The sequence below is a fragment of the Ictalurus furcatus genome, chromosome 5 (assembly GCF_023375685.1).
Source record: "Ictalurus furcatus strain D&B chromosome 5, Billie_1.0, whole genome shotgun sequence".
Classification (NCBI taxonomy): Eukaryota; Metazoa; Chordata; class Actinopteri; order Siluriformes; family Ictaluridae; genus Ictalurus; species Ictalurus furcatus.
Window position 1 is genome coordinate 6,290,111 of NC_071259.1, and position 71,873 is coordinate 6,361,983.

The 71,873-nt window shown below is 37.1% G+C and overlaps 6 protein-coding genes across 7 annotated transcripts in view; 2 read left to right on the plus strand and 4 right to left on the minus strand.

Moving 5' to 3' along the window:
- zgc:162200 (uncharacterized protein LOC558638 homolog) overlaps positions 1-5,525 on the minus strand; it is a 23,899-nt gene extending 18,374 nt beyond the window's left edge. The window contains exons 1-2 of the mRNA XM_053624473.1: positions 5,349-5,525; positions 3,925-4,199 (exon numbers count right to left, since the gene is read on the minus strand). Of these exons, the coding sequence (XP_053480448.1) occupies positions 3,925-4,143 (219 nt within the window). The 5' untranslated portion in view covers positions 4,144-4,199; positions 5,349-5,525. The remainder of the gene's footprint in view (positions 1-3,924; positions 4,200-5,348) is intronic.
- A 5,651-nt stretch (positions 5,526-11,176) lies between these two features.
- ren (renin) lies at positions 11,177-18,968 on the plus strand. The gene is made up of 8 exons (XM_053624423.1): positions 11,177-11,404; positions 12,361-12,484; positions 12,590-12,708; positions 14,347-14,543; positions 14,839-14,961; positions 15,667-15,811; positions 17,728-17,826; positions 18,739-18,968. Exons 1-8 carry the CDS (start codon positions 11,177-11,179, stop codon positions 18,898-18,900), a joined length of 1,197 nt encoding a protein of 398 aa, XP_053480398.1. The 3' UTR covers positions 18,901-18,968.
- Positions 18,969-23,956: 4,988 nt separating this feature from the next.
- Positions 23,957-33,948, plus strand: csf1b (colony stimulating factor 1b (macrophage)). 2 transcript variants are annotated; one of them, XM_053624475.1, is made up of 10 exons: positions 23,957-24,027; positions 24,130-24,238; positions 24,787-24,846; positions 27,084-27,197; positions 28,501-28,563; positions 29,573-29,743; positions 31,710-31,908; positions 32,168-32,304; positions 32,910-32,953; positions 33,496-33,948. In XM_053624475.1, exons 2-10 carry the CDS (start codon positions 24,188-24,190, stop codon positions 33,557-33,559), a joined length of 903 nt encoding a protein of 300 aa, XP_053480450.1. In that variant the 5' UTR covers positions 23,957-24,027; positions 24,130-24,187; the 3' UTR covers positions 33,560-33,948. The 2 variants fall into 2 exon arrangements, with proteins under 2 accessions (XP_053480450.1, XP_053480451.1); XM_053624476.1 differs by lacking the exon at positions 24,787-24,846.
- Positions 33,949-36,360: 2,412 nt separating this feature from the next.
- rbm39b (RNA binding motif protein 39b) lies at positions 36,361-45,149 on the minus strand. The gene is made up of 15 exons (XM_053624474.1): positions 44,694-45,149; positions 43,757-43,814; positions 42,266-42,315; positions 41,991-42,176; positions 41,558-41,611; positions 41,270-41,387; positions 41,008-41,160; positions 40,782-40,925; positions 40,562-40,627; positions 39,333-39,537; positions 39,073-39,153; positions 37,994-38,090; positions 37,787-37,892; positions 37,605-37,683; positions 36,361-36,812 (listed from the first exon to the last, which is right to left on the minus strand). Exons 2-15 carry the CDS (start codon positions 43,805-43,807, stop codon positions 36,712-36,714), a joined length of 1,491 nt encoding a protein of 496 aa, XP_053480449.1. The 5' UTR covers positions 43,808-43,814; positions 44,694-45,149; the 3' UTR covers positions 36,361-36,711.
- Positions 45,150-49,227: 4,078 nt separating this feature from the next.
- Positions 49,228-50,937, minus strand: rh50 (Rh50-like protein). The gene is made up of 2 exons (XM_053624478.1): positions 50,491-50,937; positions 49,228-50,391 (listed from the first exon to the last, which is right to left on the minus strand). The coding sequence occupies exons 1-2, from the start codon at positions 50,935-50,937 to the stop codon at positions 49,402-49,404; spliced, it is 1,437 nt and encodes a 478-aa protein (XP_053480453.1). The 3' UTR covers positions 49,228-49,401.
- Positions 50,938-58,460: 7,523 nt separating this feature from the next.
- slc12a5b (solute carrier family 12 member 5b) overlaps positions 58,461-71,873 on the minus strand; it is a 72,801-nt gene continuing 59,388 nt past the window's right edge. Inside the window, exons 9-26 of the mRNA XM_053624424.1 lie at positions 69,536-69,703; positions 68,143-68,241; positions 67,929-67,986; positions 67,536-67,710; positions 67,325-67,443; positions 66,406-66,504; positions 65,172-65,291; positions 64,737-64,841; positions 64,086-64,254; positions 63,794-63,989; positions 62,820-62,989; positions 61,722-61,853; positions 61,524-61,631; positions 61,157-61,282; positions 60,194-60,381; positions 59,761-59,775; positions 59,236-59,369; positions 58,461-58,650 (exon numbers count right to left, since the gene is read on the minus strand). Of these exons, the coding sequence (XP_053480399.1) occupies positions 58,559-58,650; positions 59,236-59,369; positions 59,761-59,775; positions 60,194-60,381; positions 61,157-61,282; positions 61,524-61,631; positions 61,722-61,853; positions 62,820-62,989; positions 63,794-63,989; positions 64,086-64,254; positions 64,737-64,841; positions 65,172-65,291; positions 66,406-66,504; positions 67,325-67,443; positions 67,536-67,710; positions 67,929-67,986; positions 68,143-68,241; positions 69,536-69,703 (2,273 nt within the window). The 3' untranslated portion in view covers positions 58,461-58,558. The remainder of the gene's footprint in view (positions 58,651-59,235; positions 59,370-59,760; positions 59,776-60,193; positions 60,382-61,156; positions 61,283-61,523; positions 61,632-61,721; positions 61,854-62,819; positions 62,990-63,793; positions 63,990-64,085; positions 64,255-64,736; positions 64,842-65,171; positions 65,292-66,405; positions 66,505-67,324; positions 67,444-67,535; positions 67,711-67,928; positions 67,987-68,142; positions 68,242-69,535; positions 69,704-71,873) is intronic.

The window sequence follows — 71,873 nt, forward strand, 5'->3', positions numbered from 1 at the left end:
GGGCATGTACTACAATTCCACTGCTGATGAGTCACTGTTAAACTGCGTTTACAATTCCACATTGTATTACACATTTATTTCATACCATTCTCTATGAGGGAGATGATGGAATGACGAGAAACTTCCGCTCCTTGCCCAACCCTATGAATGCCATCTTGGTTCATTTTAGGGAGGTTCAAAATTGTTCTATGACATATGAATGCACAAGCTAGGATATTCTAAACAGGCTGCCCATCATTCCATCAACAGACTTTGACGTCAACTGCCTTGTTTTAGTCTGCGAGTTTATTTAGACTTCATTAGGCTCTATAAACCTGGCGAATGACGAGAGCAATTTAAAAATTCAACTTGTGCATGAAACTGAGAAAAGGATGAGAAAGCAAGTTTGCTGGAGTCCTGTAATACAGTTTGATAAATAATTGTTAGCACAAATAGGACAGATATCATGACCTGTGTCCATCTGCAGGGTAATAAAATCATAGGAAAACCTGTCTAGGACACGTCATCCGTTGACAAACACCAAAATCCACCTTTAGACAGTGAGACAGCGAAACACGTTTTTGTGTGCAAGTTGAGCTGGTTATATAATATACAGTGCCCTCCACTAATATTGGCACCCTTGGTAAATATGAGCAAAGAAGGCTGTGAAAAACTACTTTTTAACCTTTTGTTAAAAAAAAATTCATAAAAATACTCTACTCTCCTGGATATCAAACAAAACAGGTTTACAAAAAAATAAAAATCTTTGTTAAATATGAATTCATGAGAAAAATATATTTGAAGTATATTTCCATTTATATTTTACATTTTTTAGTACATCTGGGTGACGAGGAACAGGAAATTCCTGTTTCACAGGGGTATAAATATGAGGTAACACGTACGCCAAATTCCCTTAGTCATTCATACCTATGGGTAAGACCAAGGAATACAGCTGTGATGTGCAGCAAAAGGTTGTTGAGCTTCCCAAAATGGGAAGTGCCTATAAGAAAACAGCACAAGCATTTAAAATGCCCATTTCCATAATCAGGGCAATAATTAAGACGTTCCAGTCAACTGGAATTGTTATGAATCAACCTGGAATTGGATGAGTGTCTATATCGTCTCAACACACTGAAGAGGATGGTTCAAGTGGCCAAAAAATCTCCAGTCTTAGTTGCGTCTTGGGGTCAGAAAGTCTCCAAAACTACAATCCGAAGTCTCCTACATCATGACAAGTTGTTTGGAAGGGTTTCAAGAAAAAAAAAGCCTCTACTCTGATCCAAAAACAAACTCAAGCATCTTCAGTTTGCCAGACACTACTGGAACTTCAAATGGGATCGGGTTCTATGGTCCGATGAAACCAAAACAGAGTTTTTTGGCAATAAACACCAGAGGTGGTTTTGGCAAACACAGAGAGGTAGCCATATGGAAAAGTACCTCATTCCCACAGTTAAATATGGTGGTGACTATAATGTTTTGGGGCTGTTTTTGTGCCAGAGGTCCTGGACATTTTATTAGGATACATGGCATCATGGACTATCAAATATCTACAGATATTAAATGAAAACCTGACTGCATCTGCTAGAAAGCTGAAAATGGGGCATAGTTGATTCTTCCAGAAGGACAATGATCCAAAACATACATCAAAATCAACACAAAAATGGTTTACTGACCACAAAATCAAGGTCCTGCCATGGCCACCCCAGTCCCTTGACTTGAAACCCATAGAAAACCTGTGGGGTGAACTGAAGAGGAGAGTCCTTGGAAATTTGAAGGATCTGGAGAGATTCTGTATGGAGGAATGGTCTCAGATCACTTACCATGTATTCTCCAACCTCATCAGGCATTATAGGAGAAGACTTAGAGCTGTTATCTTGGCAAAGTGAGGTAGCACCAAGTATTGACTAAAAGGGTACCAATAACTGTTGCACACCTATATTTAACAAAAATTTATTTTTTTTTAAATATAAATATGTGTTTTGCTTGCAATTGATTGATATCTATGAGAGCAGAGTATTTTTGTGAGTTCTTTTTTTAACAAAAGAGCAAAAGGTTAAACAAAGTCAATTTTTCACAGACCTCTTTGCTCACATTTACCAAGGGTGCCAATATTAGTGGAGGGCACTGTAATATCAGGCTTTGACATGAGGAAAGGCCATATCATGACAATATGAACTGGCCAGAAACTTTAATCAAAATGCTATAACATCGTGCTAAATTAAACTGGCACTGGGGTTGACTTATGTTGAACAGGTATTAATGCAGTCTGAATATTGGCATCAATACACAGTTCTCTGAAATATGATTATGATAACTGAATCGTAATTATGTGTACAGTCTTTACAAACTGGGACAGCACAATTGCGAACAAAATATCATACTGTGATTGTACTGCTACATACAGAGTTTGAAACATGCCTTGGAATACAAAATGTTCTTGAACACATTTTTTTTTTTAAACATTTTATTAGTGTTCCATCAAATACCTGAATATTTGTATTTAAGAACTTAGTCATCCTCTCAGACTTTAAATGAGTGCTTTATTAAAGGCACGTGCACTTGTCTGGTGAAGCAGGTACAGTAGATTTGTCTTACAGTTGATATTAAACAATGTTAGTAGGTTGGTTTATATCCATTTCTTAGTTTTACTATTTCTGCATGAAGTTTAACCAAAAATGTTAATACTGTTTAAAACTTGTGACTGGTTCTTAATGTATCGTGTTGCCTTCTTGAGCATCAGTGAATTTTTGCACCTTATGTAATAGTTGTGTATGAGTCCCTCAGTTGTCCTCAGCGTGAAAAGATGGGTCTCAACATAATATAGCCGCTGTTGGAAAGGGGTCAAATATGCAGATGATGTTGGAAAAGCAAAAGAATGTGCAGGACCTGGAGGATTTTTCTGAAGAACAGTGGGCAGTTTAACTGCTCAGGATAAACAAGGGACTCATGAACAACTATCACAACACAAACAAACAGTCGTGGATCATCTAGAAAACGACACGCAGTATTAAAGAATCAAGGGTACGTAAACTTTTGAACTGGGTAATCTTTATAAATTCAGCTATTATCTTGTCTTGTGGACTATATGTAAACATCCTTTATGTGAAATAGCTTATTCAACAACGTGGAAAAACAACATAAACAAGCTAATTTCAGTTATCAATTACGATAGGGCATCTATAAACAAAGTCGTTCCATCACCAGCCTCTCTTTCTTTCTCTTTTAAAGTTAATGCAGCATGTCCTCTCTCCTGAAGAAAAACTTTCATGTGTCGAATGTTATAGCTTTATCTCTGAATGTTATTAAAGCACCAACATTAGAGCCTCCTTCTGAATACTAGATAAACAACAATTAAACACTTTTTAAATCTTTTTTTTTTTTTTTTATCCCTTTATGCGGGGTGTCCGCCATTCAAGTTCCTGTGCAAGTAGCCACTATAGAAATGTAAACATATTATAACGAGTGCATTAATATAAACGTGTCATTTGACCAATCAGAACAGAGAATTCAACAGCGCTTTTATATGCAAGGTTTGTTACATTACTCTTAGTGGGAACATCTCACATCAGTCAGTCAGCTCACAGCAGATCATTTTTAATTATAAGTACTTGTACACACAACGTCGTTTCCAAAACAGCAGTTAGCCATCATGTTAAAAAAAATAAGTATTGAGCAATAAATAAATAAATAAATAGAATAGAATAAAAGCATGCTGAGTATGTGAACATGACATTCACACATGTTAGAGCGACTGTAATCTTGGCAATCTGTTTAAAATTCTGCCAGACGGCCACTGAAGGAGTCCAGCTGCTCCCTTTAGATCCACACCCTTTCTGCAAAACCCCTCCCTGGAGCCACAAACACCATCTGTCTAGCTCTTTCCCAATTTTACAGATCACTTTGTTCCCCATCTCCTATGCCCATTCGGGGTGTGTGTGAACTGACCTCACGGAGCTGCTGGACCTCCAGTTTGAGGGTCTCGTGCTCCTCCTCCAGCTGGCTGTGTTTGGTCTTGAGAGCGGCGCTCTCTTCTAACACGGCCAGGCCATAGCGTGCAGCCTGCAGCTTCTCCTCATTGGCCTCCTGGAGCTCGGCAGAGAGCCGCTCCACTTCAGCCACGAGGCACGCTCCTCTGGTCGCCTCCATGTCCTCCTCCTCCTGCATCCTCCTCCTTACACAGCACTCCGGGACACTCTGGTCACGCCTGCTCCCTCATGGCCCTGCCATGCGACAGAGGGTTTACTGTAAGACTCGCCTGCATGCACGAGGCTCATGTAATCATCTTACAAGGTCATTTATAAAAAAAAAAGTCTATATTACACACACACCGCAGGAATGTATCAGTTTAGTAGGAAGGTAAATACTTGCGACTATCGAGAGCATTTTATCACACAGTCTCCTTTATCAGGGATTTACAGAATAGGATTTCATTTAGCAGCTTAAAAGACTTTCAGTTACTTTCACTGGGATGTTCTCAATGGACTGCCAAATGGACGTTCAAGTGCAAAAGTTTGTGCACCCTTAAGTAAATGATGCAACAAGGCATTTATTACAGTTTCAAATTAAACACAATCCTACTTGAGCAGGTTAAGAGTAACGTACATATTAATAACGACTCTTCTTCGACTTATTATTATATTAATATATCATTCATCCTCTTCTAAAGCGCTGTCATAATATTTTCTTTCATGGCTGTCATTCTCCTGGGAGTAAAAGTCTGTTTTAAACCTTCCACCTTAAATAAGATCTTAAGTGAGCATAGTGACATTTTACTATTGAAACAAGCTAAGCAGTGTTATTTACAGCTTTAGTCGGGTAGCTAAACGTTAACTCAAAATGGATGCACTTTTCTAATAGAAGGCAAAAATAAACGACATTACAATTAGCAAGATATAACATAACATTAACTGTTATGTGATAGACAGCTGAGCTGCTGGTCTGTGGTTGTGTTAGGACAAATCGGGGCATCATCTGGGTGTTAGCCATGTGATATCGCGGGCTCCTTCTTAGCAATGAAGCTAATCAGGATACATACAGGCATACTGCTAGTGGTGGTACAGTAGCAGTTAGCACACTAGCTTTGTAATGAATTATTGTCGGCAAGATGAAATGACAGTCTGAGGGTGTAATGCGTAATTAGTCGAGCTTAACCTAATAAAACAAAATAAATTATCTACGTTCGCTATTTTAAACAAGCTAATGTTGAATATCGAATAAACGCTAGCTGCGATGCTATGCACCAGGCATAAGCCGTTTTTAATCTAAGACACCCACCCAAACAGTTAGCTAGCTAGTCTGGATGCTTCTCTTAACCAGCTTGTTAGCTACGATATATAATTCATTAGTGACCCAGTTAACCGGATTCTTACCCGTCTGAAATTCGTCCTCGGCGTTTACAAACTCCTCTAACGTGTAAAAATATGACACGCTGTAGATATTTCCAAAGCTATATACAACAAGAGCCGGACTTTATAAAGCGAAGGATGAGAAATATTCCTGTTAAATTCACAGCCCCTGCTCTCCACCTCCTCCTCCTCCTTCGCGCGCCCTGAGCTGCAGTTCAATAGTGAATGACCGGCTCTTTCTTCCTTCAGCGCTTCCTCGATAACGTCAGAGCCGTAATCCAATCCTATTGGACAGACAGTGCACTAGTTAGTACGGAGGAGCTATTATCTTTTGCCCTATACAGCGCACCTATTTAGGAAGTAAGGAGTGATACGAGACTAAACCAGAGCGCCCTGTTCGGTGGGAAGGCAACGTAAAGTGTTTTAACCGGAATGAAGACTTCAAGAAATATCTAAACAAAGCGACGTGAATCATTTCCCGTCCCATAATAAAAACTATGTATAAAACCGAAATCTTCAAATAAGCCGTGAATAGACTTAAAGGCAAAATACGACTGGTTAATAAGGGTAATTTTTTAAAGCAAGGTTAATTAGGTAATTAAATTTTTTAGATAACATTTTAATAACATTAAGAAAAGCAATATATATCGCACAAAATCTTTGCCATTTGTTTTCTAATATTCTTACAAATATTTATTGTATTGTAAGTGTTTCCAAGGTAAATAAATATGCATATATTTGCTTACACACACACACACACACACACACACACACACACACACACACACACACACAAATCAGTGTTTTAATGTTTTTAGAATAAAAATGTTTATTTAACCTTGAAGACGCATTTATTATTATTTTTATTATAGTTGTTGTTGTTACTATTATGATTATTATGATTATGATTATTATTAATAATAATGATGACGCCGATAATAATAATAATAATAATAATAATAATAATAATAATAATAAATGTGAATTATTATTTTGATATTCCTCCAGGTTCAAAACCAGTGAGCCCATGGAAAGGAAAGAAAGAAAGAAAGAAAGATGGATGGATGGATGAACACGCTTCTAGTAATTGAAATCATAGGTTATGTGTATCTCACCACCATGTGGTCACTAAAAGCAAGTGCACTCAACCTGCTCACCAGCTTCCCAAACTTTCCCATCCACTGAAGTCATTACGCACAGAGCTGCAGTAGAAAAACACAAAGGCCACAAGAAGCAAAGCCGCCAAAACCAAGCGTAGGATGTAAATTATTATGACATCAAAAGTGATATGTGGAGTTCCCATGCCCATTAAAGCCAGAAAAACAGCAAGCAGGGAGATGAAGCGAGATCAAGACCTCCCTCTAGTGTGGGAAACTCAGTGCCAGGCATCCACACAACCCCCCAAGTTTAAAGGTCAGAGGTCACATAGAGCTGCCTGCCGTCACGATTAGGCCAAGAGCGTCAGCGTGAAGCCAGAGAGGTGCAATGATGCAACTAAAATATAAAGTATTCATGTCATTCCAGGAGGCACCAATAACATGTGGTGACACACTGTTAGACATTTACGTAATATTGTGAACATGAATTGCATATTCATGTGTGTAATAACAAAGGAAGATTTTTTTTAAAAAACACAAATGCTTTGTGGGGGATTGATTGGGGGAAATGAGCTTGTGCTTCTGAATTAGTTTCCTAGCAACTATCAAATCCTGGGAATGAATTAAGCGGTAACCTTTAACCTGAGACTGACGTTAGCGGTGCTATCTGACTCCACTACAGTGCTGCTGTTATGACACTGTGGGAACAAATACGCTCCCATCTCACACTCTAGTCTAGATACTCTTTTAGCAGGCTTGAATACACAGATCCACAAGTCTCACAAAAAAACAAATTCGTATCAAAACATTGTGTGTAAGGAGATATGAGCTGATAAGACAAAAGAGGAAAATCCAATCCATGCATAGCAGCTGTTAAAGGAAGAGTTTGGTGAGGGATCACTCGTTCGTCTTTCATATTTGCCTTATCCTGGTCAGGGTAGCAGTGAAAATGGAGCCTGTCATAGGAACACTGAACATGAAGTGGGAATATACCCTGGATGGGATGACAGTTCACATGGCACCACACACATATTCACACTTTTTGGCAATTTAGCATAGCCAATTCACCTAACAGCATGTTTTTGGGAAATGGGAGGAAACCCAGGCAGACATAAGCACAATTGATGAATCAGCTTCAGTCACATGGATGCAAGGTCTTATATTTATATGTCATATGCATAGGACACACCCCAAATTAACCCCTATTTGCATATAATTTACACAGAACACCCTAACACACCCTAATTTATGTAGGTGTTGCAATAGTGAGCCAATTAAAGGAAAGCATTGGGCAAACAATGAAACAATTAGCTATTCAAATCAGAGAGGATAAAAATACATTTCAATGAACACAAATTAGAAGTGCTTTTGTCCAAAGTTACCAAAAATAAAAAAACAGTTTCAGAAGTGTCTTCTTTTTTTAATATATACTCACTGTTCACTTTATTAGGAACACCTGTACATTCATGCAGTTATCTAATCAGAATGAATGAAGAAAAAATTGTGATCTCTGTGACTGTGATTATGGCATGGTTGTTGGTGCCAGATGAGCTGGTTTGAGTATTTCAAAAACTGCTGATCTAATACGATTTTCACAAGCAACAGTCTCTAGAGTTTGCAACAGAATGGTGCAAAAAACATCCTGTGAGTAGAGAGTCTACAGGCTGAAACACCTTGTTGATGAGAGAGATCAGAGGAGAATGACCAGAATGGTCAGAGCTGACAGGAAGTCTATAGTAACTCAAATGAAGTAACTCAGTAAAGTAAACTCTATAAAGTAACATCTCAGAATGGACAAAACATCAAACCTTGAGGTGGATGGGGTACAACAGCAGAAGACCACATCAGGTTCCACTCCTGTTAGACAAGAACAGAAATCTGAGCCTATCATGGGCACAGACTCACCCACACTGGACAGTTGAAGCCTGGAAAAAGACCAGGTGATTTTATATCTACTCTTCAACTGTCCAGTTTGGGTGAGTTATTAAATATTTTTCAGATTTTCTAATATTAAATTTATGCATACTCTGACTAGACATGAATTTTATAATACAGATACTCCAAAGATGAAATCAATAAATAAGGAGGCTGTCAGTGGAATTTAAGTGCACTACTTTTACATTGGGTTTGACTTGACATAAAGATGTATAAGGTAATCCAAATTACATTTGTGGTAAGTTGGAAAATTGTATAAGCATATTTTATGGTAAATTATTCCTTTGAGCAGGGTTTCTGAAACTCTTTGTACCTAGGTTCCCCTTTAAGTGTAAAATATACATGATCATTTCATGAATTTGATTTAAATGTGTACAGTAATATTTTGTCTATGCATTGCAGTATATATCCGTTTTAATATTGATTCCCCCAACTGTTATAAGATTTATAAATCACTTACTCCCTGCTATGCTTCACGTACCCCACATTGAAACGCACTACTTTAAAAGTAGTTGAGTGGCACAAGACTTTTCCAACAACTGATTAAAAGCAAGCGTGACCTAACTTAAGGAGAGTCACAGAGAGAGTTTTTAATGATCGGTTTTAATCCTATTAGAATTAGATTGTGTTTAGATTATACCTAATATTTCCACAGTGGGTTTCTACCACCCAAAGATTTTATTATAATATTGTGCAATTAAGGAATATCTGGGCTGAGCTGAGTGGTTTATTCTACAGAAATCTACATGACCTCCTGAAGGGTAAAAGGTCACTCATCAGGGGAGCACTTAATCAGGGAAGAACAGGATGGCAGAGAGAGTGAGAGAGAGATGGAGATAGAGAGATAAATAGAGAGAGGATTGCAGGAAGAAGTTAGTATTACTATTAAAACGGACAAGGAAGGACAGTTTCTCAGTTAAAGGCTGTAAACTACAGAAGCCATCATCAGAGTACAGGGTTAACAGGTTCTCATAGCCATCTGCTCAGTTATTAACTGCATTTGGAGCGATGAAAGCGTGGGCCCTTCTGTTGTCGCTGTGTGTGACTGCACAGGCCTTACGGAGGTATGTCCATACAACTTTTTTTTATTATAAAAAACTAGGTGATCGTGTCTGTTTGAAGGATTTGAAGCGTGACTGGTTGTTGTGTGATAAACTTTCAGAAAAGTGTGCAGACTCTTTTTTTCATTGCTGTACTATCATCTCTATACCATGCTTTTAGCTTTATGGTATTCTTAGACACCCACCTATTTATAGTAGCCTGAATATATGTTGTTGTTTTTTTCCTGTTTCTATTTCTCTAAGTTGCTGGATAAAGGGATAAGCACATCTGCTATATCTGGTAAATATAAATGTAATAAGGCAAAAACTAATTACTGAAGGAAGGCAAAAGATGTAAATCTTCTCTGGGTGGAACTGCAACATGCCAAATCAAGTCATAACGATAAAGAAGCATGACATTTTTTAAAGGCAATCATTTCCAGAACTTGATATATATTGAAATTCAAAATATGTTTGGTAAAAAGGATGAATAATCTGTCAAAGAAAGACTTGAGACCCCGCTGTCTTTAGACATTACCTTACTTTCTGCACTGCATTTCTAAAATCTATCACATTTCATGTTTTCAAGACATAATTCTCAGTTTCCATTAAATTCCATTAAATTCCATTAAATTCCATTAAATTAAATCCATTAATTCTCAGTTTCCAGACCATTAAAATTAACACCAAAACAAAGTTTGAAAAAAGTCTTGCAAAAGCCTGGAAACTTATCCATGTCACACTGAACATGAAACTTATATCCAAATTTTTGTGTTAGCCAAATAATATATGTGCAGATGGTTTCATATACAGTATAAGTGGTTTATGTCATTATGATACTGTACAGAAAAGCAATGTGAAGTGTAGTTCATTTTCATAATTTAATCTGTTGTGACCATGGAATAAGGGGGTGTGCTGCTATAGGAAAATAATGAACAAAATTAATTTCTTGCCAACAAGGGCACATCCTGTACCTGTTATACCCCATCATTTTGCAAACGTTAACAATTTTTATTGATTAAAGAATGACAAGCCATACTTTTTCTCCATTTAGAGTTACATTTAATGTTGTGGAACATCTGCAAAAGAAGTTAGTTCTTGTTCTCACTTATATCAACTATAAACAGTCATTCCCTCATCTCTCTCTCTTTTGTTCTTTCATTTGAAGTTAATAAGACAAAAACACAGCTTGTGATGTTAATTTGAAACCGCAAAGCCCTCTGTCCTGAAGAACTTTCCTGTGTAGGGAATCTATGTAAAACAGAGTGTTACAAAGCGCTGACACATCTCGGAAACAGAAAACTACACCATTTCATGGAGTTCCATATAAATGGATTTGTTAAAAAATGTTTGAAAACTGAAAAATGTTGATATGGTGAAGCTTTCTGTAACAGCAGGGGGGCATGGTGGCTTAGTGGCTTAGTGGTTAACACGTTTGCCTCACACCTCCAGAGTTGAGGGTTTGATTCCCGCTGCAGCCCTGTGTGTGCGGAGTTTGCATGTTCTTCCCATGCTTCGGTGGTTTCCTCCTAGTACTCTGGTTTCCCCTCCTGGTCCAAAGACATGCACTGTAGGCTGACTGGCATGTCCAAAAGTGTCTGTAGTGTATGAATGGGTGTGTGAATGTGTGTGTGTGAATGTGTGTGTGATTGTGCCCTGCAATGGATTAACACCCCATCCAGGGTGTCCCCCGCCTTGTGCCCGATGCCCCCTGGGATAGGTTCCAGGTTCACCGCCACCCAGTCAGGATAAGTGGTACAGAAGATGGATGGATTGATGGATGGAAGTAACAGCCACAGGTAATGCAATAACGTTATATATTTTTTGTGTATTAACCCTATGTCACCTAAATAGGATCACTCTGAAGAAAATGCCCTCCATTCGAGAGACTCTTAAGGAGACAGGGGTCACACCAGCAGAAGTGTTTGCAGAACTTGCACCAAAGTTGGATGCCAGTCCTTCACTTCACAATGGCACGGCCACAACACCTCTAACCAACTATCTGGATGTGAGCGTTAAAACTGTCATTTATATAAAAATGCTTTTAAACTGAGAACTGAGTAAAAACTGAAATATAAGTTAATAACAGTCCCCTGAACTTTTCCATTTTTTGTAGTCATACAACCTGGAACTGAAATGGACTTAATTGTGATTATGCCATGAATCTCAATAATCAATATAGATGCTAAATTATTTCTAAATCAAAAATCTAAAGTTGTGATTGTATAAGTATTAATCCCCATTGTGAAATTCCTAAATTAGTTGCCATAATGCACCATATAATTTACCGAAGGGAGTCAACCTGTGTACAATTAAAGTTTCACATGAACACAATATGAATATACCTGTTCCTGGAAGGCCCAAGGAAGTTTGTTAGAGAACAATCCTAAATCAACAGCATCAGGAAGACCAAGAAGTTATCAAAAAAAAAGTTAAAAAAAAAAAAAGTATCAAACAGCGTTTGGTTATTAACATGTTTTCCAAAACTTTGAACTTCTAGCAGAGCACCAATAAATATATTATTAAAGAATGGAAAGAATATGACACAATCTATGCATAGAGGAGGCAAAAATGTGGAAAAGGGTTCCTTGGTGTGATAAGACCAAAACAGAACATTGTTTCCCTTGGCACGAAGTACTACATTTGACAGAAACCCAACACTGCTCATCAACCTGAGTAAACCATCTCCAGAGTGAAACATGGTGGTGGTAGCATCATATTGTAGGGGACTGGGAAAGTGTTCATAATAAAATCTCAGTTAAGTCCATTTCAATTCCAATTTCAATGTATTAAGTTTTGATACAGAAAACAAAGACCTTTCATCTTTTACCTAAATAGAAATGATGAAGGGTTTCAAATGAGTTATTAAATGTCATCAAAATATTAACAAGTCACATTTTGTGATTCGGACGCCTGAAAACCTTATAGAGCTGGTGTAATATTCTCACTCCCTGTCTCTGTCAGACTCAGTACTTTGGGGAGATAAGTATTGGTACACCAGCACAGATGTTCAATGTTGTGTTTGATACCGGTTCTGCCAACCTTTGGGTTCCTTCACAGAGCTGTTCTCCACTATACACAGCATGCTGTAAGTGATTCAATTACCACACATACTCACTCACGCACATGTACAGTATGCTCAATTTAAGATTCTGTCTGTCTTTAATTTTGCTTTTCACTCTTTCTTTACCAGTTACTCATAACAGATATGATGCCTCTAAATCTCACACACATATTCAAAATGGAACAGGATTCTCCATCCAGTATGCTTCTGGAAACGTGCGGGGATTTCTGAGCGAGGATATAGTTGTGGTAAGTATAAAATAGTAACATTATGAACATTAATATGAAAAATGGTTATAATTTGACTTTGTACCAAGGTACTATTGAATTCTCAAATCTAATTGGTCAGAATGTTTTGATTAATTTTCAATATAGTTGTGTGGCGGATGCTCACACAACTGACGCCTAATAATAAACAAATTTTAAAGCACGTTATTTAAAGCTGCAGTACTGAACTTTTTCCTCCCTCTCTATCACCGTCTCTATTTGAAACATAAAACTGCAAGATACTTGGGTTGTGCTTCGGCACTGCTCCTCTGCGTGGATGAATCTGGTTTGAGGTATATGTATGGGTTGTATATTAGCACCAATACTTGACAGTGGAGGTAGTGTCGGATACGGTTTTCATGGAGTAGAGGTGAGTCGCTCTCTCTCATAGCTAGCAGAAAATAAGTGCTATTTTCCACATTGACCATATCAAAACAAAACTAAACAAAAAGAAAAAACTCATAGGAAACTCAATACCTAGCTGAATCAAGCAAACAAGTGCATTAATGTTAGATAGATAGCTTTGAGCCACGGAAATGTTTTACCTGATCAGCAGAAAAAAAAACATCTCTGCTTCAGTCTTCAATCCCTTTAGATCTCCGAGTTTTCACCACCTCTCAAAAGCCATGCCGACATTTATTCTCGTTTTAGCATGGGCTCTATCGCTTTCCATTTTTAACGGCAGGCTCTCCGCAGTTCGAGGCTTCTTGGTTTTGACAACAGCTGATTACCCAGATGTCAATGATGATTATGCTTAGAAAAATCCATATTAAAAGCAGCCATCTAGGTAACAAGTTTAAATTCTAAGCTACAAACACTCCACCATCCTCAGCCCCCTCACACGCAATATAGAAGTCGGGTCTTCTTCTTTCTGTTTACATGCGTCAAAGGCCACGCAAATGACATCAAACTGAAGTTTCCTGCAAAATCTGACCCGACAGCTCAAATTATAAATCATTATTATAAGCTTACCATTGAGAATCAAGGTAAGGTCAGTTTTCAGACAGTTTTGAACACTGATTTTTTTACGTACTGGCTTTATTGTTTAACCAACAATTTCAATACTGCAGCTTTAATGGAAAAAACCTCCATATAATTGTTGATGTTTACGTAACATTTATGGAAGGAGTCTCCAGTGTCAGTAGTTTGTAACAGTCAGAAGAAAAGCTATAACTTTAGGTATTCCACCATGGGAGAGTTTTCAGGCTGGAGGGCTTTGTGTTTCTCATAAACACGACAGGCTGCATCTTAGTAACAAAGCAAGGCTGGTGAGAAATCGACTGTTTATAGCTGCTTTAACATACATGTGATAACAGGAACTGACTTGTTTCAGTGCCATTCGACATCAAACATCAAATGTAAATATAAATGGATAAAAAGTATTAAATGTTCTTTATTGGCAAATTGCTATGCTATATGAGGAATAAAATACTTTGGAACGTGTTGTTACTGTATATAATAATAATAATCAAATTTAAGTGGTAAAACTAACTAAGTTTTGCTCTGGGTCATATCACACAACCCTATCCTTGATTATTTTCCTACAACAGCACACCCCATAGTGGTTTATTCCTTCCTTAGATTCTGCTATGATTTGACCAGTGATGTTGCCATCCACAGGTGAGTGGTATCCCAGTGGTGCAAGTGTTTGCAGAGGCCACAGCTCTCCCAGCCATCCCATTCATCTTTGCAAAGTTTGATGGCGTGCTGGGAATGGGTTATCCAGAGGCAGCTATTGATGGCATTACACCAGTGTTTGATCGTATTATGTCTCAGGGCGTGCTGAAAGAGGACATTTTCTCGGTGTATTACAGCAGGTGAGAAGCACAAAGCAAAGTGGTGTCCCAAATGAAGCTATTGGACCTTATATAGAATACTAAAAAATAAGGGTTTTTTTTCTGAGATCAGGAAATATCTGGACCAGAACAGGTTTATCTTAATCTAAAGCCAAGGTACAAGCATCTTAGGTTCTGTCCTGCGTATTTTCTTATTGTACTATACTGACATATATTACTCTTAAAACTATGAAGTTAAATTTTTTTAGAAAGGCTATATTATTAACATTATTATGTTTCCCAATCTCAACTGTAAGCATATATATTTTTGCATCAGAGACCCAGAACACATCCCAGGAGGAGAACTGGTTTTGGGCGGCACAGATCCGAATTACTACACAGGACTCTTCCACTACATCAGCACCAAGGGCGAGGGCAAGTGGGAGGTCATAATGAAGGGGTAAGTACTTCGGCATTATCATTAAGAATGTTGTAGAAGTTTTAGAATCTGTTCCTACCAAGCCTAAGTACTGAAGGTACTTTTTCCATTTATTATACATCTATTAAATAAAATATAACATTTAAGAATTAGCTTTGGATATAAATCACAGGACTATAAGGAATAAAACAAGCACAGTACGTTTATTTTAATAGTTTATATGATTATTATATGGGGTTGAAGGAGAAATGTGGAAAATAGTTTGCAAAATAATTTTAAAAATGCTTAAACAATAAATAGCTTTAATAAATAAATAGCTAAACACCATATTGAGACCTTGCAATTACAATTATATGACTAATCATTCTGGGATTTTGAGATATTGCGACATATTTAACCAACTGCATTTAAACAACTCAACAGCAAAATAGTTTCAAAATTTCAATAGTAAAATATTTATTAATATCTTACTTCACAAATTAAATTAATTAATTATTTGCCATCTAGAATTTGTAACCCATGCAGAACACCACCTTACATTACCTTACAGTGATATTCCCATGTACAGTATTTATTTTTAAATTGGGCTTAGAAGTGACTTCTAATCTATCTTGCCTTAACAGTAAGAAATAATATCAAATGAATCTAACTACATACTGTATTAGTATTTACCACTCACAAACAAGTTTTCTTTTTAATACAAAATGTAAACTTTCTTTCTTACAGTGTATCCGTGGGTAAAGATACGTTGTTCTGTACAGAAGGCTGTAATACTATGATTGACACAGGCTCCTCCTACATCACTGGCCCCGCCTCTTCTGTGTCCATTCTGATGAAGACGATTGGTGCTGTGGAGCTGGCAGAGGGAGGAGTAAGTTCTGTTCATGTCATGAAACTGTCCAAGTCTGTTATTTACATTTCCTTGTTGATGTCCCACACAAAGTATGACACACAGTTGATCACTTGCATCATAAGACGAACAACCTTGGCAGCAAGAACAGTGTAGTTTGTAGCAATTTGTGCTGTCTGTTTATTTGAATGATCTACAGTCATATCTATTTAATAATCAGCTAGAGTGTTCACTACATGGCTAGTTATTTTGCTAAGTAGCTATCAGAATAAGTTCAATTGGCTACATGCTGTAAAACAGCATGGTCTTGATCCCTGAGGCCACAAAGGGCTCATCTCACAAAGAAACAGTCATTAAGGGGCATTAGGGATTCCTTTAAAGAAAGTCCAAAATAGAATCAACAGAACAAAAGTAACACATTAACAGTAACACTCAATACATCTCTTATTAAAATAGTATGCCATAATTCAAGATTAAAACGAAACACTGAAAAGAGTTCAAAAGTGGATAGTTAAAAACATTAAAAGGTTATGAAGTACACTAGTTGAAACTTACTACTGTGGACAGATGTACACACTGGTTCCTATCAAAGACCGATTGGCTTATAAGGCCTGTGAATGCAAAATGTATTTGACAATTGATATTTACAGTACAGATGCCATTTGGAAACAACTTGTAATCAAAATCAATGTCAAAAACCACACATCTCTATGGAGCATTGTCTTCTACCAACTGTGTGGTTACTTTTCCCTGGAAGAATGTCCCAGCATTCCCTAGAAATTGTTGAAAATATGGATTAAATAAATCTGAGAAGGGCAGCACTGCTCTGAGAACAAAATGTTCCCCTGTTTCTGAATATATGAAGGTTTTTGTAAGCTCTCCATTGTTTAATAACCCACTGTATTGCACAGACTGTAGCAATGGCTAAACTACATTACCTTAAAAATGAAATATGCCAAAAAGCCGTTCAAGAGGTCAAAAAATACAATCCATTTCATGGTGGTTGAAGGAGTTTTTGTAATATTAAAATGTTCTCTAAGTCTTCAGGTGTTTCTTGAAAGTTTTGAAATTAGTTCAGCACCTGAAGAGTGACAAGTGAACAAGGAGAGGTCTAAATGAATTTATGATCCATCATGAGATTGTTCATTTAATCATTTAGCATAACTGCCATTGGTAACCATCACATCACACTATCATGATAACATTTTGGTTCCTGTTGAAGGCCATAATTTTACAGAATGACTCTAACAGTGAACTCAAATTACATTTGAAAACTTTTAACTTTTAAAAGATTTAAATATCTTTACTGAGATCACTTCTTGTTTTAAAGTGCTACAAGGCTACATTTTGCTGTGTTCTGGCTACACTGACAAGTTTATAAGAAAGTCATACACCTACATATACACAATTTTTGTAATTTTGCATCTGTACACCACCAAAATGGATTTGAAATGAAGCAATCAAGCTGTGATTGAAGTGTAGATTTTCAGCTTTAAATCCAGGGGTTTAACACAAATATTGCATTAACTGTTTAGGAATTACAGCCTTTTATTTTTACATAGTCCCTCGATTTTCACAGGCTCAAAAGTAATTGGATAATTTACTAATAAGTAGTTTCATGGTCAAGTGTGGCCTCTTTCCTCATTATTTCATGAGAAGTTAAGGAGATAAAAGGTCTCGAGTTGATTCCAGGTGTTGAAATTGCATTTGGTAGCTGTTCATGGGAACTCTCAATATGCAGTCCAAAGAGATGTCCATGCAATTGAAGGAGGCATATTAGCATGTATATTAGTGTATATTAGCATTAGGCTAGTTTGAACCAGGTTCCTTAACATACACACGCATCATTTTCTGTTAAAATTAATGGATGAACATATTTTGCTACACCGACAGATTTTGTATTAAGTTTGTCCTCAACTCTGTCTTACCCTGTTTAGTATACCGTGAACTGTGACCTGGTGATGTCCTTACCCAGTGTGACCTTTCATCTTGGTGATCAAGAGTATCCTCTGACACAGGAAGACTATGTTCTCTGGGTATGCTGGCCTCAATGTCAATATTTTAGGAGCAAATACAAATGATATGTTTCTAGATACTGCATCAGTCAATCAACCGTATAAACCATGTAGCATCATTTCTGTCTTTCTTTTTTTTTTTTTTTTTTACATCATTATAATCATCATTATATATCATTATAATCATCTATAGGCTTAAAGTGTTATTAACAATATTATCTATTATCTATTATTTATGTAAGTGATAAAACATGACAGGGCAGAAGTGTTGTATTCTGCTTATACCAAAGAAGTTTGCTAGCGACTATATTTTTTAAATCAATTAAATATTCAAGAATGACACATCATACTTTTTTTTATAATCAATTTATAGTTAAAATTGTAGTTACATCACCAGCCACTTTATACCATACCATTCGATACCATACTATACCATCCCTTTTAATTCCTTACCATACCATACCACACTGTGCAATATCTTACTGTATCACACCATGCCATACCATTGCCATACAATACCATGAAACAAGGTAGTGGCAAAAAAAATAGACTGACATGTACAAAGCACTCAAAACTGGAGACTCAATCCATATATGTTAAATAAACACACTTTATTTAATGAAATAGAAAACGTATAAAAAATGTCACCATATCAACATGGATGATTAATCAATGCCCTCTGTTCAATCAGAATGGTGAAGTCAACACCACTGTGGTACAAAATATTATTAGGACATGGCACTGAAAAATGTTCACCTGAAGCTCTACTCAGCTTTTTAAACAATAAAGGAACCACGCATCATTACATTTGTTTATTCACGATCACTCACTAATTTCTTGGCTTACATTAATGGAATGGTAGTGTTGGTCATTTGATGTGTCTGTGATCTCCTTCCTTCATTATCTCCTTTCCCATTCATTTCCCATCTACAGCAGTCACAGTTTGGGGAGGACATCTGCACTGTGACATTCAGAGAGCTGGACCTTCCACCTCCTGCTGGTCCTGTTTGGATACTGGGGGCTAAATTCATTTCGCGATATTACACAATGTTCGACCGAAAAAACAACCGCATTGGCTTTGCTCATGCAGTGTGACACTCCAGATATTACTATACTATAACATACCATACCACACCGTCACACCATACCACACCCTACCATACCACACTATACCACACCACACCCTACAATATCACACCACACTACACCATCACAACATACCCTACAACACCACAACATACCACACCCTAACATATCACACCATTCCACACCACACCATACCACACCCTAACATATCACACCATACTATACCACACCTTACCATATCACACCATTCCACACCATACTATACCACACCCTACCCTATCACACCATTCCACACCATAATATACCACACCCTACCATATCACACCATTCCACACCATACTATACCACACCCTACCATATCACACCATTCCACAACATACTATACCATACCATACCACACCATTACACCATACCATTTCATATCACACAATATCACACCATATCACACAATTCCACACCATATCACACCATACCACACCACACCATACCCGACCATATCACACCACACTTTACCATACCACACCATACCACCCCCTACCATATCATACCTTACCACACCACACCCTATCATATCACACCATATATTTTTTAACTTGAAAAATAAATTTCTTTAAGCCAAATACACTTAAATATAACATAAATTTAACTCAAACTTTGTAATTTAAGTGTATTTGGCTTAAAGAAATGGATTTTTCAAGTTAAACATTTTGAGGTAATTAGTTTCCTCAAATTTTTTTAGTTAAATGAACTTTTCGGTTTTACAGTGTACCATAACATGCCATATTACACCACACCACACTACACCCTAAAATACCACACCATACCACAAGAAAGTCTCACAATTTAAAACATCAATTTTGGCCAAAACTGAGCCCTCAGAAACTAAATGAAATACCTTTTCAGCAAATTGTTAGTAGCACTTTGTTGTCAGCATTTTTTTGTTCCTGTCACATGAAGTTCTGCAAAGACAGTGTCTGGGTGTCAGTATCCAAAAGCACTTTGACAGACAGCATCTAAAATTGCAAATACAGTTTTATATATTTATGTGTGTTTCTGCCAGAACCTATATCGAAAAGCATTTGGAAAGTGTCTAAATGAAATTCCAACTGACTTGTCTTACTCAAAAGTATAAATATGCCATTTTTGCACAGGTCAGGTGATAGATTGCCTAGAAACTGTGCCACAAACCTTTGAGTGATTTGAGTCAAGTTACAAAGTCTAGTTTTGGAATTTATCATAAACAACCACAGCTTTATTACTGGAGCTTTTAATTTTAAAATCCCTCGATACCCCAAAGTTCAATATTAATTTTGATTCTCAGACTGGGATTTCTTACAAAACAACCAAACAAAAAAAACCCTGTTTAAGGAAAAACTCACCAAATGTCCTACTGATACTCTAAAAAAAAAAACCCAACTAAAACTCTAGGCCACTTTATAAAGCATAAACATAATTTCGGGCATGAAACTAGTGCACACTTTCAGTATCAGCTATCTGCTATATACTATACTTCAGTATACACAAAAACTGTCACAGTTACTGTTACAGACCTTTGGTATATCTGTGACCATCTTATTTTAATAATTATCTTTCATGAATGGCTATTTGCTAGTTTGCACTTTAAAGGGGAGCCATACATAATTATAAGCCTCGGCTCACTCTAGCACAGACTTCTTGGCATTGCTTTTAATGTGCTCCTTATTTAAAATTTTATTCTTATTTTTCACCACATTGTTCCATCTCTTTTGATATCATTAGCCTTTCTGCTTTAATCCTTTAAGGTTATTTAATAAGTTCAATTGAATTATGACTGTTATGTTTTTCTGTGATTTATGTGCTTTACTGTATTAATAAAGTGAGGAACTGAGTGATTTGAATTGTGGTTCAATTGAATGATTCTGTGAAGAGACTATTTAGCATTTGTAATTCTTATCTTCATTTTTTTTTGAAGGGGTCTCCAGTGTCAGCACTGGTAGAGCTGCAACTAAGTGTTCTGAGTGGGAACATGACAATGTTTTCTCTTATTAGCTTCAAAAAGGAGAAAAGAGAGCCTGGTACTCCCATATCGTAAGTGATAACAGGACGTAACTTGTTTCGTGGACGCTCCACAACATTAAACGTTTCTCTAAACCAATATAAGTATGTGCCATTAATTAAAAATGTAATCGTAGGCAAATTGCTGTGGTATAAAAGGAATAAAACCTTTGGGATGTGTTGTTGTACTGTGGGGTGGTAATGGCATCGTGTCAACCCATCATTCATTATTATCCTGTAAAGCATTTTTCCTTACAGGACGCATTGTTAAAAATGCATATTCAACACCCATTAATACTGTATGTTTAAAAAGCTCCCTATATAAATTAGCTAACTATGACTATATATAACCAGCACAAGCGAACAGATGTCATAAAATGAATTAATAACAATGAAAAGTTCTGTTAATTATTTTTTAAAACACAACTAGAACAAACAACTACTGGGCCTTTTTCAAGGTGTGTATTTTTTTATACAATTGGCAAACATATGAGTCATGTAATTTATTTTCTCTAATTGCTTAGCTTATATAATGACAATTTCTGATAGACATAATCAGAGTCCATTAGTCCTATAAAGAAAAGTTTACCAGTTACTGCTGGTTATTGATGCTCAAAAAGTTGCTAGTTTATCCATAGTGCCACAGTGGTTCATTCAGCTTTAAAAATGGCAATAGTGTTCGCAATAGAAGTCTGTAACAGCAGCTGAAAACTGATGAGCCAAAAGATAATTATTAAACTGAGAGACAAGGGTAAAAAAAAAATGCACCGAGAAATTATACTTAAGTTAAAGTATAGATAATGTGTTTAAGTATCCGGTCAAAAATGTACTCACATGAAAGTAAAAAGTTGCTACTTTTAAATGTACTCAAGTATAGAAAAGTTCAAATTAAAAATATTTAACTGATGAAAGCAAGTAAATGTAATGTTTTCATGTCTAAAGTCAATATTATTACTTGTATTAGTTATAAACTGTTAAAAGATTATTTTCATTTTAAAGCAGCTATGTCATTTTGCTTGAAACTGATTTAATCTCTCTAAGTTTGCATTACTAACGTTTTACATTTTGCTAATGAATTAATCACAAGTGAAATATTCTGTAAATACCCCCTAATCAAATATGTTAGCTAGGAATCGATGCTAGTCTAAACTGGCATTAGCAATCAAAACAAGCTAGCTTAGTTAAATATAGCCAGCTAATGGCAGCAAATTAGAAAAACATACCTTCTTACCTACCTTAAAAACTTACGTACCTATTGCTTACTCCAAGTAGGGCCAGGTGGCTCAGCCTCAATTTCAACACTGCAGTCCAGTGGCTTATCCATATTCAGACACACACAGATAGATGATGAATTGGTCACAGCAGATGATGAATTGCCATGATTCTTGATCGTTTGGTAAGAGTACAAGTATTCAAAGTACTTAAGTAAAGTATAAATACAGCAAAACAATACTTAGGAAGAGTAACTATATACAATTACTCAAGTATTTTTTACCCTTCTTGAAAGGAACTTCAAATTCAGTAAAAAATGTTCAAAATACAAAATAATATCACAGCATGACCAAGATTAAAGCAAAACTGAGTCTAAAAGATGAATGAGATGACTAAGAAGAGGTTATTTTTTTTTCTTGTTCAATTTCTATTATTTAATATGATGTATCTGTTGAAAGGTTGCAGTTATCTTTTTCTATTTCTGCAGTATGAGATACAATAACAAATGTTAAAGGTCTTTCCATCATGAACAATGACAGGAAAGACAACACTTTCAGTCTGTATTCTCTTGATTACGAATAAAAACTGAAACAACTTCAGAAGAGGTTGAGTTCATCCCCATGGTAAAACATGCCAGAGGTTTGCACTGTGAATGTCCTTGCTGAACCTTTGGTTTCAGTGACAAACCCAGCAAAGGCATAAATACAGATATGTATCATGAATGTGGTTATTCTGTTTGGTTGGGAAAATCCACTGGAATGGGCAGTTGGTAAGGAGTGAAAACAGCACCTTGTCATGCGGTGACCTTTTGCATGTATCAGCAGATATTTCAACACATCCTTCCTTTGTCCTTTCACTTTGGCACAAACACTATAAAAGGTCAAAACACATATCTTTGGAATGATTTAGCGAAAAAAAAAAATACTACTACTTTTACAGAAAATGCCCACAGAAAGGAGGTCTGGTTATATTTAGCATGTGATGATACCCTAGAGATGGTTGATTTAATGTTCAGGGGCAGAAGTATATAAATTACATGGTTGCACTGTATATATCAGATTTAACATTCCAGCTTTCTGAGAAAAAAAAAACCTGTTTATTGGAATGAAAAATTAAGAGATGTTACTGAATTCTGTCAATATACATTTCAAATACGCAGCTAACACAAATTCAAAACTGCACAATGACAGAAAATCCTTTGTTCCTATGTAGTTTATACAAGTGCTGAAATTTTTATTCTGATTGGTCATAAATTGTTGATTCATTTTCTATAACAGCAGCTTTGACAATAGTTGCTGCCATTCAATTGTATAAATGGACTTGATTTATGGTCACTCCATCTCAAGTGGTCCAATAATTGTAAAGTTGGTTGCTTCTGAGTGATTACTTATATTTATTGACATTTCAAAGCCACCATTTAAAATTTTTTTTATTATTATTATTTCTTTGTGTCATGGCACACAACAGATTTTGGTTATACAGCTGTTTACAGAAACCTCAGTCTTTTTATTGTAAGGCTTAGAGTATGTGGATGAGCCTGTGAATGAGTTCTTACTATAGAAATTATAATGTATTAGAATATGCACATCAATATAAATCTGTGATTTGAATTACAGCTGGCATTAATGTTATTCAGTCATTTATTAGGAAAAAAGAATTTCTTCAACAAGTAACAACAAGATTCCTAGCCTATTTCAATTATAAAGTTGACATAATAATAATACTAAGCAAATCCCCAACAATGTCTATAATAGAAGTTCTGCAGTGAGACAGTGAGAGAGAGAGAGAGAGAGAGAGAGAGAGAGAGAGAGAGAATGATGGGGTAGGAGGGTGAAATTCCGAAACAAGGCAGGGAGAATGACAGAATTTGTGGTCTTGTATCTGTGGATTGTAAGTCTTCTCTGCTCTCATATGGACTAAAACTTTAACAGTCAATTGCTCTGAGCTTCAAAAATTTAAAAATTGTCTTTTCTTTGACTTGAAACTCAACAGGTTTTCAATGTGCTCAAATGCATCTAAGTGAAGAATGTAAATTTCATCTGCTGGATCCATGAGCCAGATGAACCTTTACACATCTGCCCACATTCTCCACCAAATCCAGGTACGTATAGCGAGTATCTGAATGGAAAGAGAACTGAAGTTAGTGATAAATTAAAGAACTGGTACTTTTGCAGATGCACCAGGTTTTAGGAATGAACTCTGTGGAAGAAGCCACAAGAATAGAGTAACTCATTGTTTTCACTTAAACCTGGGAAAATTAGTTAGCAAATGGAAATTTATATGAGACACATACCACAGCTCTGTTGAATGGTTGATTCTGATTGGTCAGAAAGTGTTGATAAAATTTCTGTAACAGCAACTCTGATAATAAAGCAAATACAGGTTTATATTAATATGCTTATTCTTATACATTATCATATCTATAGTAACAACTCATTCAGATTAAAAAATAATAAATAAAAAATAACCTATAGTCGTTGATGTGGTGAAGTTTTCTGTGAGTTTATTTAGCATTTTTGGAAGGAGTCTCCAGGGCCAGTGCTTTGTAATGCACTGAGGTAAAGTTGTGACATGAGAGAGTCTTCAGGACAGAGGACAGTTTCTCTGTACCATAACAAGCTGCATGTTTTGTCTTAATAACTTTAATAGAGAGAAAAAGAGCGGCAGGTGAAGGAATATTTACATACCAACGTTTCTATCTGCTATAATGTAAGTGATAAAAACAAACTTGTTTTGCTGACATTCTATAACATTAAATGTAACTATAAATGAATTTAAAAAAATAACAAGTGACATACTTTAATAAAGAAAAGAATTGTAAATTGGTATATTGCTTTAACATAAGAGGAATAAAACACTCTGGGATGTCCAGTTATTGGAAAATAACCCATCACAATCATAATCTATCTGTTGTTATATACGCTTTGTATTCATTGAGGCAGTTTGTATTGTAACAGCTGGCTTTTAGAATTCAACTTCTTTGTGTCATCCGAGAGATTAGGAATAAAACTGGTGTAATAATTTACCATCAGTGATAAAATCAGTGTGTGATACAAATTTCTTGTACTTTTATTTGAGTGAAGAATTTGAAGCTGTACTCCAGCTTTTACCAAAGTATCTTATTTAGATAAGTTCTTGTACTTTTTCTTGAGTAAAGATTTTAATACTTTGCATAGAAAACTATCATCTGCAAATAAATACATCTGGAGAAACCATCATCTTGACTCTTTTCACTTGTGGTTTTGCAGTGACATGCAAGCTCAAGCGCTGTCCATTCTACAAATTCTTAAAATCTTACACTTGTTTTTGGTCAGTGGTGGAAACTTGTGGCTTTTGTATCACTGCCAGCTCAATCCACAGTTCTATGCTTACATTGTATTGTACATCCCTGTCCTGGCTTGTTCAAACCAGTTACAAGCTGCAAAAACACGGGCTGAGCTGGTCATGCTGGTAGACCAACTTTACCAGCTGGTAAGGTACAATGGATGAAAAAAGTATAAACAGCCCTGTTAACATTGCAGGTTTTTGTGATATAAAAAAAAAATTAAACCAAGTCCAATCATGTCAGATCTTTTTCCACCTTTAATGTGGTAGAGCAGCCAACAAAATTGAAGTGAAAAACAAATAGGTTGCATAAGTGTGCACATCCTTTTATAATTGGGCATGTGACTGTGCTCAGAATTAACCAATCACATTCAAACTCATATTCAAAAGTAATTATCGTACATTTGTCAACAATGAAATTATTCTGATTAACCCCAAATAAAGATCAGCTGTTTCTGTAGGATATTATTGACATCTTGATTTCATCCCACTGCTAAAGCCATGGTCCGCCGAAAGTTTACAAATTATGTTCCGGATCAAAAGGTATTGATCAGGAGATGGGTACACAACAATTTCCAAAACATTGGATGTACCATGGAACACTGTGAAGGCCATCATCAACAAGTGGAAAAAATGTGGCACCATAGTGACATCACCGAGAACAGGACGTCCCTCCAAAACAAAAGGACACAATGATTATCAGGGAGGCTTTCATGAGACCTAGGACAACATTAAAGCAGTCTCCCTGAATGTGACAACAGTCTCTCATGTTCTTTACGTCTGGGCTATGGAGAAAGTTTGCTATATGGAAACCATTTATCACAATAATTAAAAAAAAACATTTGGCAAAATGTGGTATGGTCTGATGAGACCAAGTTAGAACCTTTTGGGTATAATTCTAAAAGGTATGTTTGTTGCAAAAATAAAAAGACAGCTTCTCACCAAAAGAACACCACACCCAAGGTGAAGCCTGGTGGTGGCAGCATCACGCTATGGGGATGCTTCTGTTCAGCTGGAACTGTGGCTAGATAGGCAGAACCACTGATTGCCCCAAATACCAATCTACTTTGCCATAAATCCTGCAAGCCTCTGTTAGACAACTGAACATGAAGAAAATTATCACATTCTAGCATGATAATGACATAAAAGTACAAAGCCAAATCAACAAAGGAATGGCTTCAGAAGAAGAAAAGTAATGTTTTGGAATGGTCCAGCCAGAGCCCCGATCTAACTTGAAGAGGGCTGTACACATGATTCACTTGCAATTATGAAGCATGTGCTAAGTTGGTAGACTCTTACCCAGAAAAGACTGTACTGTATTGTGCTGTATTACAAGCAAAAGTATTAATTAAAGGGGTGTGCATACTTACGCAACCAGTTTTTTCTTACTTTTTTTCCCCCTAAAATGTTTTTTTCACTTGAATTTTGTTGGTCGCTATACCACATTAAAGGTGGAAAAAGTTTTGAAATGATTGATCTTGGTTTCCTTATTTACATAAAAAAAAACTAATTTTTAACAAGGTGTGTAGACTTTTATATCAACTGTATTTTCAAGCTGTCATTATAAATGTTTCAGATTTGCTGATTGGCTTATTGTTGTTATTTCCTTAAAATATGTCCAGGTGAAGAGTGTGTGTGTTCTTGTGCTCCTGTATATTCCTCTGTCTATGATGCACATCCCTGGACCATGCAGGCACTCCATAACCAATGATCACCTGCTCCAGATAAATCATCTTGTGAGTGGAAATTATTTTGTATCTTTATTCATTGCAATATGTGACAATAATATTCATACTCATGAGTCAACTTGCAGATGCAGACCTACTCTTTCAGTCATGCTCTTAAATGATTCAACTAATGGAGGCACTGGTCAAATTCTGAATACACTAGGAGAGAAAAACACTGCCATTGGCCTTTATAGGCTTTTTTTTTGTAAAATGTCTTGACTGGTTGTATCAGCAAAAGTCCACTAAATAATGTTTAAGACAGGATGGCACACTCATTGCAAATACATTGCTACAAGGCTCATTAAAGTTTCAGTAATGTCTGCTTTTATTGTCTGTAATCTGTGCTTTATCAAGTGTTCACAATATATGTACAAAAAAATCTTCTGTCATATTAGATGGGTTTCTACACTCTAAAAATCAATGGATTAAAAACAACCCAAATTGGGTTATTTTTAGCCCAACGGCTGGGCAAATATAGGACAGAACACATTTTGGGCGAAACTAACCCATCAAGTTTGGTTGTTAATTTTAACCCAGGGGTTAAAATGAACCTTTTGGGTTGTTTTTCATCCCAAAGGATGGTTTCATTTTTTACAAAAAAGCTGGGTTAAATTTATTTCATAAATGGATTAATATTTTCAGGGTTATTTTTACCCTTTGAAAATATCAAATATACTACATTACAAACAAATATGTCAGCATGGTTTCTCCTTTATTTATACACAAGAAGGTGTTCAGAAATGTATTGCTAGAGCTGCTAAAATAGTGTTTATATAAAGACTTTGAAGTAAATGACTTAAATAAGTCATATATTTAAGATGAAAACGTCAGATTCTGATCAAAGGAGACGTGTAAAACATCTAAAAAAAAACTGAGCAACCAACTTATGATCCAGTGGGCATTACAAACAAGTAAGTCAAAGCTAACAAAGATAGCATTTTTGCTTTTTCTAGTGTACAGTAATGGTTTTACTGATAAATATATTGATATGAACCTTGTTTTTCCAAATAAATCTAACAGTCTGTCAGTGTGAAAACCACTACATCCACCTGAGGTGAATTCAAACAGTCCGTGCTGAGTTGATTTGACCCAAGGAGCTGGACTGACACATCGGGGTGGGGGAGGGGTGCATTGATTCAACTGTCAGTGAAAATGACCCAGCCACTAACCCAGCGGTTGGGTTACACAAAACTACACCAAAACTACCCAAGACTGAGAAAATAACCCAATTAAATGACCCAAACGGCTCAACCCATCATTTTTATTAGAGTGTATGATGCGTTAATGTCAGCTAATATTTACACTGTTCCAGATCAATAACCATTTGAGGAATGGATGTTCAATATCCTACGTGTTCATCGAGAAGAGACATCTGGTAAGAATATTCACATTCAACAAAGATGTAGTTTTTAGTTTGTTGTTTAGTTTTAGTCTGATTCTGCAAAGGGAATTATATGTTCTATCTTCTTGACAAAGTGGAATTAGGATTAAACAATGTTCCTCTGAGGACACTCTGGTCCCCCGCTCCTGTTTTTGAAGCTATTAGCATACAACCGTTTCCTCCGAAAGGATTTCTTTAATTGACACTTGCCAGATTGTGAAGAGACTCACAGCAAGTATTGCAAAAAGCGCTCTCACTTAAAAATAACTGCCTATTCAACAGCCATTCATGTCTAGAAGCCAAAGGAGCTAAATTGACCATGCTCTCTGGGTGGGAGGGATGGTATTACTCTCTCTCCCATGTCAATCCCAGTGACACTAGACAATTGTGGACATCTGTGTATGCGGAAAGGGGTAGATAGTGCTCTCCTCCGAGTGTGTTATACTGCCATATGGTGCAGCATAAGCAGCAGTTTGAAAAGATGAGTTTGGCTGGCTTTATGTGGCTCAGAGTACAGCATGAAAGGGCTGGCCATTTTCAAGATCAGATTCATTGAAGAGCATTGGTTTAGGGCAATTCGGATTAATACAATTTTATTTGTATAGTGATTTTAACAATAGATATAGTAACAAAGTAGCGTTACAGAAAATACAAATGTACAGATGAGCAAGCCATAGGTGACAGTGGCAAGGAAGAACTCTATGAGATGATGGGAGGAAGAAACCTTGAGAGGAATCAGACTCAGAAGGAATGCCATCCTGCCACAGTTGTAGAAGGAAAACATTAAGTGTGCTGATGGTCAGTATGAACAGAATGCGAATAACAGTCCTGGGATAAGCATAGGACAGTATTTATGATTACACCATTTCTTAAGTACAAATTTTCAGTATCCAGTTATGCACTGAAGCAAGGGTGAGTCAGAGTAATGTTCAAATGACAGACTCAAACATGACCTATAACCAGGCTACCAAGAGTCCTCACAACTTGCCTGTCTGTCTTTCAGAGCTCAGTGTGTTATGTGAAGGCAGCTCTGCCGCGTGTCCTGGACTTGCTGAGCGTCCACTTCAGATACTCCCGAGGCTCCGAGAGCGCTCTGTTAGTCCGCTCTCTACAAAACCTCATCCATAACATCTACTCACAGCGCTGTGTGCCACCTCTTAATGAACAACTCGAGGTTTGTGCATGTGTGTCTGAGGGTGTGTATGTATTTCTGATTGTTTACATGCAGATGAGTGCAAATGTTTGCGTACCCTTAAGACAAAATGTAGATCTCACATATGTTGCATCATTAACCCTAGTAACCAAAAACTGTTTAACTCATAAGATATTCCAACCATTTCCTCAATTAAATATAGATAATTAATGTTACAGTTGTTTCACAAGACAGACTCACATTCTTATAAAAGCAGTGATGTAAGTCAGATCTTGGCTCTTTGAGGTGAACATTATGAGCTGATGAGATCTAACCTGATGTTCTGGTGACTGGGTATCGCAGAAATTATGGCCAAAGTCATAATTTATTTGGGAAAAAAACCCTCCACTGGTCAAAGATACATAACAAAAATTTACCAGTTGGGCTATCAAATGTTTCTTCAAACAATCTATAATTGTTTATGGATTTTTCTCTAGGCTATACTGTACTATTATGTTCTTAAAACATAGAATAGGATTTTTCTCAGCCCATAATGTGCTTGATTGAGGAGAACTGGATGCTATATCAGGAAGGCATAAACATGTACAGAATACATTGCGTCCCCTGAACCACTGCAGCTCTGGTTCACCACCTACAATGCCTACACAATTAAATGGGTTCACTCCAACCACAAAATGACCTCAAGGAGACACGGTGTAATCTAAATATCATCTGGTGTTTACTGTGCCTCGATCCACAATTGTCTCATGAGCACCAAACTCTCAACAACTCTGACATATTTATGAAAAATATGACCTTTTTTCGAGTGCCATTTTTAAGCTCAAGCAAAACATGTTGGTATTCAACACCTTGGGAAAAAGGATTGCGCATGGAGAGATGAGACATTTTGTTTGGTGTTATTCTTCAACCTGATGAATGTCAAGTAATGTTTGCTAGTGGTTCCAGCACTTGCATCACTATCTCTTCTTTAACAGATAGACAGGATTGAGTTCTGCCACACTTATTACTTTCGCCACAATAATCCACAAAAAGAACCTCTTTTTATGTCAGATATACCCAAGTCACCATTTTAGAAAAGCTGGTGCTAAAAAAATATCAAGACCTCAATTTGTACATCTTTGTTTAAAACATTCAACACCATACACAGAGTAAACATATATCATATATCATAAATCCTAAGTCATAAATCTAGCCCAATGTTCAAGTGTATGCTCTAATGTGCTGCCCAATCCCATGTTTTGTTGCCTGGATACCTAACTGACTAAACTAAACAAAAAAAAAAAGTAGCTAAATTAATGTAATAAAGTAAGGGTGAGCTAGTTGAGTACATTAAAGTGCACCTATTATAGTTTTGAAACGTGCCTAATTTTGTTATAAAGGTCTCATACAATAGAGTCACATGCATCCAAGTTCAAAAAACATTTTAATGTGCTCATAATTTAAATTGCAGCATTACCTTTACGAACACGCTGCTTTTTCGTGTTTTTCGTTTATGCTTTCAGAGTTTTCGTTTACACTCCGCAAGTTTGTGCTCGCCAATCTGGCACAAACCTCTCATGTGGGTGGGCTTAACAGCGATTTACTCCCATTGGCTAGTGAGATTTGGATTGATAGCTCGAGGAGGAGGAGGATGACGACGATGACTATGATGATAACGAGAGCTCCTGAGAGCTCCTCTTGAAAAAAAAAATGTTGTATGAGACTACCCAAACCTCAAGTATTACTTACAAAATTATATACTGACTAAGTAAGTAAGTAATTTCCACTACAAAGTACAAACACTATAACTATATAGTGAACCGCATCCATAACACTCTCCAAAATTTGTGCCACTCAAGTCTCTACTTCCTCGTCAGGAAGCTGTCGATTCAAATCTCACTAGCCAATGGGAGTAAATCGCTGTTAAGCCCCACAATCTACTTATAAAGGGTTCCGCAAAGGGAAGTGTCAAATCCAGAGAAATATAACAGCATCACTTTTTCTCCAGGAGGACCCAGTGGTGTTTCTGAAGCAGTTCACAGATTCCCCTATTCAAGCCTTACAGAGAGCCAAGGAGGTTCTGGATATCTACCTACAGCTCATTACACAAACACACACAAACACATCTATGGACTGGAGCTGTGCAATGGAATACAGCAACTACACAACTGTTGTCATTACAGAGCTGCCCAGAACACATAGAACAGGTACACACTAGACAAACTGACTACAGGTATATGTTTTGGCACATTATACCATAGCGCTATTGGATTCTTGATTGTGATTGGTCAGAAGGTGTTCATCTGCATTGAGGGCAGTGCCAAAAGCAAGGCAAACCACATATTTATATTAATACGCTCATTCTTACTGTATGTCATCATTACTATAGTAACAGGTAATTCAAAATGGACGCACCACATGAGCTGGAAAATAGTGTGATTAAAGTGCTGTGTGTATTTTCCTCAGAGGCCACACAAGTGATGCTGGGACAGGTTGAGCAGGACTCCTCTGATTTGAGTTTCTATAAATTGGGCTTCACCGTGTTAGCAGTGAGTGGGGGAATCTTCCTGCTTATCACTGTCTCTTGCCTCATACACAGAAAGGTAGGTCTTCCTGAAGTCTTTGGTTGCCAAATGTGTTATATGTAAACTCAACTTTAGAGAATTAGAAGATCATGATGATGATGTCTAACCTTCTACACACTGTTCACACTGATGTTGAGCTGCGGTAAGAGATAGTCTTTAGCTAATATGCACCAAACTATCTGTCTTTAATGATAGACCTACAGTTGTTATTGGTTTAGAAACAGGTTGGTTTTGCAAAATCCCACTAGTAGAAAGTTTGACTAATGAAATAAGGTATTAAGGAGAGCTAAACAGATAAGACCATGAACAGTGTTTTCTTATGTTTATGATAAAAACAAATAATACTTATAACTAATTTCCCCCAGACTCCCATAATAATCATAGCTTCAGAATAAACATTAATATGTATAACATTATACAACACTGAATAATTTTTTTTGGTTATGCCAACAATGTTTACTTAAAGCTGCTGTAGGTAACTTTTGGAAAAAAAAATTGAGACCCCTCTGGTAAAAATGGAAAAATGAAAAATTCATTAGTACAACATTTTTGTTGTTGCAGTTTCTCTTGTACATACTACAGTTACATACTACAGCTTTAATTTCATTTTTCTTCCCTAACAGAGATTTCATCAGCTTAGAAGACAAGACATGGAATTAGACACATGGTAATTTTCCCTTCATTCTTTTATAATCAGAAGGTGATTAATTTTCTAAAACATGAGCTCTTACAACAGTGCTGGCTGCAAGGCAAATCACAGGTTTATACTGCAGGCTTATAATGCACGAGTTACTATAGTAACGGCTCATTCAGAAGGACATGTACGGTGGATGCACAACATACTCCATGGTTAATAATGAAGCGATTAAAAATGTTATTTAACAAAGAATGACATTTAATAAGTGATATGGTGAAACTTTCTGTAAGATATTTGTTGAAAATCTATGAAAGGAGTCTCGAGGTCAGAAAGTTTTCCGCCACAAAGAAGTCTTCAGGACAGAGGAATCTGCGCTTTCCGGTTTCTCTGTAACATGATAAGCTGTAAAACACGTTTCACAATGTGATAAATCCACCAAAGACAGAAATTACCTTCAATTTTTTTTTTACCCTATGGTATGTACTGCTCAAATGGCTAAACGGTAAAAACATATAGAATGGAATGAAAGGTGGTAAAGGTGCTGATCATTCATCTCTCTCATTCTTCTCCAGGTCTGATGTCAGTCACATAGAGTTCTGCTCAACAGCTTTTAATCGAATGGATCTGATAATCTGAAGATTTTGTCAACTCCAAACTACACCATGTTTTCACAAAAGACAAAAAAACCCTGAAAGTGTATTTCTTTACATAATCAAAACCACACTTTAATGGTCATTGTATACATGTAAATGTTCACAGTTCATGTTCACAGTACCTTTCACATGTATAAACAATACAGTACATTCAAACCATCTTTCTAATGTTGTATAAATCTTTATAATACTTCATTGTTAACCTATGAATGCTGTACTATTATAAACCTGTTTTCAAATAATTATATATTTATTACTGCTAGACCGTATTTTTGCAAGAACCTTGCCACATTTTGCATAGTGACTTTTTTTTGTGGTTCTGTATCTGAAGACTTGTAAAAATAAATAAATAAATAAAAATAAACCTGCTTTCACTGATTTTTTTCCATGTCTTTTTCTTCTTTAAAGAAAAGGAAAAAAAAGCACTAAAAACTCACCCCAGAGATAATCTCTTATGCAGCAATCTGATAAATAGCCAGAGTTATGAGAAATGCTTGAAAACTTGCTGACAAAAAAACTACTACAGACAGAAAATGCTAACCTCCCTATTAGCAAGGTTCACATTCGGTTGCATTTTGAGTCACAGTGAAATATAGTGAAGGGTAATCACACAACCCAGCCATTATGAGACAAGAGCAATGTCACGAGTGACCCCATATCCTGTTTCAGTTTATAGTTTACAAGAAGTCATCCGTTCAGAGTCAATAGACACCCCCACCTATTAAAAAACCACTACAGGACACGTGTTACTGATGTTTCTCCAGGAATATTAGTAGGCAGAATGTGAAAGAATCTATTCCATGATTTATAGTGTATTACTTTGGTTTAAAATGTATCTTATGAATACAGTAATACAAAGCTACACAAATTCTCAAAATCCTTAAACCGTGCACATTTCAGTTTAAGAACTTTTAATACTCGAGGATTTGGGTGGGGGAGGAACGACCTGTGAGATTTAATGAATGACCTGTAAAAGTACAGCTACATAGTGAAGGTGTTTTTCCATCCTTATAGATTACTCAAATGCTGCGTTTGTCAATGAAGTGGATGTGACAAACAGGAAACAATTTCCTGGTTCAAATGGGAAAGCGAAGATGTGTACAGTGAGGGAAAAAAGTATTTGATCCCCTGCTGATTTTGTACGTTTGCCCACTGACAAAGAAATGATCCGTCTATAACTTCAATGGTAGATTTATTTGAACAGTGAGAGACAGAATAACAACAAAAAAATCCAGAAAAACGCACGTCAACAATGTTATAAATTGATTTGCATTTTAATGAGGGAAATAAGTATTTGACCCCTCTGCAAAACATGACTTAGTACTTGGTTTAAAAACCCTTGTTGGCAATCACAGAGGTCAGACGTTTCTTGTAGTTGGCCACCAGGTTTGCACACATCTCAGGAGGGATTTTGTCCCACTCCTCTTTGCAGTTCTTCTCCAAATCATTAAGGTTTCGAGGCTGACGTTTGGCAACTCGAACCTTCAGCTCCCTCCACAGATTTTCTATGGGATTAAGGTCTGGAGACTGGCTAGGCCACTCCAGGACCTTAATGTGCTTCTTCTTGAGCCACTCCTTTGTTGCCTTGGCTGTGTGTTTTGGGTCATTGTCATGCTGGAATACCCATCCACGACCCATTTTCAATGCCCTGTCTGAGGGAAGGAGGTTTTCACCCAAGATTTGACGGTACATGGCCCCGTCCATCGTCCCTTTGATGCGGTGAAGTTGTCCTGTCCCCTTAGCAGAAAAAAAACCCCAAAGCATAATGTTTCCACCTCCATGTTTGACGGTGGGGATGGTGTTCCAGGGGTCATAGGCAGCATTCCTCCTCCTCCAAACACGGCGAGCTGAGTTGATGCCAAAGAGCTCCATTTTGGTCTCATCTGACCTCAACACTTTCACCCAGTTGTCCTCTGAATCATTCAGATGTTCATTGGCAAACTTCAGACGGGCATGTATATGTGCTTTCTTGAGCAGCGGACCTTGCGCGCGCTGCAGGATTTCAGTCCTTCACGGCGTAGTGTGTTACCAATTGTTTTCTTGGTGACTATGGTCCCAGCTGCCTTGAGATCATTGACAAGATCCTCCCGTGTAGTTCTGGGCTGATTCCTCACTGTTCTCATGATCACTGCAACTCCACGAGGTGAGATCTTGCATGGAGCCCCAGGCCGAGGGAGATCGACAGTTCTTTTGTGCTTCTTCCATTTGCGAATAATCGCACCAACTGTTGTCACCTTCTCACCAAGCTGCTTGGCACTGGTCTTGTAGCCCATTCCAGACTTGTGTAGGTCTACAGTCTTGTCCCTGACATCCTTGGAGAGCTCTTTGGTCTTGGCCATGGTGGAGAGTTTGGAATCTGATTGATTGATTGCTTCTGTGGACAGGTGTCTTTTATACAGGTAACAAACTGATATTAGGAGCACTCCCTTTATGAGTGTGCTCCTAATCTCAGCTCGTTACCTGTATAAAAGACACCTGGGAGCCAGAAATCTTTCTGATTGAGAGGGGGTCAAATACTTTTTTCCCCTCATTAAAATGCAAATTAATTCATAAAATTTTTGACATGCGTTTTTCTGGATTTTTTTGTTGTTATTCTGTCTCTCACTGTTCAAATACAACTACCATTAAAATTATAGACTGATCATTTCTTTGTCAGTGGGCAAACGTACAAAATCAGCAGGGGATCAAATACTTTTTTCCCCTCACTGTACATCCATTGTACTGTGTTGCATTAAAATTGCATTTTATAACACTACACCAGAAATGACAAAAACAAAAGACTGCTTATTTTTAAAGCCATTTTAATTGCAGAGTTCTTTACAAAATGAAAGTGTGATTACAAAAAAGCTAAAAACAAAGTGATCCCAGACAGCTGAATACAACCAGGTTGACTGCCCAGGGCCTTTATTATCATCATCATCATCATTATTATTATTTTTTTTTTTGCTAACCTAGTCCAGCCAGCTTTTATCTACATCCTCAGGCAACAGTGCACCTCTGAGATCTAGAATGTGCTATGGACCTCCAGGGACAGACAGCAGCTGTCCTAAAAAGGACAGGCTGATGTTTGCATCTCCGGGTTATGCAGAGACAGAGAGAAGTCAGAAGAATTGGACTGTGCAGCAGAAGTGTGGATCACCGGCGTGTGGGTCTCAGCAGCTGTATGGCTGTGACTGAGTCAGGAAACAGGTTGTGGTAGGTTGGGAGGGGTACATAGGCAGCGGTGATCATTTTGCCTGTCAGAACAAAAACAAGACGAGATACATGTTAGTGCTTACTAAGCTTAACATACTAAACTTCAATATATGATGTACTAAAATGTACCTCTAGTTTTGTGCCAGCATGGACAGAACAGATATTTGCAGTAGTGCTACACAATGCATCATTATTGCATTAAATACAGTTGTGAAAACTCATTTTCACATTAGTGCTTTACCAACAGTAAGGTTTTCTTGGATATAAATGGATATTTTGCCAAGTGTTTTCATTTTTCAAGCCAAGACTGTCAACTGCCATTTCTTCAATGCAATTCAACAGTTAAACAGAATCCTTCACAGCATGTGTGCATTACACAGTGTGTACCACAGTGCCGCTCTTAAAACAACACAGTGCACTACAAAACTATAAGACGACTATTAAAAATTTAGCCGTGGAATGAACAGCTTTACACGTGGTACGTGATAACTGTTCGTCTCCCTATTCATTCTCAATGCGAAGCGGGCACAGCCGCCTGCCTCGCGAGTTCCCAAATTTTGTGGCTGCAATCTGAGAATCACGTCGACATTGGGTAATATTTCCACTCTCGCTAGCAAACATGGTTGACACAGAAAACGAAAATTTTCATAATGATGTGATTTTAGAAAGCAATTAAAATCAATGACACAACAAAACTAGCTAGACATGTTTCAATAGATTTAATATCAGGATTCGAGAGAAATTCATTCCGACAGCCCTAGCATATACTATGGAACATGTCTATGCACTGGACTCACTCAGGAGACATTCGTTAGAGCAAAGGCTGATCTTACCTGCAAACCAGCGTCCATGTAGGGCACTGACAGCAGCCATGGCGGCCGGAATAGACGGACACTTCACGTACACGTTACCCTGTGAGAGTAAAAGAAGAACCCACTGAAAGCTAGAAAGGCACCGGAGGATACAAGTACAAATATTAGAAACTGACTCTCGCCAGCAAGTTCGCAAAGCTTACTTGAGTAGAATTCTTGTCTACATATATATGAACAACGCCTCCATGTTTATTGCACTCTTCAATGACATCATCCTGAATCTCTATATCCCAGCCAGGCTCGTTTTCTCTGATGGGGAGAAAAAACAGACAGAGAATCACAATAAACAAACACTGAAACACAAACACACATACACACTTGAAGATAGGCAGAGTGTTGGAAAGACTCACCCCTGTGGGCTGAACATGTTGGAAAGCTGTAGGCAGTGAGTTGCCAGGGGTTGGGTGGGGAGGTTCATGGCCTGGTTCATGCTTGGTGCAGAGATCACTGTAACAGAAATCATTTGTAGTTGAATATCTTGAGTACATAGTATAAACATTATTTCATTTTCAATAATTGTTTAATCCTGTCAGGGCTTTCGCATAGTGTTCCTTGGGGTGGAACAAACATGCTACATTTGATTTTAATAATGGAATAAATGATTATTCTGCTACATCTAATTGCCGTGTGGGTTGCAATATCTTTTTTTTTTTTAAAAAAGGGACTGGCCTGCCTTACACTGAAAAAATTTGTGTCTTGGTAAAGTCATGATTCATGTACACTCAAACACATAACTTCATAAAGTCCAACATTCTGCAGTCTCAGCAACACATCCAACGTCCTGCAGAGTCAACAATACAAAGGCTAATATTGCAATAATGATTAACATGCGATATCATGAAGCCTTACGTTGAGCCAAACAGAAACTGCGATTGTAGCCTGCAAGCCATGAAACCTAACAAAATTTAAACACCTTATAAATAACTGCATAATTTTTAGAGCAAACTGTAACTTTATGAACATAATCACAAAGGGTGCAGAGCACAATGCACTGTGAAGCAAGAACGGCGATCTACCAAAGCATAAGACAATGCAGAAATGCCCTGATAAGGGCCGGGGGGAAAAAAAGGGGGTGATGCAACACTTGAACCTTACGAAAGCAACTGTGGAAGATTGAACATTTTATTACCCATGACCATATCTCTGTTTGCACAATGTCTTAGGTTGTTACATGTATACTACCAGCCAAAAGTTTCGAAGCACTTATTCTTATACCTATACCGACCCCCCCCCACATTGTAGAATAATTAAGAAGTCATCAAAACTCTGGAATAACACAAATGGGAATTACATTGTAATCAAAAATAAAAACCATTTAATATTTGAGCCTCCTCAAAGTAGACACCCTTTTTGCCTAGAATTTTCATAAATGTATTCTTCACATTTTCTCAACCAATTTCTTGATAAACAAAAAACACAAGATGCTTACCTCCAGGAAGGTTACCAAACGGAATAGAGCCGCTCATCTGCAGAGCGTGCTTTGCGGCTGGAGGAATCTGCAGCCCTGTACCTATTTATAAAAATAAATAAATAAATAAGCACACACACAGCAACTTATAATTGTTGAAAATTTCCTTGGAAATTAAATCATAGCAGGAAACATCAAACGCATTAATATTTCATTATGACACCTAAATGCAGACCATCAAAACAGACTCCAACACAGTTTAGCTGATCTCTGATCCCTACCTTCTGCAAGTCGGGCCATCAGCTGCAAGCGGCCCGTGGTGCCCAAGTCGATGCCTGTTCTCTCCAGCTCATCGTTGTCCAAGAAAGAGCTGGCTGATGAGCCATCTGAGCGCTCCGTCACATGACCCACCTTCATGGGCCGGCCAGCCAGCTCAAAACCGTTCAGCTGCTCTAGGGCCCTCTTGGCACATTCAGCATCTGCAAACTACAAATCAACGGAGCAGGTTTCCTATTAGCTTAACAGACATTTTAAATCCTAAAATCCAGTTGTCACTAATGAACAGTGTACAAGAATCATACATTTTAATTATACTGCTTTCTCTGGATAGATATATGGATTTATAATATGTAACATTTAACTGAGAGCTCAGGAGAATAAAAAGATTTTTTTCCCCTCAACAATGTTCTTGCCAGTCCTACCTAGTATCAGTGAGCTAACCAATATTAGTAAGTAATAAATAAAAAGTTTGGTTTGATTCTGACGATGAGGAAGTTGCTTGCCTTTGCTGTGGCTTTGATCGGCCTGGTCGCATAGCCAAGTTGTTATTTTTTATTCAATTGTAATGTTGAAATAGTGGTCATGCAAAATTTTATCTCCAACAGTAATCTCCTAATATCTACTGACTACCAAGATATTTTTTTCCACCAGCTCTTGTCCTCCATGCTGGTTTTCTCCTTTTAAAAAAATAAATAAAATAAAAATCAAGCACTCTTGAGGTCACTTGAACTTTTCTGAAAAGTTGTGACCAAAAAATGCCGGTGGCTGCATTCTGCCCACATGTTTAAAAAAAACAAAAAACAAAAACGCACTGTAAATGACAATGTGAAGGTTACCGTAATCATATGATGAAACTTCTCATTTTATTGCATCAAACTGAGCAAGATGATAAAATTTAAACCTTATAAAAGAACCATATTGCTACTGAGATTGTGACAGTTACTCTGGCTGACGCACATGCTCATTATGTAAAAGTCACCTGCAGCTTTAGTATAATTAGTCATCGCAAGCTTTAATTCTGCACAAAGTGAAACAGCATACTCCTTCCCCAAAGACATGCTTGCTATGGTTCAATATTATAAAACAATGTCCAACAAAAGCAAGTAAGCAAAAACTGGTGCGTTGTGGAAATGTGCAGAGACAATTCACAAGCAGACATATAGACTTACAGTACATATATAATGCAATTTAGTCACTGTGTGTTTATTGGCTCCTGTAAAAAGTCTCTTACCGATATAAAGCCATAACCTTTTGACCTGCCCGTCTCGCTGTCCATGATCAACTGGATGCTTTCAATCTAGGTAAGAAAAGCAGGCCTGGGATTAAGTGAGCGCTCATAAATACTTTGCATTACTAGAATTTCATGCTGAAAGTGGCACTAAAAAGCCCATGTGGTGTCTCATACATCTGCATCAGTGTGAGCACAGAAATAATGCCGTAATCAGTCTCACCCTCCCAAATGGCTCGAATATGCCTCTGAGCATTTCCTCGGTGATGTTGAAGTGCAGGGAACCCACATAGAGCCGCATTGGCCCCGCGTTGCCTTTCTGCAAGTTAAGGGCTGCTGCCGCTGCCGCTGCTCTGTTTTTTTCGGCCTAGATGAGACAACGATACAGACTTACACAACACATACAAGAAGCTGAAACAGGAAGACTGTTAGCATGTGATTATAGAGACCTGCGAGGCCTGAACGATGATCGGCACTCCCAGCAACCTCTGCCCTGTCAGTCCAATAGCCAGGGGCACGGAGGTGGCCTCCACAAACTCAATATATGCAATACCCTTAGATCTGCGAGAGTTTCTGTCTGAAATCATCCTCACATCACGCACCTTTAGCAAAGAGGAGAAGAAAAAAAAAAAGTCAAACCACATTAAAAAAAAGGAGAAGAAAAATACATAAATAAATAATAAAATAAAAAAGGGCGGTGGGGGCACTTACTTTGCCCACAGCAGAGAAGAATTCCTCCAGGTCTCTGGGTCTGATTCTGGCAGCCAGCTGCATGCAGAATACCGTGCGGGCATCTCTCTCCTCCGCACTCAGATTATCAATAGGTTTCCTGTGGTAGAAAGTAGCTAATACATTTCTTTACTGAGGCTTAACATTAAGGTTTAGTTCTGATTATAAAATAAATGTTCTCCACATTATTCACAATAACATCAATAGCCAATAAATATAATTCATATTGCAGTGAATGAACAAAAAGAAAAAGTAGTATAGTTATGTTACCTTATTGGACTCTTCTCTTTCTTAAATGGGCTCTTGCTTCGAGAGCGTTTGCGGCTGTAATGTAGAAAAGGAAAAAAAGTGGTTTGAGATTATCTGTTTATGTATATTTTCCAGGGGTGTTCACAGGTATTCAAATACCTGGTTATGTATTTGCAGTGCCACTATACGAATACTGAATCATTATTCACATATTCTTATGCCTTATGTCCACATTAACTGAGATAATAATAATAAAAAAAATTGTGTCTGCTAATACTTGATTCAGAAAACAGCACAGTTGTGGTGCGCCAGTTAGACGCGTGTCGTATATTGGGACGGCAAAATCTCAGCAGTTTATATGCCCTTATTGGCCCGAGCAGGCAGCCAGATATGAACATCAGATCTTACGCATCGAGTACGCATCGAGTGCGTGATGAGAGGATGCAATACTCACTGGGGGCTTTTGTGACCTCTATAACGTCCATGCCTTTCATGACTTCGAGAAGGGTGCTGCTCTCTGCTACGTGATCGCTTCTTCTCCCGGCTGCGGCTCTTACGCTTGTCTCTGCCCTTCTTGCGCTCTCTGCTCCTACTCCTGCGGCGTTCGGCACTCGGGCTTCGACTCCGACTGTGCCTTTTCCTATGTAGTGATTGAAAAAAAAATTATTACAAGTGTACAGCGTGTGGACTGTCACCACAATGATGAGTAAAGAAAGAACAGTTACTCACTTCCTGCTGTGCTCCTCATAGCCATTTGCACTATAGGACTTGCTGTCACCCTAAGCAGGGTTGATAGAAGAACATCGTGAGGATGGACAGGATACATAGCAAGTCGTCAAGGGAATGGGGGAGGGGGACAAGAGAAAATACAGAATATATTGATTTAGAAAAACAGTTACATTTCATGTTGCCTGCGATGACCTTGGTGCTCTGCCGCCTAAAATCAAATCTTTGCCCCCCCAAAAAAGGAGCAACAGGTTACATGATAGCAAAAGGACCATGGTGCTTAATGGAGACTCAGCTCTAGAATCTGACAGTAACCTGCTATTTTAAACCTAAAGCTTGCTGCTAAGGACATGGTCGCTAAATGGGTTTCCACAGTGGAGGCGGTCATTCGGTGAGATCTTCCCCCATTTGTGCGGTTGGACTGTGTGAGTGCGATGCCATCTCTGTCTTACATCTCGTCCTGAAGCAGACAGGAATTTACACGGCTTAGTCAGAACGGCTCCCATGTGACATGGCATCAAATTAACACCAAAAAAACAAGAGAAAACCCCTCACCCTTTTTTTTTTTTTTAAAAACATCAATTTCTTTTTTTTAATACCTACAACCAAGCCAACTTGGGAAGTTTACTGCATGTGTGATAAATAAGGCCAAATATAGTTTCTTGATTATGCTGGTGATGTATCACAAAAGATACCTAAAAGCAAATGGCAAAATAAAAATGGATTAAGGAGAAGCTTAAAAATGAGGGGCATGCAAAAAACAAAACAAAAAACCCTCAAGATGTTGACTTATCTGAGACCTTCTCTAGAGAATGGCTTGGGAGACAGTATTCATATTCTGGAACAATCCGTTTAATATTGTAACAACAAGCAAAAGTACAGGTGCTCTATTAAACTCCCAAAGAACACCACTTCATGAAACTATACTTTAGAGTCTTTAAAAACAACTGCGTAATCCATGTAGCTGAGATGATCTGCCAGGTAGCATGATCTCAATAAAAGCTACTACTTATGATGCCAGCGTTTGCAGTACAAAGATCAACCATGTATGTAGTAAAAATGTGAATACTGTCTCCAATTCATGTCAGGTTCTATCCCTGTTTCATCCACTGTCATTCATCTTGTTCACACCAGACAGGTGACAGGATGAGAGTCTTTTGGTATTTGACCTAAGGGAACACAGTACATCAATATATGCCGCAATGACGACCTTACTTTTTTCACACTTCACACTGGAATCAAAGGTGTATTCAGGGAAGTAGAGATGAGATATCATTAGGCAAGTCTATAAAGAGAGATAGACGGGCATTTATTTGTAATTCAGATCATTTGCTGAAGCATCATACATCACATCATTCTCTCTACCACTGAGACAGACTTGTGAGACATTTAATCAAATACTCGTCTTCTGAGTTGCTTTATTTCAACAGCTACTCAGGCAAGTGCAAAAGAGTCAATTCATGTTAAGTGAAACAGCCATGTTCAGTCACCCACCTTCCTGTAAGGCGCTTCAAGCATTGCCTCGATATCAAAGTCGTCTGCCATTGGAGACCTGTCCAATTGAAGGCATGGAAATAAGTATTGTTAAAAGATAAATACAAGAGAAAATATTACAGGACAATCCACTTATAATCACTGTGGTCTTCTGCTATGAAAAGTTAACTTGAGTTGACCTTTTTTCATTCGCTGACTTTGACTACTGGGGGATTCATCTCTACCTAAATAGAGCAATGCAGCAGAGCTTTAGTACTTTAGTCTGCCCAGCTATCTCACCTCACCGCCCCCCTCCCCCCATCTGTTCATTCAATATTACTGAAAAGAGTGAGTGAGAAACGAAGCAATTGCTCTTTTGTTTTTCAGGGCGTAACAGAAATCATTACTCATGCTTAAATTAAAATAAGTATCACAAAACATATCGAAAGTATTTCAATACCAACTTATTCAATGCGTTTAAGGTGGGAGTTTTCTTTGAAAACCTAAGTAAACTAACTTCGTGTCGTTCTTACAGTGTGTTTTTAATTAGTGTATTGAGAAAATACAGGGAATAAATCTTAACCAAAATAACGGGATTAAAAAAGGATTAAAACTGTTTGGGGGTAATTATCCATGCGTCTCTCTTTCGACTGACCCGAGTTATATAACGTTCTTATCAAAACAGATCATAAAAACCTGAGATAAAAATCTTATTTGGTGCAAGCCTCTGTAATAAACACACCGCTAATGTCTTTACACGTTAAATGCTTCACTCTTTGGTTTGGACTTGGACAAAACAGTTTCTCAGGCCTTCGACGGTAAAACCTTTATTTAGTTAGCAACCCACAAGCTACCTCGTACACTTTCGTATATATTGTCCTGAGCTAGAGAGCTAATAAACTCGTAAAAACAATTAATTACAAATAATAATAATAAAAACCCGAACCAGTCCGATTACCTGCACGCTTGCTGTTGTATCTGTGGAAATCGTCGCGATATTGATGCAAACTAGCTCGCTAGTAACATACGAGACAAATAATGCTAGCTATGTAACTAGCTATGGTTTCCTCTTCAAATTCCGGTAACCAAATCTACGTGGTGTTAGCTGTAATTATTAAACACCATATACAAAAATCAATAGACAAAAATATTATTACTATCCTTCACACTCGAAAAGAGAAATACGCTAGCTATCTGAGGTAGTTTGCTAGCTAGACTTGTTTATAAGTTCACCTTCTGTATACCACTTCCGGGATGTCTTACAAAATGGCGGTCAAACGGGGTTTCCCGGTCAAAAGTGCACGGTCTTCCTTCGCACATCAATGGCCATTGAGTTTAATTTGTACCGTTAGCAAGGCTATTATTTAAGGAACCACTGAGGTGTCATGGTGGTTACTTTTTAATAAGGTGGCCATAAATTAATATATTAATTATGTCTTTCAATACTCCTATAACTAAATAATCTTTGGGAAGTTTACTGTATATCTGTTAAATAAGGCCAAATAAGCAAAAAAAAAAAAAAAAAAAAAAAAAAAAAAAAAAAAAAAAAGATTATGTTTCACACGAGTCTAAAGAAAAACTTTAAGCAAATGGTACAAATAAAATGGATTAAGGAAAAGCTAAAGAAGAACAATATTTGGCCAAAGAGAGAGAGAGAAAAAAAGTACACTAGCTCTTGCACCTCTACTCTGCGCACTTTGCTTCTATAGAACTCAATGAAAAATCTTGTATTGTTCTCCACTTGATATATCGTTTTGCTTGTATTTCCTAATGTGTAAGTAATTTTGGATAAAAGCGTCTGATAAATGTAAAATGTTTGTGGACACCTGACCATAACACTCATATAGTTCCTTTTTCTCTGGTCACACCATGTATAACTCTCCAAATTAATATAACGAGCCTACAAAATATATTAAGACAATGAGTTAAGTTTCTTGACCTCTATTTTGTCACTACAGAGTACTTAAATTGTGGCAGCTATTGTATTTTAATATCAAAGACAGATTGAATTAGACCATTGTGATAACAGCAACTTAAGTACGAGGATAACCTTGCTGAAACCCTAAAAGAATTTGTAATGGTTATAATGGAATTTGTATTGGTTATATGGAAACTGTAATGGTCCCTGTGGGTCTCTATTGGTAATTTGTTGCTTTCTATTGGTGGTATGTTATGTCTAGTGGATACCATTAAGGACCAATAATGGTAAAGGTAATGGTCTTAATTTTGTAATGATATTTGTAGTGGAAACCATTAGAATTTATTTGATGGTTTCTATTTTTTTTCAGTAGGGAAGTGATAATATTGCACTTTAATAAAATCTCGGAATGACACATAAAGACATATAGTCACTGGTGTTGTGACATGGATATACCATTAGCCTACATCATGTTAAGTGAATTCTCAAAGAAATTAGACTTTTTCTACTATTTCCATCAAATAATTAACTGGGGGCCATGTATTAATAATGACATACCCACAATATTATGTCTTGGGCTCAAGTTACACAAACATAATTATAATTATTTCACCTATATTTGGCTACAGTTTGAAATGGTTGAGTTGGATAGGTTTTAACCTGGGATTAGGTTTAACGGACATTCAGTCTAGCAACTCTGATTTCTAAATGGAAATTAAAAAAAAAAATCCATCAGGAATTTGAGCCCTTGGGAAAGGATTGTGAAGGTGTCGTGTGGAAATGTACCCTCCACTAACCGCCATCACCTCTGTTGTCAAGTATTTGAATTTATATACAACACTTACAAATACCTCAGTGTTGCCAAGTCTCATGAGACAAATTAGCAACTGCAGCTTCAAAAACAAGCCCAATATTATAGCCTGTCACAGCCTCAAAGTAAACAGACTCAATAAATGAGCCTGCAACATATTAAACTAAAACCACTCACAGTTTGAAAAGCAAAAACAGAATTTATTTAATAATAATAATAAAAAGAAATCATCAAATGGCAACAAAGTTTAATGGGAGGACAGGCACTACCCACTCACCTCCGATCACCTGTGAGCAGAATATGAATGGAGAGATGGAAAAGGAGAGTACATTAGAACCATATATATGAGAATGTTACGCTTGGTTTTTTTTATTTTTTTTTTTTATAACCTGTAATAATTGTGGGAGGGCGAAATACACTATAGCTGTGATATTAATTTAAGGCTGTGTGCAGACAGTGTCAATGCACGGGAAAACTGCAACTATAAATGTAAAAAAAAAAAAAAAGTCACATGTCAGATTTTCCTAACAAGCAACCATATTTTTCAAAACAAGCCCCAAAAACCTTGTGAATTTTTCAAGTGACTTCAGAAAAAAAGAAGTCCAAAGTCGGACATATGCGGACTTGGCAACTCTGATAAGGACACTTCAAACCATCAGATTAATCTGTGCAGAGAATTTGTGTCAAAGCACAACCCACACACACACACACACACACACACACACACACACATATATATATATATATATATATATATATATATATATATATATATATATATATATATATATATATATATATAAATAATCTGCAAATAACTCACAATTTTATGTTTCAAACAGAGATGGTGATAGAGATGCAAAACTTCAGTACTACAGCTTTAAAGTATATTATTGGCATAAAAACAATGTATCAGTATCATTGTGATGTCAAAACTAGATTTTCTGTTATTTTTCTGATTTTCTGGCTGTTTCCCAGCATGCCATGACACACAATGGTTTTTAGATCACCACACATATAAGTAGATTTTTTTATTACCACAGAACTGAGCACAGAGAGGTCAGTTACAGTTCATTTCAGCAATTATAGCCTAGATATTATTATTATCTGGGTGTTATCTTAGATAACACAAATCCCTAGGACACATTCACACTAAAATCTGTATTCTACTGGAAGAGCCAACCTTTGTTAACATTACAAACTTTGGACAATAAAAGAGACAACATATGAGTCTGAGCAACATATACACTGACCGTCCACCTATTAGGAACACCTGTACAACTGCACATTCATGCACTTATCTATCATGTGGCAGGAGTACAATACATAAAATCATGCAGATACAGGTGAGCTTCAGTTAATGTTCACATAAAACATCAGTATGAAGAAAAGTGTGATCTCTGTGACTTTGATCGTGGCATGGATGTTGGTACCAGGAGTGCTGGATTAAGTATTTCATAAAGGACAGTTGAAGACTGGAAAAAGACCAGGTGATCTCCAACTGTTCAGTTTGGGTGTGTCTGTGCCCACGATATCTTCAGATTCATGTTCTTGGCTGACAGGACTGGAACCTAATGAGGTCGTCTCCTGTTGTAGCCCAGCTGCCTCAAGGGATGATGTGTTGTGCATTCTGAGATGCTTTTCTGCTCACCACGGTTGTAAAGAGTGATTATTTGAGTTACTGTATCCATCCTAGCAGCTCAAATCAATTTGGCCATTTATCTCTGACCTCTCTTATCAACAAGGTGTTTCCACCTACTGAACTGTTGCTCACGTAAAGATTTATTTATTTTTTTCACACCATACTGTGTAAACTCTAGAGATGGTTGTGTGTGAAAATAACCAGTAGATCAGCAGTTTATGAAATACTTAAATAATATCTTATTCAGTATCTTTATCAGATTAGTGCATTTGACTGGCTACAAACAATACAGTTTATGGCTGTAGTTCAACTATAAAGATCCATTAATTGATATTCCTTTTGAACTTTTTTACTTGGTACAGCTGAAGGATTCATCTATGCTGCTCACTAACATAAACACTAATATAAATAAAATCCATATGTGCAAACAAACTGAAATCCAACTAAAATAACATCTCATAGAAACATTTTTTCCCTATGGATAAGTCAAAGTTTTCTTTCTTGACTCTCACAGACATTAACTAAATTATTACTGTTTAAGTGTACCAATTGTACTCTTGTAAACTTTTTACAGTTAGTAAAAAAATAAATAAATAAATAAATCACAGACCCCCTGAGCACAGATGTATTTAATCCTTTATTTTACCAGGGTAGTGCCATTGAGATATAAAACCTCTTCTTCCAGGGAGTCCTGGCCAAAATGGTGGCACAAATAGTTTCACATAATAGTACTGCACAAACTATTTTTTTTTAAATAGGCAAATTATTTAAATGTATGTAATAATATTTGTGCATAATACAAGTGCATATATACAATATTTAATGTAGACAGAGAGGAGTTTTTTTATTTCTGAAATTTCCACCCATAGGATTCATTTTCATTCAAATAGTTATTAGATTCCAGTTGACATTATTTATAGCCATAAAAAAGTATCATTTATGGGTTGTGCTGTGCATCACTGTAAAAAACAAACAAACAAACAAACAAACCAACAAACAAACAAAACAATGCATCATGGGATTGTGAGTTTATTAGTGAGTGAGAGACTGCAAATAATTCAACTTGTGGTATCATGTTACATAATCACCTTGAAAAAAGAATATTGCATGTTGGCGAGAGAGGTATGTTTAATCTAACTTTAAGCTAACGTTAGCTAAATCTATGAGGATCTGATTACAAGATGAAAATGGCAAACAGTTACAACACGTTTTCTACCAAAGGGTTATTACCTTGTAGCAAAAAAAAAAAAGAAGTGCTTTATTTGAATTGAAATGGTTTTATTATCATTGAGACATCATGGTATATTTGGTATGTCTAAATGTTCTAGTGATATATCTATCTTAGTGTCAGTTATAAATGCCTGATCTGGAGGAATGTTAAAGAAAGGCTCATCATCAAAGCAGGAAACATCAGTCGGGGAGGCCAGATATGGCAGCCTGAGCACGAGTCCTGTCAGCACACCCCCCACTATGGCTATCGCAATAGTGCTTCCCAGTGCAGCCACTTGGTACAAGGCTTGTTCTTGTGCAGTGCGTCCAAGACCTCCCTCCAATCCTGGGATCAGTTTCTGCAATTCCTCCAACCGAGGATCTCCAACTTGGGGTGCACGATATGAAAAGGTCTGGTAGAGGCTAGGGCCATATGTTTCCTCACTGGCCAAGAGAATGGCACAAATAGAAGCTAGAGTTGAGATAAGCCCAGTTAATCCATGGAGATTGTGGATGCCACACTGGTCCTGCACATGCAATCTTTTTGCCAGGAAAGGGCTAAGGTACTTATAGCCTAGCATGCAAGCCATGCCACCCAGCATCCCTAGCACATAAGCGGCAACAGGTGAGATCATCATGTCAACTGAGGCACCAACGGTGACCCCACCAGCCAGGGTTACATTCTGTACATCAGCCATGCTGAACTTGCCATTTTTGTTGAGCATGGCAGAGAGAGCAAAGGCAGTTAGTGTGGAGGCACTCAGCCCTATGAAAGTATGAAGAATGGCACGATGTTGGTCATCCCCCCTCAGGGTCAAGGCACAATTAAAGGAAGGCCAGAATACCCAAAGGAACAGGGTACCTAGCACAGAAAGCAAGTCAGAATGATAGCTGGTTACCTCATTTGGATGGCAGTCATTCAGATTTGGTCTATACAAGATGAAGGTGACACCCAGACCAAAGTAGCAGGCAAACAGATGGATGAGTATGGAGCCCCCAGCATCATTGATCTTCAGATACGTAACAACTATCCATTCTGCAACACCAAAGATTGGAACCTCCAACAAGGCCATGATCTATAGATGACACATTAGCTCTTAGTGACACATCTAAAATTAAAACGAATTGACTTACAGAATGTGGGATAAAAGAAATAATACAATAACCAAACTTACTAATAGCTGCACAGGACTAGTCTTCCCCAGCACTGCCCCGAATGAGATCAGTACAACAGCACACGCAAACTCCGCATTGATCAGGTTTATCACTCCCAGATGAATCTTTCCATCATAGTAGAAATTGAAAAAACCCTGTACCAGAATGGCCCATTGAATAGAAAATGTAGCAGTCAGGAAGTTAAAAACCATCCCACCAAATCCATAACGCCTAAAGAAGGCTAGAAGGCAGCCAAATCCGATGAAAATCATCACCTGGATATCGGCAAAGAAGGTATAGTCTTGGTACACAGCATTCTCTGTATGATCTGTCATATTATTCTGTAGTAGTGCATTGGTGTGATCATCATAAGTCACAAAGAGAGCATATAAGACCACAATCAGGACTTCCAGGGCAAATACAAGGGCAGGAAGCCGCACTCTCAAATTTGTAGAATTTTTCTTCATTTTGTTAGTTTCTGAGATAACACTCCCTTTACTTGCTGTGCTCGATCCTTTTGTGTTACTGTCTATCTTAGCAAGACTGATTGTGTTTTTATATCCTTTAGTCAGATAAGAAATGCAGTGGCTATTGGCTGAGAACACAATGTATGCTGTCAGTCTCTACGGTCCAGCAATGGGCACCTGTACTTTGGCCCCTTGTAACAAAGTTTATGAACACTCAGCAGCTTTTGAGCACCAGAATAGGGTGTAATATATACTGTACTTACATGTATTATATTGATTCTAAAACCCCAATTCCAAAAAAGTTGGGATGCTGTGTAAAATGTAAATAAAAACAGAATGTAATGATTTGCAGATCTCAGAAACCCATATGTTCTTCACAGAAAACATAACAAATGTTTAAACTGAGTAAATGTACCATTTTAAGAAAAAAATTAGGTAATTTTGAATTTGATGGCCGCAACACGTCTCAAAAAATTTGGGACAGGGCAACAAAAGGCTGGAAAAGTGTTACTAAAAAGAAACAGCTGGAGGTTAATTGGCAACAGGTCAGTAACATGATTGGGTATAAAAAGAGTATCTTAGTGAGGCAGAGTCTTTCAGAAGTAAAGATGGACAGAGGTTCACCAATCTATGAAAAACTGTGTCTACAATTTGTGGAACAATTTCAGAATAATGTTCCTCAACATAAAATTGCGAAGTCGATGAATATCTCATCATCTAAAGTACATAATATCATCAAACGATTCAGAGAATCTCAGCATCCCAACTTTTTTGGAATTGGGGTTGTACTACATATGTAGTAAGGTGTGAAGATTGAGACTAGGTGTAAAGGTAGCTAATCTTTCACTTTGATTGACTGATAGCATTTATTATTCAATGTGAAAACTGTTCATTCATCATCATATGAGCAATTTGTCTAGCCACATATTTGCCTTTTAACCTGAAGCGTGTGTACTTCATAGTCTCAGTAAGCTTTAAAAGAGGACATAAGACTGATGAACTTGCGAGAGCAATATGTTATGATAAAAACATTTTGTCTACGTTTGATAAAAGCTGAATAACAAAAATATGCGTGTGTCTGGTCTTATGTTAAATAATGTATTATAACATAACATATTTATAACATATTCATAGTTATACAGTTTAACAGTATATATAATTTGAGTATTGTGATTATGGGATTATTTTCTGTTTTTTCATGATTATGTGATGAAGATTAATTATTGTGTATTTTTGATTTCCTGATTCATGGAAAGTTTGCGTGTATAAAAACATGCAATCTTGATAACAACACAAACTTGTGAGCATGATTTACTAATGGTCTATGGAGGACTGTATCTTTCTAATGCAAAATGCAAATTTGCAAGTTTGTCCTAAAGAATATGCCATGTGGGGGGTTTCTCTTTCAATATATAAAGGGCATTGTCAGTGCAAATATATTCCATTAGTACTCACAATGTGAATTTCTAAACCTGACAGTCACTTTAAAAACAGCAATTGCATGTGCAAATTAATACAATGAATGGCAGATATTCACTATGTGGAGACTTGTTTTTGACAGTTGAAGACAAAAGTATATCATTCACTAAGTTCAATGAAATTTTACCTTTGTATCTATAATCGGGTTCGTAAAATGATGTCATTATTTTGTATAATTTGGGCTCACCACTTCCTACCCACCATCCAGCTCTCCCCTATTATATGACACCTACAAACCGCGAGTGTGGGGCAAAATTGTGCTTCCTCTGAGACATATGAATGCAGCCAACTGCATATTTCTATCTCCTATTCATGTTGTGTCACAGGGCAGCTCAACACACTCAGGGAAAAGCGTTAACTGCCCTCTTTTGCATACAGAAGCTCACAGACACCCATGATTGGCTCATGTCATTGTGATTAACAGGGGAGAGAGCATGACCTCCCATTCACCCGGGGAGCATGGCCAGTTTTGCTTTCTTAACCTCCAGCCATGGTTGGCTGTGGCAATGTCTTTTTTCTTTATTTTATTCATGAAAGCAACATCAAACCTAACCATAAACCTGGAAATATAATGGGTCGCTAAAAAAGAATGAATGAATTAACTAATTAATGAACAGTCATTATGTTGCTGTTTAGGTGCTGATTTCTTTCCATACACCGACTATCCTGGATCCTGTATTCCTAATCTTTTACATTATCTTAAGGTTTTGTTTTTTTTGACTATCATTGATGGAAACAGATTTATTTTGTGCATGCTTTTGTAAATATGTTTAAAATAGTGAAAAGTTGTCATTTAAAAACAGTCATTCAACTCTGTGTTAATGTCTGATGTCGTTTTGTATTTCTCACTTCCAACTAATATCGCTGGAAAGCAAAGCAGATTATTTTCAACAAAAGGCAGCCACAACAATATGTGTAATAAAACGACAATTTATTGCATTTGTGCAGACAACTCTATAAAATGGTCCAGAGAAACCATTAGCCATGTAATAGCGAAGCATTTGAGAAGGTAAAACAATAATCTCAGTTATTTCTTTTAAAATATGTTATCATTGAACACAATAGAGAATACACATTTCTGCATTTTCTTTAAAATATTAGACTTGCATGGACACGGAAATAAAACAGCTATACTAGGATATATAACTCTTTAATATTTTTCAGTATTTACAAAAATTAAACACCACCACTGAGCTTTTCTTATTTCTTATAGAAGTACAACGCATACACACACACACACACACACACACACACACACACACACACACACCTTCATGCCCTTTCTGTCTCTATCCTTCTTTCTCACATATGCACTCACACACAATTTGTGAGTCCTCACTCAAAGGATAGAGAATTGTAACAGAGAACATAAAACACATATAACATCGAACCTAAATCATGTGTGCATTAGACTACTATACAAAACGTATCACTACTCTTCTAAGAATAGAACACAAATGCCAATTGTATAGAAATGCAAATTCTCTTTCTGACTGGTTTTTTGTTTTTTTTGTTTTTTGTTTTTTTTGTTTTTTTGCTGGGTGAGGACTTTAAGAAAATGTTGTTGTTTTTTAGAATTCATAATGTGTGTGTCTACAAAACTAAAAGTTAGATTACACTAAGAAAGCTGCGGATGAATAGGGCCTGGTAAAATCCTGCTGTAAACACCAACCCAAGGCTCAAACAGATATTTAAAGTTTTCTTTTTTTAAAATTAAATAACAAATTCTTTATTAGTCCATAATTTGAGCATAGTGGTTCATGACCACTCAAAAAACCTAGGAATATTTATCCTAATTAGAACAAGAGATAATATAAGAGATAATCTAATGGGCCGTTTCTAACAGATTAAATTGATGTGGAGAACTGCAGAGTCCAGTGTTGAGGTTCTAACCCAAGCAAATAAAGTTACAGTGACTCCAAACTGATGATCCATCAGATCTTGCTGAAAAATCTATCCTCTAAGAGGAAGCCACGGGTTTTTATTATACTCATTATTGCATTTGTGTAGTATTTGTGACTCCTGAGCCGCACACCGCTTTTCTACACCATACATTTGTTAGGCTACATCCTCCTCTGCCAATGAATATCTCTAACTTACTCCTTATAAATTTTCTGTCTTAAATGATATTCTTGCATTTCCACAACAATCATGCATAAGTTTATAGCACCTTCTGAAAAAACCTGCAGTTTTAATTAAAGTAACTCTAATTAACCGGTCTCTTTATCGACCTTGCTGGACTACCAGTAGAAAACTTTAACGCTCTCGTTGCAAAAAGGCTACAAGTCAACATTGCATAATTAGCATGAGCTGAGATTCAAGCTGTAAGTTTCGGAATATATTTAGAATGCTCTGTTCCCTAAAGGCAACTTCACAGCACAAGACAAGCGTGGGGGGAAATTGTGTGTGTGTGTGTGTGTGTGTGTGTGTGTGTGGGGGAAGGGGGGGGGGGGGTTGGGGGGTGTAACTGTAACATAAAAAGCAAATGGGACAATGAAACGATCTCTAACATGCACCAGAAAAGATCTGAAATAATATTTGACTGTCACATGACAGTGCTAACATTTGTTCTACTTTGTTGTTACAGAACGAAGCATTTCGTTAAAGAAAAGATTTTCAGTTTTACGGTTTTTTTTTGTGTGTTTTTTTTTTTTTTTTTTAGTCCAGAAGTACTCTTGATCTCTGTCCAGCCCTGTAAGTACAGTCCTAGTAAATAACATATGCAATTTATTAGCATGGAATGATATTGGAGAGCCCTTAACATCACTGTGAATTGAAATTATTTCCAAATATTCCATACCCAACTTTGGTAACTCTTTCCAAATGACATTAGAAAAGTAAGGTTAATAGTGTCTTACATCTTACCTAGAATTAGTATTTTAAAAGTTTCAAACTTTATACAATAATTATTCATGTTGTTATTAGTTATAAAGGTTGTGCATAAGAGCACATGGCATTATAATGAATAGTGACAATTGCATTACAACATGATTATTCTGGAATTATTTATAGCAAATTATTAGGGCTTTATGAGGTATTATTAAAATATTAGGAGAATCATTATCAACTTTTATGTGTTATGAATATGGGTTACATAGAAAGTGTTACCAAAACATTTGTTTTTACTTTAGAAATGGTGATTCAGTTTGAAATAAAGTATTTTTTATTACTATGCAAGAAACTATATTTAAATAATAAAAAAAACCCTACCATGCTCAACGCACAAATTCAAGAGGCTGAATTTGAAAATGTTAAAGTTTTAAGTAAGAAATGGCAAGCTACTACACAACAGCACTTAACTCCTCAATCTGGCTATGTAAATCAGGTCCTTGCTATTAGATAGCTTAAAGTAGCTTAGATAGTTTAAATTATGTTTAAATAAATCTAGCAAACATACTAAAGAAATCTTCAGGGAAGGTGATGAAAATTTCTGAAATGGTGTCCAAGTTTCTCCTATTAATATAACTGTACACTGTACTCTTATGTTAGGTAGTCTGATAGCAACATGTACTGTTAGTGTTGTTTCACAAAGAAATCACCTGTAAGTTAATGTGTCCAAAAATGCCTGTAATTTAAGTGCCAGAAACCCTGTATAACCACCACAGAGAGATTTCCCACCCTTACAAAAAAGTCACAAGAATTTCACATGTGAAATTTACACATTTGGATTTTTAGACACTTCACATGTTATGTTTCACACATTTTACACATGTAATGCAATTATTTTCTATTTTCACATGCAATTTTTTCCTCAAATATTAATGTCTTTTTTACGTGATATTTTTTTCACAGCCTATGTGAGCATAGATTTCACAAGATTGATTTCTTTTTTATATTTTCTCACATGCTGATCTATTCTCACTTGATTTATTCACAAATCACTTATTTTCACATGATTTTTCCCCACACAATTAATTTTTCACGTGATTTCCCCAACAAGAATTAAATTATTTTGACATGATTAAGTTATTTTCAGATGTGAATTTTGTCACGATGAATTTATTTTCACACATTATTTTTCACAAAAAAAAATCACTTGATTATTTCAGAAATCATGCATTTGCACATGTAATTCTTTCACAATTAATTATATGTTCACATGTGATCTGTTCTGCATGATTAATTTATCCACACGTGATGAAGTTTTTCATTTGTGCTTTTTTTTTCTTTTCTTTTTTTTTACAGGTGATTTTTTTTTCCACAAGGTTAATTTATTTTCATGTGATTTCTTTTACACAATTTATTTATTTTCACATGCAATTTTTTTTAAACACATGATTTATTTATTTTCATTTGATTGTCTCACATGACTCAGTCATGTAAATTATTCACATTTAGAGCATGTGGTTTAATTTTCACATATAAAATCATATTATTATTATTTTTGTGATGTCACATTTACGTGATGTCAAATCCGTGAAAAGAACATAATAACATGAACAAAAAACATATGATCACTTGTGAAAAGTGTGTGAGTTTTCAGTAAGGGCCGATAAGTGAGACCTACTCATACGTTAACTTATCACTGTTAATACATTTCTCCAATGCATACACTAGACAAAAGTGAGCTTACATGAAAAAGCACAGTCAGGGCAGTGCTCTTAATGTTAACCAGCTTCCTGCCTCATTTACGTAGCCTGCGGTTGGTGTGAATCTTATATATACATGTGTGAGGAAAAACAGAATCCTCACTGCAATTGGATTCTAGTTTCTCCTTCATTTTCACAATTACACAAGACAGCAGAATTATGTTTTTTTTTCACTAGTCTACTCAGTAAACATTTTCATAATTTTACAAAAAAAAGAGGATATATGGATATATATAGATTTCATATAATCTACTTCTACTCTAAGTAAACATAGAATATCTGTGAGTTGCTCTTATATATAGAATATTTGACTAATGTAACATAACACTTTTAAAAATAGAGAGTTCACTGTACAATGTAATTAGGTTTTGTGAGAATATGTTTGGTGCATTATTTAAACAATACAAAATGAATGAAGGCCAGGGAAAGTGCCTCGTTAGCTTATTATAGGAATATAGTCAGTGTTCTTTCTTCACCTATTTACGTTTAAAGAGAAAAGTTCTATTTAACAAAGTCTTTTTTTGTCCGTATGGCACACATTGCACATTTTAGTGTTTGGCAAAAGCTGGTGATCATCATGGTAGAGTTTCAAAATTGCTGATGATGTCATAAACTTTTGTGTAGATAAATATTCACAATATGCATATAGTTTAACATTTTCTATTCCTTTAGAATATTTTCTACCTTTTTAAAATGCTGTATACTGTATATAATTTAATTGATAAAGCTTTCACGTAATACTTTTTTTTTAGCAATAATATTTATATCTATACTACAATATGCACATATCCCTATTTGATATGCTGATGCGTATCAGTATTGTTCACATATTATCTCAATTTGTCATCAGTGTAAATACTATACTATGAACTGAAGTAGAGATTTGTGTGTTAAAAATATGGTCTTACCAAGTTTTCAAGAAGCTCACAGCCCTGTTTTTTTTTTTTAAGCTTCAATATATTAAAAGCGACTACTCATTACACACACATACGCATCTCAGCATCATCACTTTTCTATATTCAAACACATCCATGGCATGGACACATGGACAGCTACAAGTTTTGGCTCTCCTAGCAGTCAAGCCGATCAAACACACGCACACACGCATCCTGTGGTTTTGATTCAAAGTGTGTCTCGGGCCATAAGACAATACACTGGAAGACATTTTCATAAACGGATAGTTAAACCTGCTCTTCTTCAGCTTTACAGTATCAGTATTAAGTTGTTTGACTGCGTCTAACTTTGGGATATCAGTCTTCTGAGAGTCAACTACCTATCTGTGCAATGCATGCACTGTCAAAAATCAGTAAAAATGGCCGAGAGTTTGCAGTTCATTAACTTAAGAAGAGAGAAAAAGAAACGAATAGAGATAATAATGCTGAGTGATGGTTAAGCTGGTGTAATAAGGAGGTCTCTGATTATGTAGTGCAAAGTAGTCTGATATGTGCTGGGGCTCTAATGCTCATGGCAGAGTCTGGGAATACTAGAATGTTCAGTCTATGAACGAGCAACATGGCATGAGAAAGACTTCAGAGGGAGGATGTGTTTGTCTATTAAGAGTAGATGGTGATGACCTCACGTCCGCCACCACGCACGAGGAGGACTCGATTGAGACCCTCAGTCAGGACCTCAAGGAACTCCATGTCTGTAAAACGACTAAGTCAAAGAGTACAACTTCTAGAACAGGACAAAAATATTCCAACAATGTCTTTCCATTAAGTCAAAGTGCCCAAAACTGTGTGTAACCCAGAATTTCAATGTTATGCTTAAATACAGATATACTAGATGACCAGACTGATAATATGTCTGCTAAGTAATGTTACCAGAGGACATCTGTAATTCACATTGGAAAAGTGATCTCTGCATAAATCACATTAGTAGTGTCTTCAGTGCGTTTGGATTTTAATATAGCTGGACTCTTTAAAGTAGAAAACGGACAAAGTCATAGAAATTTATTATTTTGTTGATTCCATCCATCCATTTTCTATACCGTTTTCTATACAGAGGTGTGAGGCAGATGTGCTCCCACTGTTGTGTATTTGCACTTTATGTAGTCTTGTGTATGTGTTGCACCATGGTCCTGTAGAAACAACTTTTCATTCTGACGTATACAGTACTAGTCATATAGAGGAATGACAATAAAAAACTCACTTAACTTGACTTGACCTATATTTTTCATAACCATCTGTTCCAATGTGAGCAAATTGGAAGAAGATAAGAGAAAGGATACAGTTCTCTTCTCCTGTGCAGTTTTTGGGAGGCCCAGGCATGTTTAGCAGGACTAGTTTTGCATTTTGCGACTTTCTCACAATCACTTCATTAAGCTTTTGCGCATGGTGCATGCGCCTCACGTTGAACTGGTTCCTGCAAAAGACACGATGGGGAGAATGCAGTCATAATGCTGTGCTGTTTTCTAAAAATCAGAAGACTTAAAGGTAATAATGTCTAAACATTAATGGAAGGACAATAACATTGAATGTCAGATATCCAAAGCTTACATTGTATATCTATTACTAGGAATTATGCCTGGTTGGCTTTCAAAGTTTTTAGCACAAAAATGCGTCTTATATGATAAAAGTAAAAGCCTTGGGAAGTGATTTGAAAGCAAACTGTAATAAATCCTAAATCCTCTGTAATAAATCCTAATATTTATTACAGATACTCATCTCTGTATTCTGTTAATCTGGTCATAAATCACATTGTATACATAAAAGGGGTGTGTGAGTGTGTAATGTTAATATGAGAGAGTACTCACAGGTTTTCCCATTCCCTGAAGCATGACCAGAAGAGAACAACAAGCTCATTACATAATATATCTTAAATACTAGCTACCTGGCGATACAAGTATTTAAAACATTGGGTCTGATTAAAGTTAAAAACCTACACATATTCTCAAACACTTGTATATTATGTAATATTAAATTATTTTACGTAAATCATTACAGTCATCGTTGCAGGTTAATTCTACTTGGGTGCAGCATTTGACTGGCGTTTTAGTTTTTTCTTTTCCCTTATTTGTAATTGACAGACTGGAGCCATACCATATACCACTGTTTTCAGCTACCCATAACATAACATTAAGTCATTCTGTGTCATAAACAGCATTAGCAAATCCCTGTGTCATTACTTAGATTAAGGCAGATTTTTTTCTTTACCAATAAATAATTTTGGCTGAGAGAGCAACTCACGGTTTAATGTTAAACAGGTCTTTAGTGGTCTCTGGATTAGCCACAGATGGATTCTTGGAATTGTCTAAGTCATCACTCCAGGTCATTTGTACCTCTTCACTGGGGCTCATGGCCCCTTTGTCTACAGGAGTCGGGGAGAGAGGGCTTGTCGGGGTGGGCGTGGCATTCTTACCTTGGATGAGCTGTACCTGTCGGGAACAGGAGAGATGGACAGACTGAGAGAGAGGAACAAGGAGTGAAGAAGGGTTCAGTGGGGGGGGGAGGGAAACGTGAAAATTCTACTACTTATTAGTTCCTGGATATTACTATTATAAAACCATTATGGTAGATCCTTTCAGCATGGCATTTCATCAGTGATAACACTATTATCTATACACATAGGAACACACTCAGTGAAAGGCAGATTCCTGTTTCAAGTCCATAATAATCTCTTCTGAATACAGTGCTGCCATTTGGCCCTTTGTTTAATTTGTACTTTGGATTGGATAATTGCTTAGTCTAATTAATTCTAGCTTCTGCACCAAAGGCATTTTGAGCAGTCGGTGATTGAGAAAATAACCCACCTCCTTCATGTTCATTACACCATATGTGCCTTCTCAATCACTACATTTGAATAGAATCTTCAGTCTGGGCTAGAAAGAAATCAGCCGCAGCTATTAACTCTGAGTTTTCGTTTTAGCATCAGAAAATAAGTTGTCAGATTGATAGAACTGCAAGTAATATGATTACTCCTTTTCTGGATCATTTATTTATCATTATAATGTCAATTGTACTCATGTTTAACCATTAGTGTAAGAACATCAAACTGTTTAGGTCTTATTTTAGTGGTGGACGTGTGAATAACTACAGTTGTTGTCAAGCCCTGCTCATCATCAGTGCTCGCTTCCAGAGTTAGAGATTAGGCCCAGTTTCAGAACTAGTGCTATCACTTTATTGGTGGAACATCATTTTAAACAGAGCTACCTCTTCTTCTGGTTTCTCCTCGGTACTGCCCCCTGCAGGCTCCTCAGGGATGTTCTTCTGCGGATGAAGGTTAGATGGGTTCTTCCGACGGATGGAGCCACGGGACACGTCTGTGATGCTCTGAATCTGGAAAGAAAAAAAAACAAAAACATTTTACACTCAAACTTTATGAGTTGAAACATTTGCTTTCTGTTTCCTAGAAACAGAACTACACTACACTACACTAGAGAATCACAAGCTTTTAGGGATTAAAAGCTTGTGTACACCCAGCTGCTTAGAAACTAGCCCAATATTTGATATCTGATCAGTTGAAACAGTTAAAAGACAGACAGACACTACAATGTATAAAATTGCGGAAGCACCATACCTCTCTCTCCCACTCGTTCTTGGTAAGGTGCATCTCTTTAAGGATCTGTGACCTCTGTTCCATTACCAGAGTCTTCTCATAGGTGTAGGCTGAGATATCACTGTCATGCTTTGGGCACAGGGTGACAAGAGGTCAGTATGTATCTGTGTGTGTGTGTGTGTGTGTGTATGTGTAGATGTGTAGAGTTGTGAATCTCACCATCTCCACCACTTCCACCTCAGCATCGAATCGCAGGTGATAGAGGAAGGTCATCAGGTCCTTCTTCATCTGAATGCTGTTGTCATCCATCTGAGCCACGGTAAAGATGCGCATTTTGCACTTCCTCCAAACCTAAACGCGTGTGCACACACACACACACACACACACACACACACACACACACACACACACACACCTGGGCTGAAATATGACATCTGGTCTTTAAAGCAATATAAACCCAACCTATAACTCATTCATTGTGTTAAGGTTGTGATGATACATTCAGTTGTTAATGAGCATTAAACCACTGTGCTTTTGACACTGAAAAATTCCAGTTTTTCAACACTGGAAAGTCTTCATAATTCAATTTCTCAATAGCATGAAACAAGCTACATTTTTGTATCATATTTACTAGAAAAAAGAGAGGCTGGTAAGAAAACAACTGTTTATAGCTATAAGTGATAACAGGAACTAACTTGTTTCACAGATGTTCCATAACATGACTATGAATAGATAAAGCATATCATGTCATTCAAAACCATTCATCATTAATAAATAAAAAGCGCTAGAAGTGGTAAATTTATGTAGTTTAAGATGAATAAACACTTCAACTCATGCAGTTATTGGAAAAGAATCAACTTCAGGGTGGAAACAGTAACTCTGCTTCGCATAATGTTATTATTTTTCTGAATACACCCAAGTGTTTTATTCCTTACTAGATGTTATTTTATACAGTTATACACAATGACCTTATTAGTTCATGACCCTGGTCAAATGGATTCTAAACATCTTCTGATTTTTAATTAAATCCCCATGCAGGTTTGGGCAGGGAAATAAAATAACATTAAATAATAATATCATGTCATGTTTTACCTCGCTCTCCGTTAAACTCAGCTATCATCAAGCAATAAATTGGAGCCTGCTTTATTCAGAAAAACACCATGGCAATGATGAGAAATGCTTCATAGCAAAAGTGAAAGTCAGAAAACAACATAATTCTAATAATTCCAGACTGTGAAATGATTTAATGTCAAAATATGGAGCTCTAAGAGGATCAACTGGTATAGTGAAAACCATGATAGCAGGATGCATAAGTACCTTGTGCTGGCGCAGCAAAAAAGGCAGGAGCATAAGCATTCCTCCATCGTGGACAATCCACCAGACATCGATGTGGCCCTCAGTGAAGCGCTCGCCATTGGATGGATAAGCAGCTATGTTCTTTGGCACCAGAAGAGCCAATTGAGCTGCCGTGGTCTCCCTCACAACCTCTAAAAGAGGTAAAAAAAAACAAAACAAAACAAAAAAAAACCACACCAATGCACTTTGTAATGACCTGGATCTGCTAAATGACAAATTACAGAATTCTATTTATTAAAAACAAAAAAGTCTTCTCTTTTCTAGATAGAAACAGTCCATCTCTTTAAATTTGCAGTAAATTATGAAATGTGTTTTAATGAATCTCATTTTCATTAAGAAATATTTTCTAATTTTAGTTAAAAAAAAATCAATTGGATAATTTTTAAAGGAATACTGGTTGCATATACATTTTGGTAATTTTTGGTAAGCTTTGGTAATGGTAACTTTTGGTAAGTCTTGGTAATGATAACTTTTGGTAAGTCTTGGTAATGGTAGCTTTTGGTAAGCCTTGGTTTGGTAAGCGTTGGTAATGGTAGTTTTTGGTAAGTCTTGGTAATGATAACTTTTGGTAAGTCTTGGTAATGGTAACTTTTGGTAAGCCTTGATAATGATAACTTTTGGTAAGTCTTGATAATGGTAGCTTTTGGTAAGCCTTTGTAATGGTAACTTTTGGTAAGTCTTGGTAATGGTAGCTTTTGGTAAGCCTTGGTAATGGTAACTTTTGGTAAGTCTTGGTAATGGTAACTTTTGGTAAGTCTTGGTAATGATAACTTTTCGTAAGCCTTGGTAACTTTTACAGTCAACATCATTCATAAAAGGCAAATTGTAACAGACTTTCTTCTCAATATCAGTTGTTTTGTATTGTATACTGTGTTTCTCAGAATAAGAACATGGTGCTAGTATAAACTCTACACCTCAGAGGCTCAGTGTCGTACCAATGAAATTCCTTAGCTGCCGGTTGTCCTCATGCTGCTTCCAGTTCTTCGGGAAGCTGATGACCACAGTGTTGTGGCGTAAGCCACCGAGTCCTCCGGCTTGGATCAGATGAGAGGTGGCATCACGCAGGTTGGATGAGATCACCACCTGACTGAAGCCCTTCACCCTCTCTGTCTCCATCAGCTTCCTCACGGACTGAGAGGCAGAAGCAGAGACACTTGATTTACTGTGATCTTTTCTTAGATTAGTGTGTGTGTGTGTGTGTGTGTGTGTATGCATTTACATGCTGACCTGTTCTGCTTTCTGTGCTTGTGTGTGGTTGTTAAGGTACGTGCCCTCAACACAAGCTCCCACGATGGTCAAGCCCTTGCCTGCCTTCAGCTGATTGGTCAGTGAGAGGAGGCGTGGCTGCTCCACGTTCTGCTCTCCATCCAAACCAACCAGCACCATGATCTGAGGCCTGGGAAAGACAGAAGTGAAAAGAGAGCGAGAGAGAGAGAGATTTATTAAAAATTAGGGACATCCCCACAGCATTAGTCAACAACCAATTTATGCAGAAACATCAAAATGACATTCTGGAAACTTTCAGAATGGTCCTGTATATGTTTTAAATGACTACAGTATAACATTGAGTGAACAACAATATATTCGCTTCCCTGTTGGTCTTACATATTGCAAATTTTTCTATATTTACAGAAAGATTCATCATTGAAAAGGATGCCACATGTACCATTTTCTGGACCCTTGCAACTTTTGTTAGCTAGAGTTAATACCATGTTTTTTTTTGTAAAACATTGATCTCTTGTAAGTTTCTAATTATTGAGAGAATCTGAGATCACTTGTTAAAAATTAGGTCTGCGTATGTATCTTTTCAATCTAAGGTACTGCTGAATGAGTGGATGAGTGTATTGTTGGTGCATGGCTAACAGGTGTGTTCCTCACCTCCAATTTTTGGTGTGCGGTGGTCCTTCCTCCAACCTCATCAGGGCGTAACGGGCAGCGCTGAGAGAGATGCCGCGTATCCCATCACCCCACTCTTTCTCCGCCCTGAAACAGAAAATAAGCCCTTAAGATTCAAGGTGCCTTCATTAATAGCAATTCTAATTCCTTTGTCCTTATCCAATATCTTAATGGCATCTCGTACTGTACACACTGCAGTGATTTTACACCACAGTAAATTGCATTAAATAACAGAGCACAGCATATTGATCCAACGGCTGTTAAAACAAAGGCAAGAGCAAAACTGCCAACCTGGTCCAAAAGAGTGGATAATAATAGCACTTTGCCAAGTAAGAGGCTCTGTATAGGATCTGTTGTGTGGTGATGCCTCAGGCTTCGTGTCTGCTTGTGTTCCCAGGGGCTTTTATGCCTGCTTACCCACAGAACTCTATGTATTTGTAGATGCAGCCAGCAATGACCATGGCCACGATGGCATAGTACCAGGAGCAGATGAACATCAGAGAGAGACACAAGCTCATACCCAGAAAGGACAGCGCCCTGGATAAAAGAAAATACAGCAGAGTGAATGTTGATATTTATGTCCGGACAGGGAAATCATAAAACACTGCTTGGCTTTGGCCATATATGTCTTTAGATTTAGAGCCTCTTGTTGAATTCTCGAATCTGATGGATGGAGGCTTTTCTGTGTTCTAATTTCTCTGTAGCTTGACTAACTGCTTTTGTATGTCTTATTAACTTCAAGAGAGAAAGAGAAAAAAAGGCTTGTGGCAGGAACAACTGTTCATAGCTGCAATAACATAAGTGATGACAGGAACTAATTTGTTTGGTGGACATTCCACAACATTAACTGTAACTATAAATGGTTAAATATACATCATATCACTGTAACTCAACAGTTGTGCTTTTATAGGAAAATAGTCAACTTTGGCATGGTAGCAGTAACTCCATTTCATGTCTGGCCACATCCCTGTTTTAAATAATTTTCCCACAACAGTGCACCTAGTAGTGTTTTATTCCTTACTTATTGGTTATGATGTTTTTCTTAAGGGCACAATTTTCTAAAACCCAACTGACTGTAGCTTTAAGTTGAAAAAAAAGAAGAAAAAAAATCTATATTACATCACTTAGTGTAAAACTCAGTCTACTGCTTCATGGAAGTGATTGCAATAGATCATTTAAATTGGCTTCATTCAATTAGCGATATTTAATAACAGCCCATTAGGGGTAAAACTTTTAAACCTAGTAATGATATACAGCTCACTCTTAAACGATTACTGCAATTAATATTATTTATGTGGCATTAGCACTGACAAATGGAGTCAAAAGTTCATTCATTCATTGTATGGGTTCATCATTGGTAGCTGTGTTATCCTGGTCAGAGTCGTGATGAATCCTGGGTGTGAGGTGGGAATACACTCTGTCCTGAACCCCTGTGTCTCCCCGTGCCCCACTTTGAGAAACTACTGACATAGAGTATAGTAAGACTTTTATATTCAAATAAAAAAAAGAAGATGGAAGAACCCTCTGTTATTATGTGTAGTCTGTTCAAGAATGTTGTTACTGTCTGTTCTTTGGCCTTATTATTCATATTTGTCCTGCAGGCTTCTTTATTTGTGGAACTTTAACAATGTGAGTTTGAGGTTGCACCAACCAGTGGTAGAATTTGAAGCGTGGCCTCCAGTTTGGCGTTCTGAGGAGCGTCTGCAGAGCACAGGCCAGGTTCACGAACATGTAGCACATCAAGAAAAACCTGTGCAAAAGGAATAACATGAAATTACAGGACTGTACACAGCTATAACAAGCCTAATATAAAAAAAAACAAGACAAATAACAGTACATTTGCAGAAATGAGGTCTCTCTCGTAGTTATTAATATATCAGGCCGACATCAGTGAAATGGGGTTATGAAATAATTGAAGTTTGTGAGACCATGCCTGAACATCCATTAAATTTCTATCTCCCTCTTTCTCAATGAGTGATGAAGTTTGCACATGATGGGCCGTTGTGGCAATTGCACCAAATGCAAACACTTTTGTACTAGATGTCTTCCTTTTTGGCTTGATAATTGACACATCAGATGACGAGCTTTCCGGTGATCAGCCTTTGCCCTCTTAATTCATCCCAAACCTTGATGCCATTCCTTCACTACCACACTAACTCTGTGATTAACATCAAAAAGGTCTTTAATTGGATTGCTTCATGCTTCCTCCAAGGAGTTCATCTACAGCTACATCTAAAAACAAGATGTATGACCTTGGAAAGACACACAAGATACAGCATACATCAATTTAACTTGGAATTCTTTGGCAGTAGAAGAATAAGCCACCCAGAACTTGAGTCTGAGTTTGAGAGTTCTCTTCATTTTTTACAATTCCACAAACACTCTTCATGCCATTTATTTGAGAATGTGGTCTGCACTCACAAAATAAAGCTTAAAACTAATATTCCATAATGCATCGTTTATGAGATTCACTCAAATCAATGGAAATGTGTATGAGAGTTACACTAGGGTCAGTGCTAACGATATGAGATAAATATGCATAATGCATCAAAGGTATTAGCATTACGTACATAGAGAGGATGGGTGCGACAGCATCCAGAGAGGCAATAAGGATACCAATCTCACATATGGTAGCTGTCAGAAGTAGAGCCCATGTGGGCTCACCGTTAGCCTTCCCGTGACCAAATACCTGCCGAACAATGTATATAGAGTGTACACATAATTAAAATAGCATATAAAAGAAACAGCTTTTCATTCCATATCTATGTTTGTTACACTTACCCTGAGGAAGGGGATAATCCCGTCTCGCGCGATGGCCTGTAAGAGACGAGGCGCTCCTGTCAGACTCTGAAGCCCCGCCCCGCAGGTGGAGAAGAATGAACCAAACACGATGACCCAAGGGGAGGGCCATGCAAGTGTACCAATGACCAGGTTCCCATTAACACCCTCACCGAACCTGTGCATAGCATAATGACAAGATATTTTAATATTTAAGTGTGAAGCTGATATGTACATCCAAATAAGTCAACTAGAAAGAGTCAGAATCAGGAATGAGAACATTTTGAGTTGCCACTTGCATGCAGTGAAGAGTAAAATAAGAAAAAGTGTTATGTATACACATATTACGTATAAAGTATAGTAGTTAAGTATGGTATGTTTAAGTAAGTTCCTCACTTGTCTCTCAGCACCACTCCCTCGACACAGGCCCCAAACAGAATCACAGAGGACATGTCTGACAGAGCCAGAGTTCAGGAGAACGAAACTGACACTCAAACTATCATCACTATTAAAAGTGATAAACAGGAAGCTTAATATCAATTCCAAAACACACAGATTTCATTTGCTGCAAGGTCCTGCAAGTGCAGGATCGTAGGCTATTGAAGGATACATATAGTGGAGGTGGTGGAGATGGCCAGGATGGTGCCAATGGGGATGGACTTCTGAGCGTCCTGCAGGTCACCAGAGCGGTTGGAGCCAGCCATGATACCTATGATGTACACAGACAAAAAATCAGCTTGTCATGTTACTGAGAAACCAGAAAGTGCAAACTCCTTTAGACTGAAAACTTTCGTACAGCAGAAAATTTACTGACACAGGAGACTCCTTCCATAAATGAAAAAAGCTCGCTTACAGAAAACTTCACCATATGATTGATTACATGGTTTTCTTTGGTAAATAGCAACACATTTATAAATCTGATTATTACTAGGCTTAGGTTATGTGAGCATCAACCATATAAGTCCCTTTGAATGAGTTGTTACTATAGAAACGATAACATATTTCAACAATTGCATTAGTAGAAACCTGTGATTTGAATCACAGCCGACACTGTTGTCAGAGCTGCTGCAATAGAAATTGGATAAACACCTTTGAGAATTGAACAGTGGTATAAATTGTATTATCATCTACTACACAGTTTACACATCAGATTTGCTGCAGATTGTGTGTGTGCATGCTGTGTGCATGCTGTGTATGTGTGCGTGTGTGTGTGTGTGTGTGACAGGCAGAGGTCATGAAAACCACTGTAATCTTGTCAAGTTGTGCTGATGCAGTGCTGCATGGATCACAGCTCAACAGTTCACTGCTGTCAACAAACACAGACACACGCAAACACACACACAAACACTCTCTTTCTCTCTCTCTCTCTCTCTAAAATATATATATATATATATATATATATATATATATATATATATATATATATATATATATATATATTTCATTCAGTTCTAGATTTTCACTGAAAGGTAAAGAAAAATGTCTATGTTGGGTTTTAGGTTTTCGCCCCATCACAGAGCTAAGTTTCTCCTATCAGACAAAAGACATTTCAGTTACACCCTGCTGCCCCAACCAAGGCCAGTATAATATACGCTCTAGAATAAAACACTCTGATTGGCTGTAAAACAAAACACCAGATTCAAAAGATTTCAAATTGCACTCAAATCATTACTCTATAAATGACAGAAAAAGACAATGCATTAAAACTGAACTATGCACCAGTCAGCAGGATAAACTCTTCAATTCATTTATTAATGTAGTTTTCTAATGGAAATAGTTTGCTGCATCTCTCAGTCAGAATATCTAAAGACGTGATGAAGCTAAAACCTAAAACACACCAAAAGCCATTCTTTCAAGGCTTTAATGTAAGGGATTAATCCATTGTTTGATATGTGAGAAGAAGAAAAAAACAAATATGGAATATTAATAAAGCACTTGTTTCATAAATCCCACTCTTCACTAACAAAGAATTTATCTCTAATCAGTGATGAAGTGGTACTGACCTGTGACAGAGGGGAAATAGATGCCCACCAGCAGAGTGAAGAAGCTGGTGATGTCTGCTAGTACATAGCGGTTAGTGTTGGTTACTGGAGCATCGGGGTCAACCACGGCAGGAAGACCTCGCTTCTCTAAGAAGTCATTCTTATTCATGATGGTGCTAAAGAGATTCTCTGAGAGAAACATTTTCATTTTCAGTACATTTCTTATCTACATATTCATTTGTTCAAATGTCCCATCAACTAACACATGACATATTATGAATACTTTATAAATATGCTAGCTGGGCCAAGCCGTCCATCTTTCAAAGATAAAAAGACATCAATGTGATCATAATCATCAAACTGCATGGTGTTAACAAATGTGGAAGCAAGCATAGCAGCACCAAAAGCATTCATAAGAAAACCACGCAGAATGGTTTAAAGAAGCAAGAAGTGAGGCTGCACTTCATTTCATTCTAGCCAAGACTGTAGATTCAGCCTACAGTGGTGTTTGAAAGTTTGTGAACCCATTAGAACTTTCTAAATTTGTGCATAAATATGACCTAAAACATCATCAGATTTTCACACAAATCGTAAAGAGAACCCAATTAAACAAACGAGACAAATATATTATACTTGGTCACTTATTTATTGAGGAAAATGATCCAATATTACACTGTGAGTGGTAAAAATATGAATCTTAAAGCTAAGAACCTTTGCTTTCGGTATCTGGTGTGACCCCCTTGTGCAGAAATAACTGCAGCTAAACATTCCTGATAACTGTTGATCAGTCCTGCACATCAGCTTGGAGGAATTTTAGCCCGTTCCTCAGTACAGAACAGCTTCAGTGTTGGTGGGTTTCCTCACATGAACTGCTTGCTTCAGACCCTTCTACAACATTTCTATTGGATTAAGGCCAGGACTTGTTGGCAAGGCCATTCCAAAACATTAACTTCATACTTCTTTAACCATTCTTTGGTAAAATGACTTATGTGCTTAGGATCGTTGTCTTGCTGCATCACTCAGGTTCTCTTGAGATTCAGCTCATGGACGGATGTCCTGACATTTTCTTTTAGAATTCGCTGAAATACTACTACCACCAGCATGTTTCACAGATGACACAATCTGTTTGAATGTGGATTGGTGGAGTCCAACTATTTAGAGATGCTTTTGTAACCTTTTCCTGTCTGATGAGCATCAACAACTCTTTTTCTGAGGTCCTCAGAAATCTCCTTTGTTCATACCATGATACACTTCCAGAAACGTGTGTTGTGAAGATCAGACACTGATAGATCCCTGTTCTTGAAATAAAACAGGGCACTCATGCACACCTGATTGACAACCCATTGATTGAAAACACCTGACTCTAAGTTCACCTTCAAATTAACCGCTAATCCTAGAGGTTCACATAGTTTTTCCACTCACAGATATGTAATAATGGATCATTTCCCCAATAAATAAATGACCAATTATAATATTTTTGTCTCATTTGTTTAAATGGGTTCTCTTGGTCAACTTTTAGGACTTGTGTGAAAAACTGATGATGTTTTAGATCATATTTATGCAGATATATAGAAAATTCTAAAGGTTTCACAAACTTTCATGCACCACTGCATCAGTAACAGTTGTGTCAGGTGATTACCCTGAGTTTAATGTCCCCTTATTTTGATCTCCATTTAGACTGACATTTTCCTGCTGACAGATCAAATGCTTAAACCACTGCACCAGTCAGAATCCCCATACCATTTATCTTGCTTTAATATAATCAACAATATATTACAACTAGTGCTGCTGAACTATACGCAGCAAAAAAATGTCCTCTTACATTCAACTGGTTTTATTTCCAGTAGATTTCTTAACATGTGTAAATATTTGTATTAACATTAAATAAATTCAACAACTGAGACAAGTTTCACAGACAGTTGACGAACAGAAATGGAATAATGAGTCCCTGAACAAAGGGCGGGGGTCGATATCAAAAGTAACAGTCAGTATCTGGTGGCCACCAGCTGCTTTAAGTATTACAGTGCATCTCATCCTCACTGACTGCACCAGATTTGTCAGTTCTTGCTGTGAGCTGTTACACCACTCTTCCACCAAGGCGTTTGCAAGTTCTCGATCATGTCTGGGGGACATATGGTTACATGTAATTTTCCACTGCAAGGACAATCAGCTGTCCTTCCTGTCTCCCCGTAGCACTGTCATTGCAGTATATTGCTCTGGCCAGATCTGCAGTCCTCATGCCTAACTGCAGCAGGCCTATGGCATATTCACGCAGGTGAGCAGGCACCCTAGCCATCTTCCTTCTGGTGTTTTTCAGTCAGTAGAAAGGTCTCTTTAGTGTCCTAAGTTATTGTAATTG

What these genes read in the sequence shown, in the direction of transcription:
- ren (XM_053624423.1), top strand. Translation starts at nt 11,177, where the DNA reads ATGGAAGTAACAGCCACAGGTAATGCAATAACGTTATATATTTTTTGT. An exon ending in CTCTAACCAACTATCTGGAT is followed by an intron (nt 11,405 to 12,360) that starts GTGAGCGTTAAA and finishes TGTCTCTGTCAG; the next exon opens with ACTCAGTACTTTGGGGAGAT. An exon ending in TTCTCGGTGTATTACAGCAG is followed by an intron (nt 14,544 to 14,838) that starts GTGAGAAGCACA and finishes TTTTTGCATCAG; the next exon opens with AGACCCAGAACACATCCCAG.
- csf1b (XM_053624475.1), top strand. Translation starts at nt 24,188, where the DNA reads ATGAGCCAGATGAACCTTTACACATCTGCCCACATTCTCCACCAAATC. An exon ending in GCCCAGAACACATAGAACAG is followed by an intron (nt 31,909 to 32,167) that starts GTACACACTAGA and finishes TATTTTCCTCAG; the next exon opens with AGGCCACACAAGTGATGCTG. An exon ending in GACATGGAATTAGACACATG is followed by an intron (nt 32,954 to 33,495) that starts GTAATTTTCCCT and finishes ATTCTTCTCCAG; the next exon opens with GTCTGATGTCAGTCACATAG.
- rbm39b (XM_053624474.1), bottom strand. Translation starts at nt 43,807, where the DNA reads ATGGCAGACGACTTTGATATCGAGGCAATGCTTGAAGCGCCTTACAGG. An exon ending in GATGGCCCGACTTGCAGAAG is followed by an intron (nt 39,154 to 39,332) that starts GTAGGGATCAGA and finishes TTTTATAAATAG; the next exon opens with GTACAGGGCTGCAGATTCCT. An exon ending in AACATGTTCAGCCCACAGGG is followed by an intron (nt 37,893 to 37,993) that starts GTGAGTCTTTCC and finishes TCTCCCCATCAG; the next exon opens with AGAAAACGAGCCTGGCTGGG.
- rh50 (XM_053624478.1), bottom strand. Translation starts at nt 50,937, where the DNA reads ATGAAGAAAAATTCTACAAATTTGAGAGTGCGGCTTCCTGCCCTTGTA. An exon ending in CTAGTCCTGTGCAGCTATTA is followed by an intron (nt 50,392 to 50,490) that starts GTAAGTTTGGTT and finishes TGTCATCTATAG; the next exon opens with ATCATGGCCTTGTTGGAGGT.